At 37.2% G+C, this 72,089-nt stretch overlaps 3 protein-coding genes across 11 annotated transcripts; 2 read left to right on the top strand and 1 right to left on the bottom strand.

The window, feature by feature from the left end:
* Positions 1-13,184: 13,184 nt before the first annotated feature.
* Positions 13,185-25,746, top strand: LOC107825337 (importin beta-like SAD2). Its single transcript, XM_075229178.1, has 22 exons — positions 13,185-13,686; positions 14,710-14,845; positions 14,998-15,085; positions 15,218-15,367; positions 16,266-16,428; positions 16,910-17,094; positions 17,209-17,382; positions 18,563-18,708; positions 18,800-18,923; positions 19,020-19,200; positions 19,887-20,046; positions 20,210-20,251; positions 20,347-20,465; positions 20,547-20,745; positions 21,571-21,702; positions 22,338-22,441; positions 22,523-22,702; positions 23,318-23,457; positions 23,566-23,705; positions 23,795-23,955; positions 24,670-24,802; positions 24,918-25,746. The coding sequence occupies exons 1-22, from the start codon at positions 13,597-13,599 to the stop codon at positions 25,076-25,078; spliced, it is 3,108 nt and encodes a 1,035-aa protein (XP_075085279.1). The 5' UTR covers positions 13,185-13,596; the 3' UTR covers positions 25,079-25,746.
* Positions 25,747-34,040: 8,294 nt separating this feature from the next.
* On the top strand, positions 34,041-54,057 carry LOC107780513 (ATP-dependent DNA helicase 2 subunit KU70-like). Of its 2 annotated transcripts, XM_075229188.1 has the most exons (19): positions 34,041-34,303; positions 34,418-34,495; positions 37,444-37,560; positions 41,496-41,610; positions 43,121-43,226; positions 43,340-43,457; positions 43,650-43,733; positions 43,810-43,868; positions 45,881-46,014; positions 46,106-46,149; positions 48,572-48,648; positions 49,714-49,861; positions 50,392-50,453; positions 51,054-51,114; positions 51,937-52,029; positions 52,132-52,249; positions 53,085-53,187; positions 53,316-53,487; positions 53,802-54,057. In XM_075229188.1, exons 1-19 carry the CDS (start codon positions 34,232-34,234, stop codon positions 53,913-53,915), a joined length of 1,875 nt encoding a protein of 624 aa, XP_075085289.1. In that variant the 5' UTR covers positions 34,041-34,231; the 3' UTR covers positions 53,916-54,057. The 2 variants fall into 2 exon arrangements, with proteins under 2 accessions (XP_075085289.1, XP_075085290.1); XM_075229189.1 differs by lacking the exon at positions 37,444-37,560.
* Positions 54,058-56,753: 2,696 nt separating this feature from the next.
* On the bottom strand, positions 56,754-63,942 carry LOC107764243 (DNA polymerase zeta processivity subunit-like). Of its 8 annotated transcripts, XM_075229187.1 has the most exons (7): positions 63,809-63,889; positions 63,481-63,591; positions 58,901-58,965; positions 58,717-58,797; positions 58,518-58,630; positions 58,003-58,192; positions 56,754-57,300 (listed from the first exon to the last, which is right to left on the bottom strand). In XM_075229187.1, exons 3-7 carry the CDS (start codon positions 58,923-58,925, stop codon positions 57,101-57,103), a joined length of 609 nt encoding a protein of 202 aa, XP_075085288.1. In that variant the 5' UTR covers positions 58,926-58,965; positions 63,481-63,591; positions 63,809-63,889; the 3' UTR covers positions 56,754-57,100. The 8 variants fall into 8 exon arrangements, with proteins under 8 accessions (XP_075085288.1, XP_016438294.2, XP_075085287.1 ...); XM_016582808.2 differs by lacking the exon at positions 63,481-63,591 and having other exon boundaries at positions 63,809-63,942; XM_075229186.1 differs by lacking the exon at positions 63,481-63,591 and having other exon boundaries at positions 58,901-59,040; positions 63,809-63,921.
* Between the last annotated feature and the right edge of the window lie 8,147 nt (positions 63,943-72,089).

The raw sequence follows: 72,089 nt of genomic DNA, 5'->3' as shown, positions 1-72,089 counted from the left end.
AATTATGTGGACCGCACATGGAATTATGCGGCCGTAGAACCTCCCAAAGGGCATTTTTGTTCGAAATTTCCATCTTTGTATAAATAGACGAGTTTCATAAAATAGATGAGTTTAATTAGTATTGTTTCTTATCTTTCTTCAATTTCAAGCATGAGTAACAAGATTTTTACTAGGGTTGTGACCCAACCCTAGTGTGCTCACCTTATGGGTAATTAGTGCTTGTTTATGATTGAGTGTTTATTATCTAGAATTGTTCTTGTTTTTATTCAAAAAAATATTGGTTGCAAACATTAGTTCATGCCTATTTGACTTAGTTTCTACTTGAGAAAGAGAGATTTAGTCTAGGAAAACTTGTCTAGCAAGAAATTGGGTCAATCGAGAGATTGATAAGCCCAATTAAATGGTTGAACATAGAGATAGTAAAATCCCAACTTAAGCTTTTATCAAATGTATTGTGTGATACCCATTTGGTTTTGAGAAAGCCAAATTGGGCAAAACCATTCTCTGACCGAGAGGTATTGAGTGGGTAACTGAGAGTTGATAACTATAATACACCCCGATCAACAAAATAAGCATTAAGGTTTTTATCCCATTAGGCAAACACCTAGGTAATAGTCAAATCCCTAGTCATTTACCTATTTGAAAAAAACATCAAAAACAATTATCTTAGTCTTATTTTTCTATTTTGCAAACTTTAGTGTTAAAATAGAAACAGAAACAAAACATTTTCTTGTGTAAGCACAAATTAAGATAATTCAATTTCATGAATTAGAATATATTCTCCTAACTCCCATCTATCTCCTTGTGGATTCGATCCCGACTCTTCGTTGGGTTACTATAATTGCAATCGACAGTTTCATACCTTGTTTTGAGGTGTGCATTTGAGCGTGGTTCAGTTCCTTAGGTTAATATTTATGGCCGATAAAACTTTAGGTTGTTCAGGTCCAGGGGCTTGGGCCCATGCAAAAGGCATGGGATATAGCACACGAAAATCTAGTAATCAGGGCCCTAAAACACCACAAGAACAAGAAACGATCATGGAGAGGCGATGACTATCGTTTCTTAGGTTGTATTTGATGGTCCGGAAAAATTTAAGACTATCCGGGTCCGGGGGCTCGGGCCCATGTAGAAGGCGTGGGCTATAGCATTGGAAAATCTGGGATTCGGGCGGAATTACAATTTTATGGCCCTAAAATACCAAATAATGAGGAACGGTCATGGAAAGGAGGTAATTATGGTTCCCTAGGTCGTTTTTGATGGCCCGGCAAAATTTTAGGCGGTCTGGATCCTGAGGACCAGGCCCATGAAAAATGCATAGGCTATAACATACGAAAATATGGGAATTTGGTGAAATTCTAGTTTTATAGTCCTAAAACACCAAAACACGAGGATCGACATTGGCAAGGCGATGACTATGGTTCCTTAGGTCATTATTTATGCCCCAGAAAATTTTTAGGTAGTCCAGGTCTGGGGGACCGAGCCCATGCATAAGGTGTGGGATATAGCACACGAAAATTTGGATACCGGACGGAATTCAAGTTTTATGGCCCTAAATCGCCAAAACATGAGGAATGATCATGGAGAGGCAGTGATTAGGGTTCCTTAAATCGTTTATGATGGCCCAACAAAATTTTAGGTTGACAGGGTCCGGGGGCTTGGCTCACGCAGAAGGTGTGGGCTATAGCACGCGAAAATCTAGGAATCAGGCGGAATTCTAATTTTATGGCCCTAAAACAGCCAAAAAATAAGGAACGGTCATGGCGAGGCGGTAACTATGGGTCCTTACTTAGGTAATTTTTGATGGCGCGGCAAAATTTTAGGTGGTCCACTTCTGGGGGCATGGGCCCATGTAGAAGGTATGGGATATAGCATACGAAAATTTGAGAATCGGGCGAAATTCTAATTTTATGGCCCAACAATGAGAAACGGTCATGGAGAGACGATGACTATTTTTTCTTAGGTCACTTTTGATAGCCCGAAAAATTTTAGGCGATCCAGGTCCAGAGGCCTGGGCATATGAAAATATGAGAATCGGGTGTAATATCAGTTTTATGGCCCTAATACGCCATAAAATGAGAAATAATCATGGTGAGGCAGTGACTATTGTTTCTAAGGTCAATTCTGATGGCCCGACAAAATTTTAGTCGATCCAGGTCTGGGGGCTCGGGCCCATGCAGAAGGCGTGGATTATAGCACAAACAAATCGTGGAATAGGGTGGAATTCCATTTTTATGGACCTAAAATGCCAAAAAACGAGGAACGGTCATAGCGAGGTGGTGACGATGGTTCCTTAGGTCATTTTCGATGGCCCGCTAAAATTTAGGTGGTCTAGGGTGTTACATCTAGCAATTTCGTACGTTAAAGTTTCATCTTCAGATAAACAACGTAGACTCGGGGATGAGATTATCGTGAAGTTATAAGCATTTATGCCATTTATAACAAGCTATAAGTAAGGGCCGTGAAGGTTAAAAGGTAAACGAATCAAAGAAAATGAGTTTCGTTGAAGGTTGTCAACTTGGGATAAAATTCGGTTCGAGCTACAATACCCGGATTTTATGGACCAGTGTCATACAAGGTACCCCATAACCACGATAGTAGGGTACATAAAGTGTGCTAAAAGTGAGTAGTGGTTTTAAGTAATTCGAGATAATTCTTAATTATGTGCGTAATTGGTCAATTATTGAGTAACGGGATATTTTCTAATTAACTAAGGAATTATGGGATAAAGATTTAACCTCCCCCCCCAAAAAACAAAATGTGGCAGCACCCTATCACATTTAAAGTGACTCTTAAGTCTTGCATAGATGGCACATTTTGAAGAATTAGGGTGGCTTAGTCATCCACTAAGTGGGCCACACCCACTAAAGGCTTTCTACAATTAGTAATATGTTACATGCAATCTTACTCCAATTAGTTTGTTTCATGTTTATTCAATACGAATTCATGTGAGCCTTAAAATCCAATTCAATCTCTTATGTAAAAAGAGTGGGTTGATCGTGAGTAAATAAAAAAGCAAAACAATTCCATACCAAATATAGGTAACGTTGGTTGTTGATTCTGTAAAGCGTGAATTGCAAATTCTAAGAGAATCAGATCAGGTATGTTAAGGCTATCCCTTATTTCTTTTTGGCATGATCTATATGATACAAACGAAATGAGAAAATGCACAAATTCCATAAATGACTCTATTCATATAAATACTAGAGGTTCCTATGTTCTTGAATTCTCATGTATCTTATTATTACATCTTCTATTCATGGCTTTTTGAAAATTAGAGTCTCATTCGGTGGCTTAAGGTCTCAAGTAGTTTCGTATTATGTATTGTGAGTTGCGTGTGTGGTCGAGGTTCAGTTTTCGGATGATTCGTGATTGATTTAGAAGGATGATTCTTGTTTTATAAGCTTAAGCGGTAAAAGTTGATTGGAGTTTAAATTTTATGTAGACGACTCCAGAATGGTGTTTTGATGATTCCAATAGTTTCGAATGGTGATTTTGGACTTTGGCGTATGCCCGAATTTGGATTTGGATGTCTGTAGGTTTATTTGATGCATTTTGGTGAAAGTTAAAAATTTGAAAGTTTGGAATGTTCATAGGTTTGACTGGGAGTTGACTTCGATATTATCGATTTCGGATTGTTGTTTCGGGAGTTGGAATAGGTTCTATATGTCATTTGGAACTTGTATGTAAAATTTGGATTCATTCCGGATTTGGTTAGGCATGAATCGGACGCTTGGTTCGAAATTTAAAGTTTATGAACTTAAGAGATTGATCTTGATCGATGATTCGTGGTTTTGATGTTATTATATATGATTTGAGGCCTCGAGTAGGCCTGTAATATGTTTTGGGACTTATTGGTATGTTCGGACGGGGTCCTGAGAGGCTCGGGTGAGTTCGGGATGGTTTCAGACCATTTTTAGGCCATTTTTAGTTGCTGGTTTTTGGCCATAGGCGTGAGCATCGCAATCGCGGACTTTGGGTCGCGTTCGCGAAAAGCAAATTGTTGTTTGGGCACTGTGAATCGCGATCGCTGAAGCCTATTCGCGATCGCATAAAAGAAATTTATGGTGTCACAAGACTGGCTTTGGAAGCTTATATGTGGTAATCTATAAGGAATTTGGAGATGATCCAAAACTAAAAGTTGTAGCCCTTTGTATCTAGTTTTTCGAAAATTAAATCATTTGTCATTTGGTGTTTTGTACAAAAAGTGATGCCATTATACTAGAGGATGTCCGGAAGAGTTGGGCAAGTTTGTTGGAATTTGTTCATCGCGATCGCGGAAACATGGCTGTGATCGCGAAGAGTAAAAACTGAGCTGGAATTTTTTTGAATCGCGATCGCAAAGTTGGAAACCGTGATCGCGAAGAAGGACCCCTGGCAATGCATTAAAAAATCAAATTTCGGGATTTTGAGTTTATTTTCTTCACTTTTTGAGTTTTTGGAGCACAAGTGAAGCGATTTTGGAGGAGATAAACACCCAAATCTTGAGGGTAAGTAATTTTATATCTACTTTGATTCTATATTTTCTTTTCCATGGATTATTACACCTAAATTAAGAATTTGAAGAGAAGAAATTGGGGGGTTTGTCTCAAATTTTCTAAAGTGAATAATTGAGTTTTGAACATCGATTCGGAGTCGGATTTGAGTGAAATTAGTATGGTTGGACTTGTAATTGAATGGGTTGTCGGGTTTTGTGAGTTTTATCGGGTTCCGAGATGCGGCCACGAGTTTGAATTTTTGGTTGAGTTTGAGTAAATGTGTAGAGACTAGACCTTTATCATTTGGAATTATTTTCTTAGGCATTAATTGATCTTTTTGACTAGATTCGAGCCGTTTGTAGGTTGTTTTACACAAGAGGGTCATTTTAGAGTATTGAGTTAAATTTGTGTGGGGGAACTACCCCTTAAAATTTGAGTTATTTGTGTTATGTGAATGTCGTGTACGCGAGGTGACAAGTGCGTACTCAGGCTTATATGTGAAAATTGACCGGTTTAGATTCTCAAGCTTCTTTCATGTATTTATTTAAAATTGTTAGCACATGTTATATCTTTTATTTATTATGTTTACTCTCACATGCTTGATTTGAAGTTGTTGTTACATGTCATATCATATACTTGCCAAGTTTACTCTTATATGCTTTATTTGGAGTTGTTACCTCTTTTATTATAATGTTATGCCGTTTATTATTGAGTTACACTTAATTGAAATTGTTGTTACGTGATATCCTTTCGTTGTCGGGTTATTCTCTTGCATTTAGATGTAATTGCTAGTTCATATCATCTATTTCGTTGTTAGCTTATTTCACACACTAAAATTTAGAAGTTTGTCATTTCATGGAAATACTTTCATTATTGATTTTATTCTTAAGTAATTAATTGGAGTTAAATTTATTGAAAGTCATTAACCTATTTTAATTGAAGTCATGTTTAAAGGGAGTGTTGATCATTATTGAGTTACTTTCCCGTTCATTTTGTTGTTATTGAGATTCTATACACATCGTGTTTGAGCTGTGGGCTATGTGATATGGTGATATTTGTATCGTTGTTTTGAAAAGGTTGTGGCCTATGGGTACTTGTGGTACGTGTTGATATGTCATGTTTTTGTGATATTAGCACATGTGAATTGTGGTGTGGATTGGTTGTTGTTATGTAGAGCATAAGTGTGGCATCTCACTGTTATTGATTATGCGGAGTGATACTAGTGGCTATTGTGTTATTGTCTGGGGCAGAGGAGCGAAAAGGGTGTCTATTATGCGGAGTGATACAAGTGGCTCTTGGAGTGATACATATGGCTAATGATATTTTCAGGGTGGAGTGATACGGGTGGCTATCGGAGAGATAAGAATGGCAAAGTCAGGGATGATGTGTGACGGCCTGGGAGCATTATGTTGATGATATTCGTATGACGATGTGATTTTTCTTGCGTATGTTATACACCTTGCGTGACTTATTGTGTTGCTTCAATAAGCTATTCGATGTCTTTGATAATACTTGTTGATTTGGGCTGTAATAGTACACTCGCACAAGCATACACCGTAACATGCCACTTATACGAGTTCAGATGTATAAAACTTGACATTTATTGATCATGTCCATGTATTTTTGTATTATCTGATTTCATTGTGATATTGGCCATGTGACCATGTCGAGCGGATTGTGATTGTGATCCTGTAATAATGCCGGGCGGATTGAGATATTGGCATGTGAGTTGTCCGTGCGCCAATGATTAGAAATGTGGGCAGAAGGTGCCGCGAGCATATGATTGTAGTTTGAGACTCCTGACTTGTGATTATGAGATGAGGTATCTCGGAGTAATTCGTTGCGACACTTGTATTAGAACGGGTTGAGTAGTTGATTATCATTTGTTCCCTTATATGTTCTCGCTAGAACTTTGACGGTGTTCTTATTACTTTGTTGTTTATATTATATGTTGAATCTTGTTTCCATTTACTGGTTTTTACTTTTATTATTAGCTTTATACTTTTATACTCGATATGTTATTTTGACTAATAGGTGTCTTGACTTGTACCTCGTCACTACTCCACCGAGGTTAGTCTTGATACTTATTGAGTACCGACCGTGATGTACTCATACTACACTTTTGCATATTATTTTTGTCACGACCCAAAACTAACCCCTGTCGTGATGGCACCTATCGTGGAACTAGGCAAGCCGACTCATTTCCAAAACAAAACGATATTTTCATTTCAAAAATATTTCAAGGTTATTTAACATAAAACATCCATTTAAAGAGTTCAAATCAAAGAAAAATAGAAGTGTGGAAAAGAAAAGCCCGACATCAGGGTGTCACTAGTCATGAGCATATACTACAATCTGTCTAACAATATCAAGGCTAACTCAGCCCGGAAAATAGCTAAATACAACTAGAGGAAGATAAGAGGGAGAAGAGTAGGGGATGCGATCGCCAAACAGCTACCCTGCTATCTCCAAGAAAATCTGCAACCAGAACACTCAATAACCGCTACCGTGTCCAGCTACACCTGGATCTGCACACAAGGTGCAGGGAGTAATGTGAGTACGCCAACTCAGTAAGTAACAATAATAAATAAAGACTGAGCAGTAGTGACGAGCAATAAAGCATATAACGTTCATATCAGGAAATCTCAGTAAAATACCATATGCTCTTAAAAAAAATCAGGATTTGAATCAAACATCTCGTTTAAACCCAGTTCCAGTAAAAATCATTTAAAGACATTTTTCCAACAGTTTTTCAAACAAATGCTCAATGCAAAGGTGAGCGAAAAAATGATGAAATCATAAACAGCCCCTCGGGCAAAGCATCACTCATATACAGCCCCTCAGGCAAACCTCACAGTCACTCGTACCACTCGGGCATACCTCACAATCACTCTTGCCACTCAGGCATATCTCACAGTCACTCGTGCCACTCGGGTATACCTCACAATCACTCTTGCCATTCAGGCATACCTCACAATCACTCTTGCCTCCCAGTCACTCAGCACTCGGCACTCGACACTCGCACTCAGTAGGTACCTGCGCTCACTGGGGGGGTGTACAGACTCCGGAGGGGCTCCTTCAGCCCAAGCGCTATAATCTGCACGAACAACTCACGTGCGATAATTATAAAGTATGCTGCAGGCGGGGCAGCCCCGATCCACACTCATCCTCACAAATCAGGCCCTCGGCCTCACTCAGTCATAAAGTATGCTGCAGGCGGGCAGCCCCGATCCACACTCATCCTCACAAATCAGGCCACTCGGGCATTTCAGTAAAACAGGGCATTCGGCCCAAAATATTTATATGTATCAAAATAGAGTCATAAAACTGAGTTATGCGGTAATTAAGTATAAACATGACAGAGTATAGATTTTCAATCGAAAATAATGAGAGGATGGTAAGAAACATCCCCTAAGGGTCCAAACAACATTGGTGCAAGGCCCAAACATGGCATTCAGCCCAATTTACAGAAAATCTTTCTAAAACATATAAGTATCAATGGTTTCAACAAAGTATGCAACTTTACAGTTGCTACGGGATGGACCAAGTCGAAAATCCCCAACAATGCACGCCCATACGCTTGTCACCTAGCATGTGCGTCACTTCAAAATAGTAAAAATGATACAAAATCCGGGATTTCATACCCTCTAGACTAGATTTACAATCGTTACTTACCTCAAACTGGTCAAATCTCTAACCCGCAACGATCTTGCCTCTGGATTCGGCCTCCAAATGCTCTGAATCTATTCACAATCAGCACAATACCATCAATACGCGCCAATGGGATAAATTCCACAAGAAAAACTATAAAATTAGACCAAAATCCGAAATTGGCTCAAAAATCGCTTGTGGGGCCCACGTCTCGGAACCCGACAAAAGTTACAAAATCTGAAAGCCCATTCAACCACGAGTCTACCATACCAATTTTACCAAAATCCGACCTCAACTCGACCCTCAAATCTACAAATCTTATTTCTAAATTTCTAAGTTCCAATCTCCGATTTGCACCTCAAAATCATGTAATCTAGTCGGATTATTCAATGATAATTCAATATTATGGAGTAGAAATGATCACAAGGGACTTACCTCAAGTTTTCCTTGAAAATATATCAAAAATCGCCTCTCCTCAAGCTCCAATTTGTCAAAAATGGCAAATGGGATGAAGTCCCTGTTTTTATAATTGTGCCCAGACATCCTCGATTCTGCCTCGATCTTGGCCTTCGATCTTGGCCCTCGATCTTAGTCCTCGATCCTGGTTCTCGATCATGTCTTCGACCCGACCTTTGACCATGACCCTCGACCCTGGGCTCGATCATGGCTTCGATCGTGGCTCTCGACTCTGGGCTCGATCATGGCCCTCGACCCTAGGCTCGATCTGGGCTTCGATCGTGGCCCTCGATTTCTGGGCTCGATTCTGTCAGAAAAATTTTCCAACAGAAGGAAATTGCAGCAGCTGTTGTAGTTTAATTTTTGATCCGTTAACCATCCGAAACTCACCCGAGACCCTCGGGACCTCAACCAAATATACCAACAAGTCAAAAAAATCATACGGACTTAGTCGAATCCTCAAATCACCTCAAACAATACTAAAATCATGAATTACACCCCAATTCAAGCCTAATAAACTTTAAAATTTTTAATTTCTACAAACAACTCCGGAACCTATCAAATCACGTCCGATTGACCTCAAATTTTGCACACAAGTCCAAAATGACATAACAGAGGTATTTCAATTTTCAGAATCGGATTCCGACCCCGATATCAAAAAGTCAACCCCCCGGTCAAACTTCTCAAAAATAAAACTTTCGGCATTTCAAGCCTAATTCCTCTACGGACTTCCAAATAATATTCCGGACACGCTCCTAAGCCCAAAATTACCATACGGAGCTATTGGAATCATCAAAATTCAAATCTGAGGTCGTTTACACATAAGTCCATATCCGGTCCACTTTTCTAACTTAAAATTTTTAATTATGAGACTAAGTGTCTCATTTCACTCCGAGTTCCTTCCGGACTCGAACCAACTAACCCGATATAACATAATATAGCTGAATAACACAAAAAGAAGTAGGAATGGGAAAAACGGGGTTATAACTCTCGAAACGACCGGTCGAGTCGTTACAGTTTTGTGCGGATCCGGGTATTGGAGATATCAGACTCAGGCAGAGCTAGCTTATCGGTCGCGATGATTCAAGGTAGAGCTGCTTGGTTGTCGCAGTCCCTTGGAGTCCTTTTCTTTTATTGTACTGCCAACTTGATATTCGAACAATATTGTAATTCAATTTTTGAGATCTTTCCATGTATTCAGTTAGAGTTCATGACTTTGTAGGAGGTTGTAATGATTATTGTTGTGCAGGCTTATTTCACATTTATTTCGGTATTTATATAAATCTATTATTTAAAATATAATGGTTAAATTAGCTTAATTGTTGTAAGTAATCGGCTTACCTAGTATTAGAAATTATGTGTCATCACGACGCCTAAGACGAAATTTAGGGTCGTGACATATAAAAATTTAAGGTTATCTTTTTCGTAATTGATTCGCCAAAAGAAAAAGTTTCTCGAAAATGAACCCTGGACCCTCCCTCTAACGAAAAACTCCACAAAACCAACGAGCTGGAGCAACTTTTTCATATATCCTACGGCGAAAGTTAATCTTTTTACGTGTAGTTACAATCATTTTGTTTATTTATTTTCATCTTTAAATATTGACACACGTAGTAAAAGTCCTGTGTGTGTCACATATCTTTACCTCTTACAAAAGTGATCATTAGTTAGTTCCTATAAATCATAATGCGTTGTTCTTATTCAATGGATAACAAAATAGAAGGTTAAAAAGCAAAGAAAATAAGGAAACGTGGATAATGTCTCTCTCTCTATATATATATATATATATAGTGTGGGAAGAGTAAAATTAAACTTATTAGCACTTGATATTTTAATCAATAACAACAATAATAATATACCCATATAATCTTATAACTTGAGTTTAAGAAGGGTAATGTATATACAGACTTTATTTCTATTTTGTAAAAGTAAAGAGATTATTTCAATAGATTATTGATGAAAAAAAAAAAAATTTACCGTGATAAAGTATAAATATTTTGGTAGTTGAAAGAGTGGTCAATGTTGTGTGTACAGGAGAATCAAGGCAGGTCTTATATGGGTTGGTATGCTTGTATGTATGCAGAAAAATACATACAATAGAGAAAGCTGCAAAATCCAAGGAGCCGAAGCCGCCATTGCGAAATGAGTCCTCTCAATTCCCACATCATAGGACCCATGCACACCTAATACTACTTGATAGTAGTTGATCCCATAAAAAATTGCGTGGCTTCACGCTCTGTCAACAACCAATAAAGGGAAAATAACAACTATTCATTTTTTTTTTGTTTATATATACGATTTTACTAGAAACACAATTAGTATTAGGTAATCCATTAATAGAGCAAGAAGGGCAATCCGGTGACAAAGTATTCACGCAGGGTCCGAATAAAAACCGCACCCCAAGGAGTATAATCAGAGACGAATCTAGTATTTAAGTTTTATAAGTTCAACCTTTCGGAGTCGTTTGGTACACGGGATAAGCTAGGATAAAATATGATATTAAATTTATATCATGTTTGGTTGATGATATAAATTTATCTCGGGATAAAATTATACCGTCAACCAAACATGTAATAAACTTAGTCCCAGACATAGTCCTGGATATCCTATCTTATCTACCTTATCCCATCAAACTTGCTATTATTTTATCCCACCTCCCAGGTGGGATAAATTAGTCTAGGGATTATAAGCCCAAGACTATAATCCCTGGATAATTTAGTCTGCGTACCAAACGACCCTTTAAGGTACGTAGAATTGAACTCATTGTCTTTTTAAAGTTATGATTTCATGTTGCTATTTATTGCAATATTAGTGACTTTTTTACACATAATTTGCGCTCCGCGTCAAAATTATTGGGTTCAGTTGAACCTGGTGCAGATACATTGCGTCTACCTCTGAGTATGATGTAGATATCCTACTATAACGTAAGTATTAGTATTTGCTTTCACGACTCGAACACGTGACCTATAGGTCTCGCGTAAACAATTGTACTATTGCTCTAAGGCTCCCCTTTCAATAAGAAATAGGAGCACAAATCGTGAAATAATTTTGCTAAAGCAGATTTATATTTAAGAATTTATCTGGATGTTTACACCAACTCAATATATAATACCTAATATGTCTTTACAAATATAATTATTATACAATTATAGTTAATCAATGAATATTTTTATATTAACTTACCTTTTAATCACGATAAATTAGTATTACTTTATCTAAACACTCGTTGTAGATAATTTTTACCGATATTATATCTCTCTAATTCACTTTTGTTCTCATCTTTTTTTTTTCATCCAAGCCAAACGAGAAAAGTTTTTCTTTTCCCATTTCCCTCGAATCAATTATCGTAAAAAATGATTCAATCAAAGAGCCAAGTATCAAAATTTGTTTACTATATATAAGTGTTGCGATATTTTTTACTCATTATTATTTATACGGTAAAAGTATTTGAACGGATTCATAAAGTCCTGTTCCATTGCTTTCAATTTTCAAAGAAACATAAACGTTCTTTTTTGGTTTCTTGTTTCATGTATTTGGTATGGAGGAAATCTTCTCCTTATTTCCTTGCTCTTTTTTCTCTTTGGTTTATGTTCTTAAGTAAGGATTATCTTCTCTCAATCAAATGACATTTTTTTTTTGTGGTAGCGTTTGCTTTCCTTCATATTTTTTTGATATAATCGAATAGAGCCTAATTATTTTTGTTGAATTTACGCAATGCAAGCATATTGTTATGTTAATACTTTGAAAATTTAGGGTGACAATAATGTATAAATATTAGTTAAAGTAAGTGAGTGTAAAGTGAGAATAATAAAATATTTATAAATAAAAATATTTCGCCTATTAAGTACATAATATTTCATTAAGTATTTCATTTGTTTCCTATGCTTTCCCCCCTTTTTTATTTCTCTTCCAATGTTTCAATACAAAGGTTCCTTTTCATTTCCTTTCGTGCTTCCCAAACAAAAACACTAGTAAATAAAAATGCTTAAATGTTGAAGTAGGTGGTAAGATATAAAAAGTACTTCTGCTTAGTAGTGATAAAGTCATCATTTTCCTTAGTCAAAATTATCTTTTCGTACATAATACATTTTAGTAACATTTTAAGGTACAAAAGTTTTTGTAGGAATATTTTTTATGTCCTACAAAAATACATCCTTATTCCATTACAATCAAAGTTATGGTGAGATGATAAATATTTTTTTTATATTATTAACCAAAAATCTCCAATTTGAGTAATATAATTATTTCCTATAAAGCATGGTGTGAAAAAAACACATCCTTATTCCATTGACCAAACAAAGGAGCATACAACAACAACAATCCAGTAGAATCCCATAAGTGGAGTCTGAGGATGGTAGTGTGTACGCAGACCTTACCCCTAACTACGAAGGTAGAGAGATTGTTTCCGAAAGATTATCGACTCAAGAACGTAATAAAATGAAGCAATAGAGATAGCAACAACAATGTAATAAAATAATGTAAGCAAATAATACAACGAATAATAATAGAGATCCAAGTAAACGAAACAAAAGAATAGTGTCACTCAAACTCCTAATACAAACATACAATATATAAACAAGGGACTAGGAAAAACAAAGGAGCATACCACCTTATTATTTCATTACACTTGTTTCCTATTCTTTTGCCCCCTTTTCAGATTTTCTTCCCTTGTTTCCATACAAAGGCTCCTTTTCATTTTCTTTCCTACTTTCCAAATTAAAAAAAATAGTAAATTAGTTAAAAAATAAATAAATTAGTTAAACCACTCTGCCCCAACCCAATTTCTCTTTCACTACCCCTCTAAACCCTAATGATTTAAACGCGCACACACAACCAATTCGCACACACTCCAATTTTTCGCTGTCTTCTGTCCGCAACCTCTTCCTCCTCCTCCTCCTCCTCATTTCATCCTCATTCTCTTCAGTTTCTATAAATCCCTAGAAGAAGAAGGGAATTTGGAATTTCAATTTCCCTTCTTCTTTTCTAATTTCGTTTTTTTTTTGTGTGTGAAGTTATGGATCTTCAGAACCTTGCTATTGTTCTTCGTGGTGCTCTTAGTCCTAATCCCGATGAACGTAAAGCTGCTGAAGACAGTCTTAATCAGGTTTAATTTTGTTCATTAAAGCATTATTGTTCAATTTAAAGTTTATCGAGAATAAACTGAATTTAATCGGATTTGATTTGTTATGCTGTTTTTTAGTTCATTAAAGCACGAGTGTTGAATTTTGACTTGCTTGAGAGTAAATTGAATTTAATTGGATTTGCTTTGTTATGATTAAATTATGAGTAATACAAAAGTAAAGCTGCTGAAGATAGTCTCAATCAGGTTTAATTCTGTTTATTAAAGCAATTTTGTTTAATTTGAAGTTGCTCGAGAGTAAACAGAAATCAATCGGATTTGTTATGTTAAGATTAAATTACGAGTAATACAAACATAAAGCTGATTTTATTGTTTATGAAAGTATTATTGCTGAATTTTAAGTTGCTGTTACGACTCAATTATGAGTAATACAAAAGTAAAATTGCTGAAGATTGTCTCAATCAGGTTTAATTTTGTTTATTAAAGCATTATTGTTGAATTTTAAGTTGCTCGAGAGTAACCTGAAATTTATTGGATTTATTTTGTTATGATTAATTTATGATAATACAAATATAAATCTGATTTTATTGTTTATGAAAGTAATATTGTCAAAAAATTTAAGTTGCTAGAGAGTAAACTGAATTTAATCGGATTTGTTATGTTGTTTAATTTGCAAAACAGACTGATCTAAATTTCTCGTATAACTACTATTTTTGGTACTTTTGGACCTGAATTATGGATTTCTTTTTTATTTTTTTTATTATATATATATATACTTTTACTTGTTTGGGGAGTTTGGTAATTGTAGGATTGAGCTTTAATTGATTTGAGTTGGGTGTTATTATTAACTTTTTTGTCTATAAAAAAAGCATTAGTGTTAAATTTTAAGTTATTTTAGCTATTTGTGATTGTTGAATTTTATTTTAGTCTGTTTGGATCACAAGCTCACAGGTTGACATTATAGGATATTGAAATCTCAGCAGAACAAATATGTGGACATTGTATTCTTTTGATTTTATTTATTCCTGAGTGCACCTATGTTTGCAGTTTCAGTATACTCCCCAGCATCTTGTGAGATTGCTGCAAATCATAGTAGATGGGTCTTGCGACATGGCAGTCCGGCAGGTGGCTAGCATTCATTTTAAGAACTTCGTTGCAAAGAATTGGTCCCCTCATGATCCTGGTAATGACCGTATTATACCCCCCTTTCATCTAAAAAAGGAAAAAGAAAGATTTTTTATATTTGGAATTAGATGTCAAAAATTATACTTCACAACGTTGTCATTAGTGATCGGGTAAATTTGGTATTTACTGAGAAAATTGGTGTTGATGTAGCTGAGCAATCAAAAATCCTGCCAAGTGATAAGGAACTGGTGAGGCAAAATATTCTCATATTCATTGCACAAGTTCCCTCATTGCTGAGGTATGATGGCTCATCTGTACGCATTGCACTGTGTTTCTTATGTTATTTGAAAAGACAAAATGTGGATATTCCTTTTCTTTTATTTTTTAATTTTGGACTTTCATAAGTAGACAAGTTTGTTATTGTGAACAGAGTACAGTTGGGGGAATGCCTTAAGACAATGATACTTGCGGACTACCCGGAGCAGTGGCCAACACTTCTTCCATGGGTAAAGCATAATCTGCAGGATCAGCAAGTTTATGGTGCTTTGTTTGTTCTGAGAATTCTCTCCAGGAAATATGAGTAAGTTGTTGATTTAGATGGGTGCTCGTGTTCAACAATCTCATTTTGTTCCTCTGGTCGCTGTTGAAATATGTTTCTGCATATTGTGCTTTACAGTTCCTCTGCTGGTTCATGACGAGTGAATTTTGCGCTACAGGATGTACTTTTCATGTATTTGAACCCTTTACTTTGTACTTCAGGTCTTAACGGAGTAATGCCTATTAGCAACATCAAAAAGATATATAATGTATATAGGTATTTATGCATGTTGTTTACTAAGGATCAAAAACATGCATAAAAGAGTTACTGTTTCTCTTGTAACACATCATAATAGTAATTACCACTGCTCTCTTGTAAAAATGAGTTGTTATGAGGCTGCAGGTAGTTGACTTTATAAACTAGGCTTGTAAATTTTGGGTGTATCGAGTATGATGATGGTCGATGTTGTTCAATCCCTTAAAAACTCGGACGAGATCAAAATACTGTGTGAGAGCTTATCCAGCATCTTTTTTTTAATCTTTTGATTTGGGTGGTGGGTGTCGTGGTATTTGACTCTTAGCACTACCTTTTTGAAATGAAAAAGGTTTTTAAACAACTTATCTTGTTCAAAAAGGTTTTTTAATACAGTGTAAGCAACTTATCTTTGCGGGTACTTGTTTATAAACCCCAAGTTATACACATGTATATATAATAATGCCAAAGAGTTCTTAGCAATTGGTTTAATACTAGCGAAGTGCAAGGTTAGCAATTCTTCCATCTGTTTTTTGATTAAAAAAATGCTGTTGAGTGGTTCTCTCGCATTGTCGTGAAGTTGTTTATCAGATTTATCTATGAATCTTCCTTCTTCGCCCATGATCACCTGGATGATGGAATTCTGGCATATCTTCTTCTGTATTCATGTCTTGTTTCTATTTACCAGATTCAAATCTGATGAGGAGAGGACACCTGTTTATCACATAGTTGAGGAAACTTTTCCACAGCTTCTCAACATATTCAACAGGCTTGCTCAGATAGCAAATCCTTCCATTGAAGTAGCAGACTTGATCAAGCTCATTTGCAAAATATTCTGGTCATCCATATATGTATGTTTTGTATTGATGTTTTTTCACTAAAGCTGTTCACATTAGTTCTTTGTGTCACGCAGTGCTGATGTCTGCATCTTGTTTAGATACTGTAAAACACATCAATTTTTAGTTTTCCTCTACCTTTGTAGAGGGGTGGATCCTCTTTCTTTTATGATAAGGTTTTCAAGGCAAAGCTTGCATCATCCATTTATTTTGGAATATTTTGGTTCTCTTATAAAGCTGTATGTCCTGATGTGGGTTGGTGTTTCTAGCTATTTGGCAAAACCCTTTTAAGAAACATTTGGTCCGCGTGGGAGTATCTGTCAGTTTGCCTTTCATCTTTTGTTAGTCTTTTGAAATATTCTTTATTTGACTAATATTTCATAGAACTGACCTGGATAATATAAGCTATCCCTTCTGATATTCAATTTCATTGCTGATAAAAAGCTGAATTGGTTGGTGCAACTCCTTACCTTTTCTATATCAAACTCTTTTCCAGTTGGAGATTCCGAAGCAGTTGTTTGATCCAAATATGTTCAATGCCTGGATGGTCCTTTTCTTGAATATGTTGGAGAGGCCTGTCCCTCTGGAAGGCCAACCAGTTGATCCAGAGCTAAGGAAATCATGGGGATGGTGGAAGGTGAAAAAGTGGACAGTCCATATACTGAATCGACTGTACACCCGGTAAATTGATACCCTTTTGCTTATGTGGTTCCGGTCCATTATGATTTGCTTCTAATATTGACCTAATTTTTTTTCTTTTGTTCCTCATTTCTTACTCCTTTTTGGTTTCTCCAGGTTTGGAGATTTAAAACTTCAAAACCCAGACAACAAAGCTTTTGCTCAAATGTTTCAGAAGGGTTATGCGGGGAAAATTCTGGAGTGCCACCTTAATTTGTTAAATGTTATACGTGCTGGTGGTTACTTGCCCGATAGGGTGATCAACCTCATTTTGCAATACCTGAGCAATAGGTTTGTGCAACTACTTAGTTTACGGACTCGATGAATTATGTCACATATGCCTATCTGTAAGTAGTTCCTTGATTATCTCCTTTGGGAAATTTGCTTATGGTTAGTAAGCAAAGCATATAGTGGCCTTGATGACAACACTGAAGCGCTTGCCCGATAGGGTGATCAACCTCATTTTGCAATACCTGAGCAATAGGTTTGTGCAACTACTTAGTTTACGGACTCGATGAATTATGTCACATATGCCTATCTGTAAGTAGTTCCTTGATTATCTCCTTTGGGAAATTTGCTTATGGTTAGTAAGCAAAGCATATAGTGGCCTTGATGACAACACTGAAGCGCCCATTAAGCGAGGCGAAGCGCTCAACATATTTTGAGTCTCGCTTCAGGGCTTAAGCGCACTTTAAGCGCCTTTGATAACACTGATTTAATTGCAATTGATACTTTGATTTCTTTATAATGCTATGTTTTATAAGTGGATTAATGACGGATGCTCTTATGTGGATATAATGAGAGAAAAATCAAGTTACTGCATAAAGGTGCTGGCTCATTTATAATTGAGAAAAAACTTCTCTTTGAGCTCTTCTAGTTGTGAGCAGAGAGTGAGAGCTTGGTTAGTGAGAATGCAGTATGAAATGGATCAAAGCATTATAAAAGGGCTTCTGTGCCCTCATTTTCTATAGAGGAAATACCATATATGAGGTAGCAGGCCTTAGCAAAAGTACTGGAGATTAATTGCTTAGAAGTGAGTTCTTGTCGAGACATTAACAAATTTTAGACATTTCATCGTCTTTCTATAACTGACTGGATGCTTATCACTGATTCTCATTTGGTTCAAGGAAAGTAGACACCTCAGTTTTGAGTGGGGCTGAATATCATACAGCTTATAGACCTTTGAGTTGACAGAAAAACATAAATCTCGATTTTCTTGTAAAGAAAATGACTGGATATTAGGGTCTTACTTTTTAGATAGCGATCATCTTTTCTAAAGGTCTTCTATCTGCTCTGCTTCTGCTACTTTGCTTTATTAATCTGTCGCCAGATGCCAAACCTATTATTTTTTCGTAGTTTGATTTCTACTTCTACTGCTTATTAATGATTGACTGTAGTACATGCTTAGTTAATGCACTACATCATTTTTACATTTTATTGCTACTGAATCACTCTACTTTGTACTGTGCAGTATCTCAAAGAGTAACATGTACAGCTTGTTGCAACCCAGACTTGATATTGTTCTTTTCGAGATCATCTTTCCACTTATGTGCTTCAGTGATAATGATCAAAAGCTCTGGGAGGAGGATCCACATGAATATGTGAGGAAGGGTTATGGTAACGTCATTCACTATAATATATATTGCTGTCCCTCCACTCAGCTGAGTTCAATCATTTTGGATTGACTTTCCACACTATAATTCTGTAGATATAATTGAGGATTTATATAGTCCCAGAACTGCTGCAATGGATTTTGTGAGCGAGTTAGTCCGGAAGCGTGGTAAAGAGAACCTTCAAAAATTTATACTATTCATTGTCGAGATTTTTAAGAGGTATCTTTTTATGTTACTTTACACGGTAACAGTCAGGTTAAGCTCTTTTCGTGGTATCAAAATTCTTGTGTTTGTGTGTTGCATTTGTTTTTTCAGATACGAGGAGGCAGCCCCAGAATACAAGCCATATAGGCAGAAAGACGGTGCTCTCCTTGCAATTGGAGCTCTATGTGATAAGCTGAAACAAACTGAACCTTACAAATCAGAGCTTGAGCGTATGCTTGTTCAACATGTATTCCCAGAATTTAGCAGTCCTGTGGGCCATCTTCGAGCCAAGGTTTGTTGGACTGTGTTCTTGACCTTTGTTACTGTGCAGTTTATATGCTCTTCTACCGACTTAGTTTTATTCTGTCTAATGATTTCCTTTAGATTTTCTCTTAGACGATTAATGAGGCAAATGCTGAAATATGTACATCTTTTATTCACCTTTCTCCTCATTTAGCAGAAGAATTTTAATTTGATTTTGTGTAAATTCATTTTGCAATATATGGATGTACTAGCTGCAATTATCAGCACACTGTACCTTTCATTTGGAAGTGTTGTTTCTAAAACTTCCTTGTTCATCAGTCTCTTGTAGATTAATCAATTTTGTCTAAATATCCCAGGTGCTGTTTGTTTTGGTATTGTTGACGCCATATGTTCTCAGTAATCGTTACCAATTTCTGGAGGAAGATTACTACTTTACTCATTCCTCATATTTGAAACTGTACAAATGGAGATTTTCTTCGTTTTTTCTTAGTTCCTTGCTGAGTCTTCAGTCTCCAAACAATGTGTCTATTCCATACTTTATTTTTGATAGCAATAGTTGCATTGAACAATGTTTTCCTATAACGGGGGAGCATTTAGAGAAATTTGTAGGTTCTTTTTTTGTGTGTTTTTTCTGTTTAACATGGCTTTTGATCTTCCAAATTAGTTTGGATACCGCCTCATCATTTTAAATGTTTTATCCTTCTACCATAACAGGCAGCATGGGTTGCAGGACAGTATGCCCATGTTAACTTTTCAGATCCAAATAACTTCCGCAAAGCATTACACAGTGTTGTGGCTGGAATGCGTGATCCTGACCTCCCTGTTCGTGTTGATTCTGTTTTTGCTCTACGTTCGTTTGTTGAAGCCTGCAGAGGTAAACATATACTTGACATTTTGTTCTCTTTCAAATTCATAGGGGTTAATCCTGCTTACACTTTGGTGTAGGTTCTCTTTTTTTGGTATATACGGGGTCCCCAAATTGTTATTACCCTATAAAAAAAATCCTACTTACACTTATCATCTGTTTGTCCATGCAGATTTAGATGAAATCCGGCCCATTATTCCCCAACTACTTGATGGTACTTGCAAGATCCTTTGCGTTTTGTATCGTTTATGAGCATCAATTGATGGAATTATTTTGTTTGACAACGCTTTTCATATGAATTGCATTCAGAATTTTTCAAACTTATGAATGAAGTCGAGAATGAAGATCTTGTGTTTACACTTGAGACTATCGTTGACAAGTTTGGTGAGGAGATGGCTCCTTATGCTCTTGGGTTATGCCAGAATTTGGTGAGGATATATGTTGTTAGAGTGCTTTTTGCATGACAAGAATATCTGGATCACAGAAATCTAATGAGGATTGCGTTTCAGGCTGCTGCATTTTGGAAATGCATTAACACGTCGGAAGCAGATGAAGAAGGTGATGATCCTGGAGCTCTGGCAGCAGTTGGCTGTTTACGGGCCATAAGCACAATTCTTGAGTCAGTGAGCCGGCTTCCGCACCTCTTCATTCACATTGAGCCGACTCTCCTCCCAATAATGCGTAGGATGTTGACTACTGATGGACAAGGTTCTTTATTCTTCTGTTATCTTGTTTCTTACCTTTTTATTTAGTAGGACAAGCATTTAGTTGAAGTTATTTTTTTTTCTGTGATATCAGATTAGGTGACAGTTCTTACATGGTATAAACTATAATGGAAGGAAGAAAATGTAATATAAAATATAGGAGAGGAAAACAAACGAGAAAATTTAAGGAGTTCATTTCTCTCCTTTGTTCGAGGAAGGCAAGGAGGTGATGAAGATATGACATGCCTTCTCTCTGTCGTTCTCAATTAGATGATAGGCCAAGAGGAGAGTGAATTTTAGCTCCTTTTGCTTTTTTAAATTTCTTTCCTCACAAAGAAAAAAAACAATGAGGTTTCCTTTCATGTAGTTTGCCTTGAACAAAATGTTGAAGTGTTAAGCTGTGAAAAAATTGGTTGGATCATTTTAAAGTAATTTGGCATAGTCGGCTTCACTGCGTGATGTTGTGAAAATAACTGCCAGTTCCTTCGTTGAGGGATGCATTATGAATGTGAACTTCTTGTGGTTAAGCGCACAACTAAAAGTAAGTTGTATCTTAAAATATAAGTAAGCTTCATTCCTAGTGTATCTATTTAGGACATAGAAACTTATCATTTGTTATTTCCCTCTGCGTGTTCATGGAAGTATTAGAAAAACGTGATAACTCTAGTCTTGTTGAGGCTGTGACTTGTCCAAAGTCAGCCTGGTTTATATGTTTGCAAGATGTAGTAGTTGAAATTATGACTCCTTATCTTTTAAAATAAGTTTGTTAATTTGCGTATTTCATGGAAAAAATTGTGGTTCTCTTTTCACCATTTGAATCTCCCTGCAGAGGTCTTTGAAGAGGTATTGGAGATAGTCTCATATATGACATTCTTTTCGCCAACAATATCCATGGAAATGTGGAGTCTATGGCCATTGATGATGGAGGCTCTAGCAGACTGGGCTATTGACTTCTTCCCAAGTACGTCTAAACACTTTGATATTACTGTTCCCTAAATGTGGATAGGTTGTAAATTTTTAAATGTTGTCTCTGATGCCATCCTGTGTGATAAACATATTTGCTGTGTGAAACGAGGGTTTTAGAGCTTCAATTATTATCTAAGCTCTCATATATGCTCAACTAAGTTTCATGTGTTTAACTAAATTATTTAGAATTAAGAAGGAACAAGTACTCATTGTGACAGGGAGAGGCTTGTGGGTTAGAGTTTCATGAGCAAAATAGCTCTCTTCGCGCCTTGTTGTATTTTCAATAATCTTATTCTTTTGTAATTTGGCATCTTCCTGATGCCCTTTCAACGAAATTATCTTACTTCATCCAAAAAGATTGTGGTAAAATATGCTGCAAATCAGTTTAGATTTGATTTCATTTCATCCTTCTTAAAAATGGCCATTTTGGGGCTGTTTGTATTGCCTATACTAATAGGGTTGTGGGCTTAAAGAGATATGATGTATTCTTCTTTTAGCGATGCCAGGTGCTGCATTCTTTTTGCCAGTGGATAGTAATTGCTTTATCATTTATATGCTACTAAAAACTACAGTTCTGCTCATATCTGATTTGATTCCCCCTTTTTTGTGATTGGCTCAATGTTTTTGCAGATATACTGGTTCCTCTGGACAACTATATATCCAGGAGTACTGCCCACTTCCTGACTTGCAAGGATCCAGACTACCAACAAAGCCTTTGGAATATGATATCAACTGTAAGTCGAATACTGCCACCAAATTTTAGCTTATAATCATGTTGCTTTAGATTAGATGTGTAATACTACATTTCTGAACAGGTCATGGGAGATAAAAATTTGGAGGATGGTGATATTGAGCCCGCACCTAAACTCATTCAAGTAGTGTTTCAGCACTGCAAGGGACAGGTGGATCACTGGGTTGAGCCGTATATCAGAATCACGATCGAACGTCTGCGTCGGGCTGAGAAGCCATATCTGAAGTGCCTCTTGATGCAAGTGGTAATTTTCTTTATGCTGTCAGATTTCTGATACTGTATATGTTTCTCTTGTATCCATGTACTAAAATGGTTGGTATCCGTAAATGAATGTCTCCTGGAAGCCTCATGTGTCCTTTTCTTTCCTTTTTTGTTTGCTTCTCTCTTTTGGAAGAAATAAGTTTTTATTGGATAGTGTTTGGATGACCAATGCTCTAGAAAATGTGGAGTCTGTCATTTTCCATAGACGTATGACACTGATGGACATCCTGTTTCCTCCTACAACATGCACATTCTTCATTAGTAATGGAATCAAATATTCAGATGAGATTATTCCAAACTAATCGGGGTTGGTCGTATGAAGACACTTAATGGGGCATTATCATGTTTTCCCCCTTTTTCCCCTTCTTTTAGAACTGAACAAAAAACTTGACTGTAGAATAGCTTTGATTTTATACTTGTGGTAAAATGCTGATGTTTCTATGCGCTTTAAGTTCTGGTACTCAAATTGCTGATAGCTTATTGTTCTTTTCTAGGTTTTGTTTCACGCACTTTTGGGAATATACTGGATTTTTTTGTTGTTGATGTTGTTTCACAGGTTGCTGATGTTCCTATTGTTTGATAATTTTCCTTTTGGCAGATAGCTGATGCTCTTTACTATAATGCATCCCTGACACTGAACATACTTCAAAAGCTTGGCATTGCTACAGAGGTCTTTAATCTCTGGTTCCAGATGTTGGGACAAACAAAAAAGAGTGGAGCGCGGGTCAACTTTAAGAGGTAAATACCTGTTACTCTCTCTGTCTCCGATGAAAAGGAGAGAGAAAACAACTTTGAATGAATTAGCAGCAAAACTGGTGTACTTATGCCCCTTGTATTGTTTTGCAGGGAACATGACAAAAAGGTTTGCTGCTTGGGCTTGACATCTTTGCTCCCTCTTCCTGTGGATCAATTGCCAGGGGAGGCCTTAGAGCGTGTTTTCAAAGCAGCTCTAGAGCTGCTTGTTGCCTACAAGGATCAAGTAGCAGGTTAAAACTTCTTTTGCTTTTTCCTCGTTTTTCTCGCACAATGCTCTACTATATATACCAGCATCTAATATGCTTATATTTGTCTCCAGAAGCCGCTAAGGAGGATGAAGCAGAAGATGATGATGATATGCATGGATTACAAACTGATGAGGACGATGACGAAGATGATGGATCTGACAAAGAAATGGGGGTTGATGCTGAGGAAGGGGATGAAGCTGACAGCGCTAGGCTTCAAAAATTGGCTGCACAGGTGAGTACATATAAATTGTGCTTGTAATTTACTATTGGGATCTGTCTTGTTGATGCTCCATTTTGTTTGCGTAATCATGTTATGGAGTAGTCATCTGTTACTTGACCCTCTTGTTTTATACTGAATGAGGAATCAGAATACATTTGTATTTTTGCGATTGAATTTGCTGGTTGAGTTGGATCTTTTTCCCATCCTTTACGTGGCAACAGTTGAACCAGTGATAATGTGACATATTGCCTGGGGTTTTTGTTATAACCAAGAAATTCCCGAGGGCCAGCTAGCGCACCGTTCGAAACTAGGTGGACAATGGGCCTGCCCTCTACTTTTCTATATTTAAGTACCGAGTTTTTGTCTGCAACAGGGTTTGAACTCGTGATGTCCGCCTAATCCACACATTACGCGCTATGCTCTTACCACTTGACCAAAGCCCTGGGGCAAGAATACACGGTTTCTTTAGAATGGTTATGATTTATGAAGAACTCTCCTGTTGTATGCATGCATAGTGATATGAGTTTCGTAGTGACAGTTTTTGTCCCTTGGAGCACAGAGAAGGAATCAAAGTACCTTCTGCAAGATTACCTTTGTGATGGCTTCTTGTGAAAGAACTTATTACAGATCCGGCCTGGATAGTGGATACCTTTATTTCAAGATAAAAAGCAATCCATCAGAGTTGTCATTTCTTAAAGCTTAGACATCTTTTTGCTGCTTTTGCAGGCAAAAGCTTTCCGTTCGCACGACTCTGATGAAGATGACGACTCCGATGATGATTTTAGTGATGATGATGAAGAGTTGCAATCACCCCTGGATGAGGTGGATCCCTTCATTTTCTTTGTGGAAACTATCAAAGGTATGGTGCTGCCTGCTTGTTTACTCTGCTTATTTTGATATCGGGATGTGTTTGCTTTGTATTGGCAATGGGCTCACCTATTTCTTCCCCTCTATCCTTGGACTGTTGAATCCAGCTATGCAGGCAACTGATCCATTGAGGTTTCAGAGCCTCACCCAGACTCTTGACTTTCATTATCAAGCATTGGCAAATGGCGTTGCTCAGCATGCCGAGCAGAGAAGAGTAGAGATAGAGAAGGAAAAGATGGAGAAGGCATCAGCAACAGCTGCTTCATGATTTTGGTGGGCCGGTTTGCTTATGGCCAAACTCAATTTGCTCTACTTCAGCTATCCCTTTCATTCAACAATGATTTGAGAAGAAATTAAGTTGCTAAGTCTAAAGGATTTGAAAGGTTTGCTGGTTTCATTAATTTGCGAGTCGTGATGAGTAATCAAATCCAAATATGCGCAGTGGTTCCAGAGGGGCAGAAGATGACTTGCGACTGGGTCTGCTTCCCTTTCTTCTGCTGTGTGGTTTTGATGAGTCTCCGTGAAGTGGGCTATTCTATGTCAGAAAATGCCTCTTTGCTGCATGTCATTGTTTTTTTCGGGTGTCTTGTAGTTCATTTTCATACGGATGAAAAACCTTAGGATTATTCATTGGTAGCCCTTCTATCTGGTCTAGGTGGGCGTGGGGGTTTGGGGGATGGGGGTAAATGCATACAGCATTTATCATGTATTATATTCATTCGGGATACTGTCTGAATTTGGGTGATTAATGCCCTAAAAGTTTTGTAAGTCATGGTTGTAGTTTATATTATACATCATTGGTTTATTTTTGGGTTGGAAGGTGTTTCGCGTTGCAAGTGGTCACACAATTAGCTTCACTGCTGATTGTAAAACATGTCATATTCCTTGACGTGTATTCATTTGGAATATCATAATTCTATTTGTTCCTTTTATGAATGATTCTTTGTTTCGTGTTGTCTCTCGCTCACTCACTTACTCTATCCAATTTCTATTTTACTTAATGATTCAAAAGGGAAACAGCGAAAGCATTTGGTTAGCAAGATCTTAACGTTAAGCAAAATTGAATAGTTCATGGGCAAGGCTGGTTTATTTGTTCTGATTCAAGCATATATCTGTTGTACGGACCGTCTAAGTGCATGATATCTGAATTTTAAAACATTTGTTGTGAATAGATATTATATTATTTTATCTTTTGGACTGAGATAGAACTTGTTGGACTGTAGAAAGCTATTTACGTTAAACCAGAAATGGGAGGTGGAGGAAAATAAATAATTTATTTCAACTTTGCCTTTCTAAAAGTACTTTAATAACCCTACTGATGCTTTGCTACATAAAGTTTTCAATCGATTGGATACTTAGAATCTAAAAGATGATAGCTCAAGATCTGATTCATTTTGTGCATAACGTAGACAGATTTGGCTTCATTATATATATATCCTAGGAATATCTTGCAAGCAGTAGTAGAAACTAGTGGAAAGGGATTAGACGGTGGATTTAATTCTATTAAGTATTCAAATAATGTAAAAAGCCGCTTGAGTGACAAGTAAAATGTCAAGAAATTATAGCTTCATTCGAGGTGAATTCTTAACCTATTTCTTGATCCGTTCTAGATTTTATTTTTTTATTGATTGTAATTTATGGAGGAGTAGTGGGGACGCAAGCGCTATGTGGACCATGACTGCGCAGTGCATTAAGGAAGCCGCGAGAGAGGTATTAGGGATCTCAAAGGGTTACTCTGGTAGTCACAAGGGAGACTGGTGGTGGAATGGAGAGGTGCAAGGAAAAGTGAAAACCAAGAAAGCAGCGTATCTGAAGCTAGTGGAAAGTGTAGACGAGTAGGAGAAGAGGGCGAATAGGGAGCATTATAAGTTGGCTAAGAAAGAGGCAAGGTTAGCAGTTATGGCGGCCAAGACTGCAATTTTTAGTCGTTTGTATGAGGAACTCGAGGGGCGAGGTGGGGATAAGAGGTTGTTCAGGTTAGCCAAGGCGCGAGAAAGGAAGGCACGGGACTTGGACCGAGTGAAGTGCATCAAGGACGAAGAAGGTAGAGTTTTGTTGGATGAGGGGCTTATCCGTCGGATATAACATACCTACTTACATGGTCTCTTGAACGAGGAGGGGGACAGGAGCATTGTCCTGGGTGATTTGGAACTCTCCGGGAATCATTGTGACTTTAGGTATTGTAGGCGAATTAGAGTTGATGAAGTTGAGGGGGCTATGCGTAAGATGAGCAAGGGGAAAGCGACCGGGCCGGATAAAATTCCGGTGGAGTTTTGGAAGAGTGGGGGCAAGGCAGGCTTGGAGTGGCTCACTAGGTTATTTAATGTCATTTTTAGAACGAAGAAGATGCTCGAATAGTGGAGATGGAGCACGATGGTTCCTGTATACAAGAACAAGGGTGATATCCAAAATTGCAACAATTATCGGTGTATCAAGCTGCTTAGCCATACTATGAAAGTCTGGGAGAGAGTGGTAGAGCTAAGGGTGAGGAGGAGTGTGTCTATTTCTGAGAACCAGTTTGGGTTTATGCCGGGACGTTCGACTACAGAAGCCATCCACCTTGTTAGGAGATTGATGGAGCAGTATAGGGAGAGAAAGAAGGACTTGCATATGGTGTTCATCGACTAGGAAAAGGCGTACGATAAAGTTCCGATGGAGATTTTGTGGAGATGTTTGGAGGCTAGAGGTGTACATGTTGCCTACATTAGGTTGATTAGGGACATGTATGATGGAGTAAAGACCCGAGCGAGGACGGTGGGTGGGGACTAGGACCATTTTTCGGTGATAATGGGGTTGCATCAGGGGTCGGCACTCAGCCCTTATTTGTTTGCTCTGGTGATGGATGTACTGATGCGCCACATCCAAGGGGAGGTGTCATGGTGCATGTTATTTGCAGATGATATTGTATTGATTGACGAGACATGAGATGGTGTGAACGCGCAATTAGAGGTATGGAGGCAGACCGTGGAATCTAAAAGGTTTCAAGTTGATGTCACGTCCCAACCTCGGGAAGCGCGACCGGCGCTCAACCGAGTGAACCCGGTCGAGCAAGCGTGTTGAATACTTTCTACCCAACTCACCCATGATCAAGAAAAGACATGATTACCTTAATTAGACAATAGGAAGTTCATTCATATAATAATAAATCGTTTCATTAGTTACTTCACTATTAAGTCCCAAAATACACATATTCTTATAGTTTGAGTGGAACAAGTAATCAAAACATAACATAACTTGTTTAGCATTCTCAACAACCATAAACAACCCACATAGTATCTACGGATCCTCTAAAAGGTACAAAAGAGTCTTTGATAGTGCCGACTATAAAGCCCCGGATATACCTTGAGACACGTGATAATAATATGAACAAAAGATACAATACGTGACCCAGTGATGAATTGGGGCTCGCCAATTCTGCTGGGAAGAGGATGTGCCACTATCGCTGATCAACATTGCCTGCTATGTAACCACCTGCATCCATTTAAAGATGCAGCGCCCCTGGTAAAATGGACGTTAGTACCGTCGAATAGCACTAGTATATATAGCTAAGCATCATCTCAATATAATGAATAATAATACAAGGGGAACAATCAATAATTCAATAAGGGTTTCGAATAATACTAAAACATCAAGTTAAGGATCACATAAGTTTTCAAGTCAATTTCCATGTTATTAGGTTGGGTGATCTTTAGTGCCCATATTTCACAATTCACAATACCACCATATTCTTACACGGAGTCCGATCACGGCCCGATCGGTTAGGTTGTCCCACTTGAGACATCAACCATAACCACAATCTCAATTATCATATTCAGCACAGTCACTACCATGTGTGGCATGGCGTCCGATCATGGCCAGACCGGCTAGGCCATCTCACCCAAGACGTTACCTTTTTCAGTCAATCATCTCACATCATACTTCTTTCATATCTTTTCTATTCATTGACACTAGTGATCGCGATTTCAAAATCATTCTTAGCACTTGGCCGTTTTTCATAGTTTCAGTTTCCTTTTCCACATTCAAATATCATTATCATTATCAAAAATAATAAGGCTTCCCATTCAAGGCATTAAATTCACATATAAGCAATTTGGGCATCTTAGGCACATAGAGGCTTTTCATACAATTTGGCATAACAATCTTTATTCGATTTTGACATAAAGTCTTAACATTTCTAATACATATTCCATATTTTGAACATACCCTCAAATGGCAAGATGACATGATGAAGCATTTAGAATAAACATTGACCATACATCCTTCAACACAAACATATTAGGAATAGCCAACTCAATAATGGTCAAGGACTTATACCAATTACATGAACACCGGGGGATTCGATTCTAAGAAGAAAGGGGGTTAGCCAACATACCTCAATTGAGCTTCCTTACATTCTAAAATATTTCAGAACTCTTAACAACTTCAATCTATTTTGAAAATTTAATAAATTGAATCAAAATTATGAGGATGATCATGGTTCTAGCTCATTTGAGCATTTTATCAAACACTATGTGTGTATTAATGTTACATGGTACTTTTATGAAAGACTTCACCATCCCACACCCCATTCTTTTCTATCTTTAACTCACAACCTCCCCACGTACCTTAAGAATACATGCATGCAAGGTAAGCACTCCTATCCCCATGAACTACCTTACTAATTGCCCATTCAAGTTATATTTCGAATTTAAGAGCTTGGTGATAGAATTCCAGGGTGTTCGACTACAGACGTCATCCACCTTGTTAGGAGATTGATGGAGCAATATAGGGAGAGAAAGAAGGACTTGCATATGGTGTTCATCGACTTAGAAAAGGCGTATAATAAAGTTCCGAGGGAGGTTTTGTGGAGATGTTTGGAGGCAAGAGGTGTACATTAGGTTGATTAAGGACATGTATGGTGGAGTAAAGACCCGAGTGAGGATGGTGGGTGGGGACTCGGACCATTTTTCGGTTATGATGGGGTTGCATCAGGGGTCGGCACTCAGCCCTCTTTTGTTTGCTCTGGTGATGGACATACTGACGCGCCACATCCAAGGGGAAGTGTCGTGGTGCATGCTATTTGCAGATGATATTGTATTAATTGACGAGACGCGAGATGGTGTGATACGCAATTAGAGGTATGGAGGCAGACCATGGAATCTACAGGTTTCAAGTTGAGCAGGACCAAGACAGAATACTTGGAGTGTAAGTTCGGTTGCGAGACTCAAAGAGGGGAAGAGGAGGTGAGGATGGACTCGCAGGTCATCACTAGGAGAGCGAGTTTTAAGTAACTTGAGTCGATTATTCAGGGGATGGGGAGATTGATGAAGATGTTACACATCGTATTGGGCGGGATGGATGAAATGGAGACTCGCTTCTGGTGTTTTGTGTGACAAGCCGAAACTTATGGTTAAGTTCTACAAAGTGGTGGTCAGACCAACGACGTTGTATGGGGCTGAGTGTTGGCCAATCAAGATCGCTCATGTCCAGAAGATGAAGGTAGCAGAGATGAGGATATTGAGATGGATGTGCGGGCACACCAGGTTAGATAGGATCAGAAACGAGGTTATTCGTGACAAGGTGGGTGTGGCTCCTATTGAGGACAAGATACGGGAAGCGCGATTTAGGTGGTTTGGTCATGTGAGGAGGAGCACAGACGCCTGGTGAGGAGGTATGAGAGGTTGACATTGGAGGGCCTACGGAGAAGTAGAGGTAGGCCAAATAAGAGGTGGGGAGAGGTGATTAGGCAAGACATGGCGCAACTTCAGCTGACCGAGGATATGCCCATTGATAGGAAGGTATGGAGGTCGAGGAGTAGAGTAGTAGAGTAGGTAGTTTAGAGTGGTCATAACTGTAGTATTGACGCATTTATAACTAACCGTTGTTTTCTTTCATTGTTGATCACCTTAATGTCTTATTTTTATTCTACTTTTATATGGCTTTTTGAATATGATCACTTATGAGAGTACTTCTAGTCTCCCAAACTTGAGGAACCCCCAATTCGAGGCTTTACAAATGTAAAAGTTAAATACATTAGTTATCCATTTTCTAAGTGGATAATAGGGTTCTTATCCATATTCAACCCGTTTTTAAAAAGTTCATTATCCAACCTATTTTTTAATGGATAATATGAGTGGATAACTGTTTTCTTTTATCCATTTTGCCACCTCTAAATCTTTGCATAGACAATCTAGGGTAAATACTTATCCAAACATGCTATTTGTACCTAACTAAATAATTAACCTTAAGAATTAACAAATCAAAGTGAATACAGATGCTTATTTAGAACGCGGATACACTATTATGTTAATTAAAAATGGTATGAAAAATTAGGAATTTGTTTATGGGATCAAATCCATGACATGAGGGACAAAATATGGCACTTAGTCACCAGTACACCAGAGTAACCACTAGAGCATAGGTGGCCACAATATATTTAGGTACATAATATGAAAAATTAGTATCGTTTGTAGCCTAGGGAGGGTAGATGTATCCCACCCCCTCCATATAAATCTGCCTCTAAGTGATTCACTGCTTGGCATAAATATCGAATGCGTGTAAGTTTTTACCGACAATCTAATGATCCACTTATACCATAAAATAGTAAAACTATTATTAATTCTAATTTAGTATTCTTTTGATGACAACTACTGTCAGAATTATTTCTAATTTTTATTTTGGCCAAATACACCGGCAACCCTTTAACTTGTTTTCACTTTTTACTTTAACACTTATTCTTAAGGTCGTTTCATTTAAACACTCCAACCAATCCTTAGTGTGTCATCCAAACACTAACATGTTAGGCACCCAAACATGATAAATGCGTGTAATTCACATGCCATAATGACCAATAAAACGGAGATACGTGGATGACACATTAAAAAACTTTTAGAAAAAAGGAAAAAGATAAAAAAAAATAAGAACCCTCCATTATCTTCTTCCTAACCCCCACCCCACACCCCCAACTTCTTCTGTCAATACAACCATTCAGTACAAACCTTGGCCTCTTCTTCACCATTCTTTCATCTTTCCTTTTAATAATTAAATAAATTCTTTCACAAACCTTGCCCGACACAGTGAAAAACTGTAGCAAAAAATCACCAGGGCATTCCAACTTTACACCATTTATGAACAGATCCGATCTAATCTAAGCGTGGGAGGTTCTTCCCCAGGCCGTAATCTATCTCCCCACTAAAATATGGATCATTCCAACTTCAAAAATGGCAACTCCGATGAAGCTCCAAGCTCCGACGAACTCTATTTGGCCGGAGATGGTGTTTAAGCCAATCAAATACAACAAAGCCAATGCCGAACAATTTATGCACCTCAGGGGAGTGTTCTTAACCCCTATTCTTCAGCTTTGATCCACTCGGCTTCGACGAATTTGAAAATGGAGAATTTGGCAAGTTGGGTATACAAGGTGTTCGACAAAATGTCAACTTCAATTTCACTCCAATTCAGCAAGCTTCAGATGCTGTACATGCTTCTTCTCATCAAATACAATCCCTCATATAGTTTTTGGTCAAAAAAAAAAAAGCAGTACCGATTCGAGTAATTCTTGTTCATATATGAATGCTAAACGTTTTCGGCCAGAAAGCTACTCTTAGTCATGGTTGTTTATGAGTAAGTCTTTAAGCGGAAGTTTGGATCTTAAAAACGAGATAATCAATATTAAATCCTATGTATTAAAGCAGAAGCTTTGATCTTGAAAATGGAAGCTTGGCATAACTTAAAATTACTCCTTTGTGTACATAGTATTTTCTGAAAAATTAAAAGAGAAATTTATTTTTTGGACTATTTCACGCGCCCGAAAATAGTTAGAAACATTTGCCTTGCCATGTCAGTTTTTTGTGTCTTGGTGACACACTAAATTACTGGTTGGAGTGTTAAAATGGAACGACCTTAAGAATAAGTGTTAAAGTGAAAATTGAAAACAAGTTAAAAAGGGGCTGCCCATGTATTTGACCTTTTATTTTTACATGGTAAAAAGGAAATAAGACAACCTGCGGGAAGACAACACGGAATCAGAGGTGCATTGAAATTTGAAGAAGTATTTTGTCTTTAGTCAGCCAATTAAGAATTAAATAGAGAAATTTGCTTTTATAATTATTTTTGATAGAAAGATTTATTGTGAGCACAATTCACCCAGTGAAAATCTCAGGCAAATAAGTTATGATTAAAAAACAAATTAAATCGAGTTCAATGCTTGAAAGTTATCTAAGAAGAATTAATTCAATACTCAAATTAAAGAGTATTCTTTCTCCCCTTAAATTAAAGGGGCTTTTTCATATATATACAAGATATTAAACTTATTTACCCGATTTTGTCTAAATTATTATATTTATAGGAAGTAACAATTTTTTTTTTACAAAATATATACAAATTCGGTCAAAATCTGCAATTTATCTACAACATAAGTACACATTTTTTGTACAGAATCCGGTCAAAAACTACAATTTACATACAATTTATATACAACTTATATACAATTATGAAAGTTGTAGATATTTTATATACATTTTCTAAATTCGACATACAAAATACGTATACAGTTTGTTCATGCCTTTTTTTTCGAGTTTCAATTTGAAATTTCAACCAAAGCCGCCTCGAATCTTCACCAATTTATCTCAAATTTGAGATATAAATTCCAACGGATATTCCCAATCATTTGCAACAACACCCAATCCCAAAAAAATAATTTCATAAAATTGCATTTTTGAATTCAAAGCTTTGAAACTTTTTAATGGCTGTCAATAGAGTTTTTAATGGATTAACATAGTTTCTAATTCAATCTACTAGCTTCTAATTAATACTATTTTGTTTATTGATTCCAAAAAGCTAAAAGAATGATAACTAAAATGATTCTCTTAATCAGAGCTAATTTTTTTTATTTACTTCCTCGTTTTCATAGGATCTGAAGCAAGAACTTTGCTAGGTACTAATCTTCTATCTTTTTTTCACTTAACATTAGTATCATTTTTTCGATTAATCCACATGAAGATATTAATATAAGAATAGTAATACAGAATGAGAGAGAGATCGAAGAAAGAGAGAGCGAAGAGGGAATTCCCTATTCAATTCATAATATAATGGAATACTTATTAATATTAATTTATATATAATTGATAAATTATATATCAACTTGTAATTAATTTAAAAACCTAAATAACGAAGATAAATAAGTTTCTAATATTGTACGTATAGAAGTGTCTAAAATTCCCTTAAATAAATGAAAATGTATTTGGCAATACAATTACCCCAATTGAAAAAAAGAAGTGTCTAAAAGAAGGCGGGATGCCAAAACTTCGTCTCCTTCTCGAACAAGCAGCCCCTTCAGAGAAGAAGTCACACTTTTAAAAGTTAAAACCCCTATAAAACCTAAAGCCTCATCTTCTTCTGCTTCACTTTATTGTTAAAAAGAATTCTTTAGAATCACTTCAATATGTCAATGGACCTAGACCCAGATGAAGTCTTTCGTGACGATGAAGATGATCCTGAAAGTGAATTTTACAAGGTCCCTATTATTATTATTAATAATTTTTATTCACTTACTTGTTTGTGTTAAAGTTGAAAATTAAATTATTTGGTATTTTTATATCTAAAATGTGCAATCAAATTAAACATGCAGGAAAGAGATGCTACTAAGGAATTATTGGTATACCTTGTGGATGCTTCGCCCAAAATGTTTTCCACTACTTGCCCTACGGTTAGTGCTAAATTACCAGTTATTTTTCTCATTTTGTTTAATTTTTTAACTTGATTTTGGTTCCTTTATTCTATTGACATTTTTCCGTCACTTCACTTCAGAAATTATTACTCCCTCGTTCCAATTTATGTGACATAGTTTGTCTGGGCACGTTGTTTAAGAAAAAAGAAAAACATGTGATCTAAAACAAATTTGTGTGACATTAAGGGTAAAATGAGAAATTTAAAGTTAAATTTTATCTAAATATAAAAATGTATCATTCTTTTAGGTACAAACTAAAAAGCAAAGCACATCACATAAATTAGGCTAGAGGAAGTGATAAAACCGTGACAGTGGTGTCCAGGCTAGCTAGCGTGCAATCTATCTCGACTATTCCACTGAGTACCTGCTACCTCCCAGTAGCATTTATAACGGATAACTATGCTTACCAAGGCTTAAACATATGGAAATAGATTATCTAATGTTGTTTTTGCCTCCACTGAAAAATTGAAAAAAATAGAATGTGCCTTTTAAACTATATGATTAGAAGATTAGTTCATTCAGTAGAGGTGAACGGGGATACTTGATGATATGTTAAGCTGATAAAGATGACTGTTTCATTGTGAAGTTCTTTTAGAAGCTAAGTTATAATCCGATTGAAAGGCGTTTATTGTTAAGCACGGTTTCATCGAGTATGCCAACCTATTACTTATCCCTGTTGCAAGCACCGGTGAGCATCACAGAAAAACTGGAGCGACTCCAAAGGAACTTTCTATGGGATGCGGCGGATGGAACTAGAAAGTTTCATCTAGTGAATTGGCAAACAGTCACTTCCCCAAAGAAGTGGGGTGGACTTGGAGTGAAAGATCTTAGGGTATATAACAGAGCTTTAATGGGAAAGTGGCTGTGGAGATTCGGGGTAGAAGAGCATGCTCTATGGAGGGAGGTCATAGTAGAAAAGTATGATTCAACGGGAGGGGGTTGGAGGACCAAGGCGATCACAACACCTTTCGGGTGTGGCATGTGGAGGAGTATCATGAAGAATTGGGAAGCATTCAGTGGCAACATCACTTACAGGGTGGGGGATGGAAGGAGAATCAGCTTTTGGAATCATAGGTGGTGTGGAGAGGATCCTTTGAGGGTCTCCTTCCCCCACGTCTTCAGAGTTTCAAACCAGAAGGAACTGATGGTCCAACAGATTCGCAAGGAGCATGAAGGGGGGTAGTATGGGACCTCTCATTCAGGGGGAACATGCAAGATTGGGAGATTGCGGAGCTTCAAGTTTTGTTGGCACTGCTATACGGGCAAGACATGCTCCAGCCATCCTGCGACTCTTGGAGATGGGGCTTGCGTGGAGATGGTTTGTTCATCGTAAAGTCATTTTATCAGAGTATGTTGGTTAGAGAGGAGACCACTTTTCCATACTCCTCGATCTGGATTCCTAGGGCGCCCACGAAGGTGTGCTTTTTTGCATGGCTAGCGGCAAGGGGAGTGATTTTGATTGCTGAAAATCTCCGAAAGAGGGGAATTACACTTGTTAGTTGGTGCTACATGTGTAAAAGCTCTAGAAAAAAAAGTAGTTGATCACCTTATGTTGCATTGCCTTGTGTCCTCAGCTTTGTGGAGGGCAATCCTGAATCTCTTTGGTGTTCAATGGGTGATGCCAAGCACTGTAAAGGAAATGTTATATAGCTGGGGCGGTTTCCGTAGAAGAAGAAAGCAAAAGGCGTGGAAATTCGCTCCGTTAGCTCTCATGTGGGTAGTATGGGGGGAGAGAAATAGGAGAGCTTTTGAGGAGATTGAGTCTCCTTTTTCACATCTTAAGAATAGCCTTTTATCTTTGATCGCTTTTTGGTGCACTCACTTAGCCCCTACTTGTATAGAAGATTGGGCGTCTTTTGTAGAGGATCATGTTCTGATGTAAATTCTCTACGTCTTTGGTATACTTTGTGTACACGGGAGTTCTCTCCCTTTTGATTAATACAATTTACCTTATCAAAAAAAATTGTTAAGCACGGTTGTGAACACGGTTCTTGTGACACGCTCTTGATGAAAAATAAGGGAGGAAGATAAGCTGTATCCGTAGAGAGCAGGGTTCAGACCATTTCAGACCATAGCAATGACCAAAAACACTAGGGAGAAAGATAAATCATATCTGCTTAAGCCTTGGTTGGTAGAATTATCTGGTACATATGCTGGTTGGAGGTAACAGGTACCCGGTAGAATATTTAAGGAGTGCAAGCTAACCTATATACCATAGATATAAAAGGAAGAAAAAGAGAAAGGGAGGAAGATAAGTTAGGACCTAGTGGGCGTTTGGACATAAGAATTGTGAAATTCCGGAAAAAAGTAAAATTTTCTTTCAAGTAAAAATGGTATTTTAATATTAGAGTTGTGTTTGGACATAAATACAATTTGGAGCTATTTTTGAATTTTTGTGAGTGATTTGAAGTGCAAATTTTGAAAAACAGTTTTTTTTTTTGAGTTTTTGGAATTTCTGAAAAATTCCGAAATTCAACTTTAAGTGAAATTTGAAATTTTCATGGCGAACACTGATTCCGAAAAAAGTGAAAATTTTCCGAAAAAAGTGATTTTTTTTATGGCCAAACAGGTCTTGTTTGGTGTGTTTTGAACTTTTGGATGGAGTCTTGAGAAATTAAAGGTTTTTGGCAACTCCCTTTTTCTTTTATTTCAGAAAATTAAGGGTATCTCCGGAGGCATATTTTGCTCAGTTTAGGACTTGTTTTTTGAGGGGTAGTGGTGGTGGTTGGGAGGCACCTCCTTGAGATTGGAGTGCTAATGCATTTCGGTTTCTTGTAATTTTTTATTTTGATTGAGTTTGTGCATGTAGTTGTACAATTATTACGAGCAGTATTTCTCTTGAAAACATTTTTGTCATAATCCTTTAGCATTTTTGACCCTTTGAGTGTAAAAATGTGGAATCCCACTCAGTTTTTCAATTTTTGCAGGATGATGATAAGACCGCTACTCATTTTCAACTTTCCATCAATTGCATTGCACAATCTCTCAGAACTCAGATTATTAATAGGTCTTATGATGAAGTTGCTATATGCTTCTTTAACACTGTAAGCTTTTTGTTCCTCATAAACTGTACATCACAAGATGTGCCTTCGACAACTTCTTTTATATAACATCCTTAGTCGCTGCTTTTTTTTAATTATCTAAAATTATTTAAGATTTTATGTTAGTTAAAATATAGTGCTACCTAATATTTGCAGGATCCTATTTTTTATATAAAAAAGGCAGAATAGGCTAGTAGATCCTTGTACTTATTCCGATTTGACATTTCGGTCCTCCTACTTCACCTATTTTCATCCAGGCACTTTAACCTGATCAAAGTCTATATTTTAAACCCTTCTGACTATGTGTGTATCTCACTTGCTTGACGTGGATGACACATCATATTTCACGTCATTTTTTATATTCTATCTACTATTATATACTATTTTTTAAAAGAAAAAGAAAAAAAATTAATGCCTCCATCTCATCTCCCTTCTCTCAAATTAGCGCTGCCTTGTGCTTAGCAGTGCACAGATTTCTTTCCCTTGTCCGTCTCACCATTCCGTGATCAATAACCATTTAGATATTTTTAATTAGGCAGGTAAGCGCCGCATTGTTCTTAGCAACGGCTATCAACGCAATATTATCTGCTTGGTGCTTGCGGAGCTGGATTTGGGGGGAGGGAGGGGAGATGTTCACAACCAAAAGGGGGAGGGAGAAAGAAGAAGCCGGGTTGGGGGGTCTCACGACCAGAGAAAGTCAAAATTAAATGAAAACAGATGAAAATAAGTCTTAGATAGCATAAACGGCCACTTTTAGTAAGGGATTTTCAGAAATTGAGTAATTTTTCTTTTTTTTGAGGGGGAGGGGGAAGAAGAAGAAGAAACGTACAGGGAAAACAAGAAAACGAAAGGGGAGGTCGGGGGGGGGGGGAGGAGAGAAGAAGAAGCGTATAGGGAAAACAAGAAAACGCGGGAGGGGGGAAGAAGCTAACAGGGAAAAGAAAAATGGGGTGGGGTGCGGGAAAGAATCTTTTGTTTTTTGCTTTTTTACATATTTTATTTTTATCCTTTTATTTTATTTTTCATTCTTATTTTAATAATTTTCTTCTTCTTATTTTAATTATTTCTTATTCAAAATGTCATATTCATGCTAGTTGTCCGTGTGAACTACACTCATATTGTCCAGCTCAACCATTTTGTTGCCACATGTGCTTGGTCAACAGTCAGAGGGTTTTAAAATATAGGCTTTGATCAAGTTAAAGTGTCTGGATGAAACTTTGTAGATTATAGGGACTGGGATGACAAACCGGAACAAGTACAAGTGTCTAATAGGCTATTCTGCCTATAAAAAAAGCTGAATCCTGAACTAGCCTTTATTGGACCTTCTTTTCCAGCTTGATTGTTACTTGAGAATTCTGTTACTTTATAGTGTGAGAGGAGGCTTTCATATTATGGATGGAAATATGCTGCTAACAAAAAGTGTGGCTGTTCAGCCTAGTTTCTAAGTAAACTTGATAAATATGTGTTAGGTTAGCGGTGTGGATAGGACAAGAGTGGGTTGCTCTAGTGGTAAGCACCTTCCACTTCCTACCAAGAGGTTGTGAGTTTGAGTCACCCCAAGAGCAAGGTGGGGAGTTCTTGGAGGGAAGGAGCCGAGGGTCTATCGGAAACAACCTCTCTACCCCAGGGTAGGGGTAAGGTCTGCGTACACACTACCCTCCCCATACCCCACTAGTGGGATTATACTGGGTTGTTGTTGTTGTTAGCGGTGTGGATAGTGATGTCTCTGATGGTTCTTGTCTCTTTCTCCTGACATGAAAGAACTTCAGACAAGGAATGAAGCAGAAGATGTATCAAAGACGTCTCATAAAAGATAGTTGTACAGACTGTACATTGTGATTTAGGGGATAAATGGGTTATGTGTGGTTGGTATATGTCATACTTTGGTTTGAACAAACATGGACTAACTGTTGCTAAGTAATTTCAACCTTATGATTTGACCTCATCATTCTTTGTCGTACTAGAGGATCGATCCATATTCTCAGCTAATTAGGGGAAGACAGTCTCTATTCATTAGCTATCTGATAAAATTCTAATGTGGATACATATGCGTATAATTCTTGTTTTGCATTTTGTTAGTTTGTGTTTGCTCCAAGTTGTACACATGCAGTCTTTAAGAAATTCTTGTCCCTTATATAGAGTATCTTCTAATTAAATGTTCAAATCAAAGAATGAAGTAAAATTAATATATTTCTGAAGAATGGTATGAAACTGGTAAAGTTATCTGCATCTGAGTTTCAGTTTTACCAAAATCCCTGATAAGTAGACTAGCTTTTCCTTGTGAGTTATGTCCTTCTGTTGTTCTAAAGAACTTTCTGCTTGAAACTCTGAGAACGGAATGGAGGCGCAGGACCTCACAGGAAAGAAGAGTAGCAAGGAGCTAGCTGCACCTAGTAATCAGTGGCGGGTCTATCTTATTCCATTACCATCAGTTTGCTGTCTTTCTTGAATCTCTTTGATGAAAATTATTAGCATCCCACTTTGTTGGATAGAATGGCTGTTGTTTGCTTATATTGTCTTCGGCAATCCTCACCTCATAAGCTAGATTTTGAAGTTACGGTTAGGCCCAAGGTCCAGTTTTTTTACATGGTATTAGAGCTAGACCCATCTCTTCTCTTGGTTTATCTGATGTTGGGCCACTATGTTATGATATCCACGTTCAAGATGTCCAGGTGTTTGGGGGTGGGGGGTGTCTATTTATATGGTTCTGTGAAATCTTCACCTGAGTTAGACCCAAGGTTCACTTTCTTTGCAAAATAGCTTTTTAGGCTGAATTTGACCTAGGGTCCACTTTCTTTACAAAAAATCGCGGACCTCTTGTAGTAAGAGGCTAGAGTAGAAGAAAGGATAGAAAGAGATGCAGTAGCAGAAGATTGAATTATTGCAACATACAGAAACAAGATGAAGTAATGGGACTTGTGTGAAGGCCTTAGCCTACTTTTTGTCATTCCATGTAAGGAGTCCTAGGAGGGTGTTAGGAATGATGTGGGCGAGAACCATTTCTGTGTGGATTTATATTTCCTTTATCAAAAAAGAATGTAAATTTAGATTTTCATTTACTTGTGGGTATCCAGATCTTCCTTGTACTATGTAACAACAACAACAACAACCCAGTAAAATCTCACTAATGGGGTCTGGGGAGGGTAGTGTGTATGCAGACCTTACCCCTACCCCGAAGGAGTAGAGAGGCTGTTTCCAAAAGACCCTCGGCTCAAGAAAACAAAAAGACAAAAAGACAAAAGGAGACAATATTAGTATCACCACAGCAATCATAGGAAAATTATGAACACCATGAAAGTATCATGTCCTCGGAAATCTGGAACCTCGCCATATCCTGCCTGATCACCTCTCCCCAATATTTCTTAGGCCGCCCTCTACCTCTTCTCGTGCCCTGCACAACCAGCCACTCACACCTCTGTACTGGATCATCTGGGCTTCTCCTCTTAACATGTGTAAACCATCTTAGCCTCGCTTCCCGCATCTTGTCATCAATGGGAGCCACGTGCACCTTCTCCCGAATATCATCATTCCTAATCTTATCTATCCTAGTGTGCCCGCACATACACCTCAACATCCTCATTTCTGCTACTTTCATCTTCTGGATATGTGAGTTCTTAACGGGCCAACACTCAACCCCATACATCATGGCCGGTCTAACCACCGCTTTATAAAACTTACCTTTGATTATCGGTGGCACTCTCTTGTCACACAAGACTCTAGATATATATATATGTGTGTGTGTGTATATGTATATGTGATCTAGTTCTATATAGTGCAGCAGACAACGTGAGTAAACAACCACTCTTCTTTCAACGCAAACTAGCTTTTTGCTATTTCTCCCTATTTAACACCCTGTTTCCTGTTTTGTTTCTTATTAGTATCTCCAAATGTCTGTTTAATGATGATTTGTTTATGTTCACCTTTATTTGTAATTTCAGCGGGAAAAAAAGAATTTACAGGACTTAAGTGGCGTTTATGTATTTAATGTTCCAGAAAGAGAGGATCTGGATAGACCAACGGCCAGGCTAATTAAAGAATTTGATCGAATAGAAGGTAAATCTTCATATTGGTCTCTAATTTCGGTACAAGTTTTTGGTGGGTGTATAGTTATGCAACTATCTCTGTTTAGACAAGATTCTAAATTGGTCATCAAAAGCCTAGCCTTACGTCACATCATTACAGTCAAACTCACATACTAAAAGTGACTCGTGCCAAGCTGTTCCATCATCATTTTTTGTTTTCTTTTATTTTTTCTTGTAAATGTGACTTATTTCTAATATTTAGGATAAACCCATCCCCCCCTCCCCCCCCCCCCAAAAAAAAAAAAAAAGAGAGAAAAGAAATCAAAAAAGGAGAAAAAAGGAAGATTAGAAACAAATTGTGCTTTAGTTGATTATAGACCAGCTGAGTTATCTCTTCAGGTGCAATGACCATTTCTGAAACCTTGTATTAGTTTGCTCTCCTTTCTGATGAGCCCTCGTGGTCTATAGTTAGCACTTATATTATTAAAGCATTAGCGACCTGCATAGGAACTTTATGCTAGTGAAGACACTGTGTATAAAAGGCAAGCTTGGTGAATTCGGTTTTTGCCCGTGGCCTTGCTTAGCTAACGCTTTACTGTTGGCACGAAGGTACTAAGTCGTGCACCTGATCACCCGTGGACTCCCTCTTTAAGAGGACATCACTAGACAATAAATATTGTTGGCAAGTGATACCATTAATTGAGCAAGTGATAACATCAATTGTTTTCTTTTTCCTTTTCTGTGTAATCAGTGGGCTGATAGACCTATGAATTGTAGCATCACTTCAGTCTTCACATACATTCTTTTTTCTTTTTGTTGATAACGGTAACTAGTCTTCACATACATTAATTGTTTTAAAAATGTTATGCATGCATTTTCTAGTGACAGGAATAAGAAATTTGAAAAGAAAACTTGCTACTAAAAACTAAAAATGACATCTTTCCATCTAAGTTAAAAATTTAAAATCGTTTTTGAACTTGATTTGCCTAATTTTTTTTCAAGCGATTAATTATAAATTTTTCAATCTCTTATCCCAAAAATTATTTGTCTCTGTTATGATTTTCTCTTGCATTACACACATATATGTAAAATATATTATATTTGAATATCATTCTTAATTTTTTCTACACCATTCTTCATTAAAGCCCACACTTTAGTTATTGCGCGTAAAAAGGGACCTTAGCGCTTTTCTATACTTTTCATTTTTGAGAACTCGGGCTTGTTGTCAGATCTTCCAAATTTGGAACAAGTCTCTCGAATATATGTTGAAGCAATCACTTTCACCGACTCTTCACATTGTCGTATGAAGTGCTTTAATAGTCCTTATTTGACCAGAAAACTGGAATATCCTAAAATGATGATTATTTCATAATTAGTAATAATGCAGAGGATTTTCTGCTATGTCAATGGACTGAGAAAGCTTCATCCTCTATACTATCAGTTAAATGTCTTGCCTCGTCAATGGATGGACTTAACCCGGTGTGACTTTTCTTTTGGTTTTCTAGAGTTGTGCTGCAATCACCTGTTTTATATGTTTGCAGAAATATTTGATAAAGAAATAGGCAGTAAGTATGGAATTGTGCCTGGCTCTCGTGAGAATTCTCTTTACAATGCTCTCTGGGTTGCACAAGCCCTTCTCCGTAAAGGGTAAGATTTGTTCTATTCTCTCGTTTACTAGCCATTTCCTTCTCATTTGCTCTTTGTTTTTCCCTGAAATGCTGTGCGGCCCCTATTTTACTTGTCTTTAAAACCATTTTCAGATCTGCAAAAACTGCTGATAAGCGCATGCTCTTGTTTACAAATGAAGATGATCCTTTTGGAAATCTCAAAGGTGTCATAAAAGTGGATATGATGAGGACAACACTGCAGCGTGCCAAAGTATAGTATCTATGCCACATATTGATATATCAATATTTTAGTCAGTTGAAAACAAATCCTAAGGGAAAAGTAAATTTATGTAAAGATAACTCTGAGTGAATAAAAATTTAGATTGTTTTGTAACTTTGCTTGTCAAATAATTTTTGAATGACTATTACACTACCACTCTACTCATATCGCTAATGGTTGCAGGATGCTCAAGATCTTGGTATTGCAATTGAGCTTCTTCCACTAAGTCGACCAGATGATGATTTCAATGTTTCCCTTTTCTATACTGTATGGTCATTGTTTATTTTTTAGATCCTTCAAAATTGCATGTCGTTGTTATCTAATTCAAGATCTTGGGCTTCAGGATTTACTTGGTTTGGAGGGAGATGACCTTGCTCAGTTCAAGGCTCTTGTAGGAGAGAGGTATACCTTACAAAAATTTTCAACTGTTGAGAATTCCCCATGGATATTTGTGAGCTATTCAAGTTTGTTAATATGCTTAGTATATGTATGGCTATCTCATATGTTAGCACTAGTCAAATGATGAATCTCCATGTAAAAGTAAAACTACTTTCTGATGGATCTGATAGTTATTAACACAACTTACTGTAATATGCTTATGATTATTCATTAAAGGAGTCCAAAAATAGAAGAGCTTGTTTCATAATAGTCGTGCTTTCTTTCGGTGACTGAAATGAGGTGGTTGTTTGTTGTGAAAATATATCTCTAAGTGATCTAATATTCACGAAGAACAAATCACCTGAGTTTTCTTTCCTACAACTTCTTATAGTAGTCATGGGGGGGGGGGGGATTCATGTTAGAAGAACGTTAAGTTTATTAATTGAAAACTTTCCTTTAAACACTATTTATTATTCATGTTTTTAGAAAAAGTGATTATCTTTCAATTAAAAATAATTTTTTTATATTTCAATCAAATTCAAAAACTTTATCTACATATTAAAAAATAAAATTTATTTTTATTACATAGCCTAATACATATTGTCTTAAAGTTGCCAAGTGGCTTTTTATTAGCTTACCACTTGGCTTAACCTCAATGCAAACTACTCTCCTATTTTATATATATAGAAAGATATAGATAATAGAATTGCCAAATGGATTTTTATTAGCTTGTCACTAACCTCAATGAAAACTACTCTCCTATTTTATATATATATAGATATAGAATTAGATTGTTAACATTCAGAGTTTTCTGTCTGTCCCTTCAAGATGCATTTCTCCTTATGTCTAGGCATTTGTACATAGTGTGTGGAAGCATGCATGTATTTTTTTTTCTATGTAGCATAACATAATATAATCATATTTTTTGGTAAGTAACACAATATAATCATATATAACCGTTGAAGTTTCTAAAGATTAGAAAATCTTTGAATTTGTTGTATCACCAGACCACATATACAGATAGATTTAATCCTGATAGAAAGCTACTATCATTTAAGAAAATAATTGCTGAGAGACTGACATAGATGTATAAGACAGACAAGATTATCGTCCAATATAATTAGGCAGGGACATCACAAGTCTGGTAAATGAAATATGAAAGTATAGTTACCATGTGGTTGTTCCATTGAGTAGAATTTAGCAGGCATGAATAGAGACAATGAGATAAAACTTGAAATTAGAGGGATTGAACATGAAAAGGACATAAAATTCATCAACTTGTGTATAACGCAAGTAAAAAAAGCATAATACTAAAGAGAGAATGAAGAACGTTCAGACTATCAGCAAAGCTCCTCTACTTCCAATTTCAGGCTTCGCTGAAGGACAAATTTCATTTTTTTCAATAGGTGTTGTTTACTGTACAATGTACTTCTTTGTTATTTGAATAGTCTTCTTGAACAATAGGAAGAGGTTTTTTACTGGAAGGAGAACAGAAGGGAAATAACATCCATCTTGTGCCTGTAGAGAGAAATGAGTGGTCCAAATGGGTGATATGAATGTTAAACATATTACTTGTTAGTTTCATTTATTTATTTTCTTGATTGATGACATGAATACTCAAATGTGGAAAACCAAATAACATGAAGATGAGATGACCAGATTGGTAGGGGGGGTTGAATACAACCTGGGTAGACGCTCAAGATTTGGTATCTGTGCTTCCTACGTCGTTCAACAGCTCAATTTTGTACACATCTTTTATTTATCTGAGAATCTGATTGTGGTGGGTCTTGTGCCTATGTTACTGATTTATGCATTTTTAGAGCTTCCTCCATTTCCGTATAAAAAGAAACTTCCACCATTTCCAAAATCTGTGGTTTTATTCTCTTATGATCAAGATGTCTGGATAATAAATGCCAGTTCGCAAGGTGTTAAGGAGTTGAATGTACTTAGAGCCTGTTGTTTTTTATTATCCTTTTAGAGCCTAAATTTACTAATAATATGTTGGCCATGTTCCTTCCCTATGTTTGCTATATCAGGTTTGAAGATTTGAAAGACCAGCTAAGAAAACGCATGTTTAAGAAGCGCAGAGTTCGAAGACTTAGATTTTTGATTTTTAATGGATCATCTATCGAACTTAACACCTATGCTTTGATCCGTCCAACTAATCCTGGTCTGCCTTTGTTGCCCTATCTTTCACTATGTAATGATTACTGTTAGGTGATTATAAAGTAATCTTAAGACCTCTTCTTAACTTTCTGCAGGGACAATAACTTGGCTTGACTCGATGACCAATCTTCCTTTGAAGGTACTTATTAGCTTCATCATCATGCTTTGCTTTAATCTTTTTTTTTCCTTTTGCAGTTTTCTGTCAGTTTTGCTGTGTTTATGTGCGTCTCTTTTTTGGTGGGAGGGAGCTTCATGGAATGGTTGATCATAACTAACCTTCGTACTTTTTTGGGGTTTTGATCTAAGTTGCTCGGATACGGGTGCGGGTGTCCGATACGAGTGCGGATCTAGAGGTCGGATCCTTCGAGATGTAAATTCTAAGATTCGGGGATACGGATCCTAGTACGGATACGGGTGCGGGAATTGGGCTAAAAATAATTCAAAAAAATAAAAATATCTCTACATTATGAAATTTTTTGTGGAATACTTGCATATAGCTTGTAAAGCGTGGATTTCTTTTTATTCTCAAGTTGTAGATAAGTAAAGGATTGATTTCCTAGATAAGGTATGCTATTTTCTTCAAATTTACCCTAGTTTTGGTTCTGATTTCGGGAATCAAATTGTATCTAGTCTCGAACTTTTTCGTCCGTCGCGGTCGAAGTACCCAAAATCGTTTGACCAGATTTGGTACGGATCCCATACCCACACCCACACTAGTGCCGTGTCGACACGGGTGCGGCACCTAAACTATCGTGTCATAGCAACTTAGGTTTTGATTCCTTATAAGTTCTGACTGTAATGGATTTGCATCTATCTTTTGCTTATTCGTTGAGTACTAGTTGCTGTTTCTTTACTTTAGAACACCGACCATTTTGCCCTAAGCAAAATCTTATTTGACCTTCCATCTTCCTATATATTCTGTCAGCATTCAGTTGGGTGATTGCATCTATACATTTTTATGGAAAGAAACATCAGGATAAGTTTTTGGTTTCACTTCTATGTTGAGATCCTGGTAATGAATATTATCTGGCACTCTTTATTAATGAATATCATGTGGAGATCTTGCTATGAGTCCATTGCAAAACGAACAAGCAACTTTATTAAATAAAATGATCATGATTTTTATTTTATTTATCTGTTATTATTTATTAAACGAGTCCTTCTAAAGCACTTTAGGTGCTCTTATCTGAGTATTTCTAGTTTCTTGTTCCACATTCTATCTTGAAAAAATAATACATAGAATTCCGTATATATTATATAGGTATTACTTGTGCAATTTTATACTAACATTGTGTTACATTGTTAGACTAGTTTTAGTAATCCAAACTTTTGTACCACAACCAAATGTTGTATTAGTAATGTTGTGTTTTATACTGAACTTACTATTTCTTATACGGGAAATCAAACAAGCTCGTAGAGTTTTGGAGTTCACTGGAAAAGTAATTACTCTCTACTTCAGATTAGTAATGTGTCTTTGGAGAATCTAATTAATGCGTTAGATCTAGCACACAAGGTTCACAAGAAAAAAAGGGCAGCCCGGTGCATGAAGCATCCCGCATTCACGCAGGGTCCGGGGAAGGGCCGCACTCACACAAGGTTCACTAGATGAGAAGTATTTGTAGTTATAGAAGAAAGTTTGTGAAAGTCAAAGTTGTGTTTGAACATGAACTTAATTTGAAAAAAAAGTTTGTGAAAGTTGAAGATTTGAGAGTAGAAACCAGTGTTTCACTTGAAATATACTTTCAAACCGATATTTCAATCTTTCACCTGAAGTTCAAATGCTGACGTGCAGTATTTGTAAATATTGCAATAATATTTATGTCAAACGGGCCCTTAGTTTAGGATGAAATAGTTTCAACCTAGAGCGGAATGGACATAGAGGATTACTATAGCCGGCTCTGACTAGCTTGAGATTGAGGAGTTGATTGATTTGGTTTTTATGTAAACTTTTTCTGAAAATTTAACTCCTACCTTTGTACAATGGTAGCATACTAGAAGATAAAAAGTAAAAACAGTTGGGGGCTGTTGTGTCTGAGTGGGGGACTGTAGATGGGAGGGGGTATGATGGAAACATAGGTGAAATTTGATCGGATTGTTATACTGTGCCACTAAAGAGGGTGTTGGCTGTATTTTGGGATGGTGTTGCAAGTGGGTATTGAGCTGCATAATGTCGCATATTGAATATTTTTCTGAAGAAAAAGAAGACTCAGTTTCATAAGGAATTTCTAAAGGTTTTGAACTATTTTGTCATTTGCCTTAAAATTATTTTGTTGGATGCTTTCTTCACATATTTATTCTTGCATGTAGCAATAACAATTTTTTGCCATGTCATATTATTATTTGGTAAGTTATTGAGGATTTTTGTGTCAGCTTGTCTCGAGTCCCTTCTTTCTAGGGCAAGTCACCTACTTTCAAGTTGTCATTTTTTTCGATAATTAACTTCAAGTTGTCACTTGTCATTGAAGTTGGTATAAAATTTAATGAAATGTCTGTTCTGCTCTTCTGATAGGATTTCTTGTAGAGTACGTCTTTAAACCTGCTGTGTTCTTTCTTGTTTACAGACAGAGAGGTCCTTCATATGTGCTGATACTGCTGCTATAATTCAGGAGCCTGTAAAGCGCTTTCAATCTTACAAAAAGTCGGTATCTGTTTCTTAAAACAATGACTCCTTCCTCTAGTACGCTAGTTTTCTTCTTCTGCTACTATGATTCTACGCTTCTCTTTTGCTTCTTTCTTCTATTATCCTTATTTTAGGATATCTTTTTAGGAGGGAAAATTTTACATGTTTCTGCCAAACCTTTCTATTATAAAATAAAATTACTAATGCATTTTGATCTGAAATTAAATGCTGCAAATTAGTTTTTTATAATGGTGGATAAATCGCGAATGGAAAATCAATTTGCAATTCATGTTATCCTTCTATGGTTTGTTGAGAGTATATTTTAATGATGATCACTTTGAGTGGTTTGATTAAGATTGTCATTATTTTATATTGGATGCTCAAATTAATAACTTTAGTTCCAATTTGATGTTACAAGTACTGAATGCATACATGTTAGTTAAACTCTTATTTTTGAAGATTGTGCTCTTCATTTTGAAGAAGTGTGAGCTCTCTTTTCTCTTTTTGCTTAATGCTCCATTGACTTTGTCGACTTTTGCGCTTTGTCATATAAAACACTGTACAATATTATTTTATTGTTAATAACTGTGTTACATAGTTCGGGATCCAAAAAAATTTAGGAGATTTTCCCGATTTTGCAAACGCATATATAGAGTGCATTTCATGTATGTTGTCAGCAATCAATTTCAGTAAAAAAATTCATTTTTAACAGGTAGAGTGAATGATAATTTGTTTCTTTGCCAAAACTTCAAAAATTTAACTACTAAAGATTAGCTATACCAGAACATACTAAAAAGGAGAAAAAATTTAAGGTAGCCAAATATTACCACCAAGCCTTGCCACAGACTATACAAGTTTTCAGCACCCAACAGCGCTATTTTAATTGGAAACAGGGTGCTAAATCTTCACTATTTGAATAATGAAAAGATTATGTAGTGAACTTAGTAATCCTGGAAAAATTTCAAATTTTGTTTCCATGATATGCTATCATTTGCTTTATTTAATGATCGAATGACCAGCCCAACTTGACTCTGGTATACTTCTTCAATCATTCACTGATGTCTTGTTCGCTTTTTGTTTCAGTGAGAACGTCATGTTTTCTATGGATGAGCTTTCAGAAGTCAAGAGAGTTTCAACTGGTCATCTTCGTCTTCTGGGCTTCAAGCCATTAAGCTGCTTAAAGGATTATCATAACCTGAAGCCAGCAACTTTTGTCTTTCCCAGTGATGAGGTAGTTTCATCAATAACCCACCTACATTATGCTTCTTTTGATTCAGTATATGATCATTGTTAAAGGCTAGTCACAGTCTTCACGCGTCTTCATTGTTGACTATCTATGCCGGTTGATGTTAGTCTAACCACTATTGGTAAGTTCTTTTATATAAAGCATATGGCACTTTTGCGAGTTTATCTTGTTGACAGAAGGGGTGGATTGGATTATTTCACCTTTTAAAACTACATCTAGCTGACAAAAGTGTATGTCATGTGAATCTCTCAGTAATAAAGAGACGAGTCTGATGAGTGATCTTGAACTTTATCCTTTATTTCAACATTTCTATACCTATCTTCATGTCCATATGGCATAGTTAATCGAATTTAGCTTTAACAACTTGCACTATGCAGTACCAGTAGTTTTTAACCCATAACATTTTTCCCCTTCGAATCCACCAATTAGGAATTATGCCTTTCACCATCTCTTAAGTCTTAAAATATGTCATTTCCATGACGACCAATTCTGTTGCTTCTCTTGCTCCCTGGCAGGAACTGATTGGAAGCACTTGTCTTTTCGTTGCTCTCCACAGATCAATGGTGCGGCTTAAGCGGTTAGTATGCCTGAATATTTTGTTCATTGAATTAGAAAATACGTTTAAGTTAATAGTAGGGAGCGATAAGTGCCAGTTATGCATATTTTGATCTATTATCTAATTTTAGAAGTGGCTAGATGCCCTCTTTCTTCAGTTAAGGTTCATGCATTCTACTTTGAACTGGTTTCTCATTTTCATTTCTGTCACTGATTGAAATGTTTTGTTAATTTAAATCTGAAAATGTGTGTCTAGGCAGCCTTTTGTTTAAAGTAGTTTTAGGCAACTGTTTTGTTGTCTTCCTCTCCCTCACATTTCACCCTATGTTTAGGTTGTTTAAGCAAGTCTATCAGCATGCCACTGTGCTATAATGCTGTGCTGAATTTTGTTTGAAGTCATGTGTTAAAACAGGCTGCAACTAGTTTGCGTTGATCTCAACCATTACATAAGTGGCACTTTTTGCCGACTTTTGGGCATCTTTCTGCTTGCCTTTTCCTCATTAATACTAGTTTCAATTATTTTATATGTACCCTACCCTAGAAATAAATTCATCATCTTTTTGTTGCTATGCTTCTTAAGCGTGTTGCTATTCTTGTGTTTGACTTTTAACTATCATCGCAGCTTTGCAGTTGCTTTCTATGGGAATTCAAGTCATCCTCAATTGGTTGCTCTTGTTGCACAAGTAAGATAACCTTTTCCCTCTCCAAATATTTTTGGATTATAATGTAAGATAATGCTGCCTATTGATGCACCCATGATTGCTGATGCTGGGATCAGCAATAGCCTCTGACATGCATTGAAGGATATGAAGAGTGATCTGTCACTTTTCCAGGTCAAAAATCATATTGTTCTTGCAATTCAAGAGAGTTTTTAAGAATATTAAGTCGAACATTCTTAATCATTATGTGATGGTATTTTCAGATTCTAAGACTAAAAGAACTTTCCTTACTTCATGTGGCTCAGCACGTAGCTCTCTTGTGTTTTACTTACCAATTTCAATAAGAGCTTCTCTTCTTTCGTTCTCTTTCAAATGGTATTGGAGCCTCTACGATTTTGATAGAAACTTAAGTAGTTATTCCTACTGGCACCTCATGCTAGGCAGAAGTTTTTCTTCTTTTTATTTTCAGAGTTCAACATTCCGGTCTCTTTCTGCACCTCTTTCGTGATCATTTTGGCTAGACTAAGCCTTTTTTTGTGGACTGTTTTGGCGACACCACTTCTCTTTTTGATAAATACTTCTTAATTTTTAATACACCTACTTTAAAATAATGATCTTTTCCTGGTCCCACTAACTTATGACTGTAACATTAATATTCTTTTCTATTTTTAGTAATATAATAATATGCAAGTTAAGCACACCTTGTAAAACTTTGAGCGCGTTCGAACTTCTCAGTGGAAATGGGGTGGAGGAAGTAGCCCTTATTGGTGTATTCTTTTGTCTGTGAATATTGGCAAAAACTTCTACCTGTTTATCATATATTTTCTTGGTTTTTGATAATTGCAGGATGAAATAATGACTCCTAGTGGTCAAGTCGAGCCACCAGGGATGCATCTCATTTATCTTCCATATTCTGACGATATCAGACATGTTGAAGAGGCAGGCGGAATATTTTTTTATCTCAATGATTAGTCATAATATTTTTTTTCTATCGTGAAAAATAATGAAGTCTACATCTAACGAATGTGGTTATACCTGCAGCTTCATACTGATCCAAATTCCGTACCTCATGCAACTGACGACCAGATAAAGAAGGCCTCTGCTTTAGTGAGACGTATTGACCTCAAAGATTTTTCCGTGTGTCAATTCGCCAATCCTGGTAAGATCTAATAACTTGGGGAAGCTGATTAAAATTCTATGCTGCCACTATACATAGTTTCTATTCCAAATGGAAGCTTTTACAAGGCTCTTCGCTGTTGGTAGAATTGGAAGAGTGGGCTGATGATTTTCATGGAGTGGAACCTTTTGGAGCTTGATGTTATAGTTGGACTGGTCTATCCGATCCATCTATTAGTTGATTAAATGGAAATTAGTAGTGTAAAATTATGGGGTGGACATCCAAAAGAAAAGATGTTCCTCATATACTTTGTTTAACATTTTGAGGTGGTGTAAATTGCTATTCTGCTCATAAACTTTTAATAAAATAGAACTTTTAAAACTCTTGCTATTTAAAGAGGTCTGTAAATTCTGTTAATCCATGTATCTGCATCTGCAGAATATTAAAAAATGAAAAATGTAGTTTAGACAAAATTGTATAAAAAAGTGATTGTATAATGTCATTCTACTTGCCTAAGTTCAACAAGATGACCTTTACATTAATGTACTATTTGTAAGTCATTCAAGACATAGATTCATGTTCTGCTTGCAAAGTTGATGTATCAGGCTGATCTTAGAGAAGATTGCATAGTAAACCATGTAGGATATTTTGTATTGTTTGTTCTTTATAAATCACCGTGAAAAGAATGCTAGTGTGAAGTAGGATACCTAATTCATAGGAGACCCTCTCCAATTAACAAGCATTCTTAATTTCTACAGAACAGTATGAAGTGGAGTGCCCCTTTCTATATACATCAACTCCCTTCCGAAGAATTGTAGCTTATATTTTGCGTCATATAGAAATTCCATTTGTATTCTTACAAGAGCATTTCTTGCAGCATTGCAGAGACATTATGCAGTATTGCAAGCTCTTGCACTTGATGAAGACGAGATGCCTGAAATTAAAGACGAGACTCTTCCCGATGAAGAAGGGATGGCCAGGTAGTGACGGATTTCCACCATCTTAGGTCCCTTTATTCTGTGGTTTTGGTCTCTTTTATTTTTCAACTTGACTCTGTTCAGAAAGCTTGTTATTCTGACATTTCTTTTGTATATTGTTTGGGTGCTAGGCCTGGTATTGTCAAAGCATTGGAAGAATTTAAGCTCTCTGTATATGGGGAGAACTATGAGGAGGACGATGCAAAAACTGATGGAAAAGCTGAACCCTCTAGGAAACGGAAAGCGAATGCTATGAAAGAATATTCCAACTATGACTGGTCTGACCTTGCAGATAATGGGAAGGTAACATTTTCAAGCTTATGATGTTACACTATAGATTCTTGCCTTAGTTTTGGGCTTTACAACAGATTCAGAATGTTATTAAACTATATTTTTCTATGGATGGTTTGTGTTAGCTAAATTAGTTGCGACACAGAAGTCTGTTAGTGACTTAGTTCTTCTATTATATAAGGAACTTTTAGTGAGATGCACTGAATATACTTTGGCCTACGCTGTTATCAACGCCCGACTCTTTTTCAGAATGCACATCATAGAATTCCATTAGTTTTCAGTAGTATATATTTGGGTTTCACTTTTTTTTGTTTGCCATCTTGCAGTTAAAGGATTTAACAGTGGTAGAGCTGAAGTATTACCTAGCTGCATATGACATTCCGGTCACAGGAAAGAAAGAAGTCTTGATTAGTAGGATCTTAACTCATATGGGTAAGTGAGTTGTAACTATTTCAGATCTTTGGCTGTTTGCCATAGGTTTGTACAGTATACATTCTTTTTTTGTAGCTTGTTAAGTAGTTAATCTTTCTTTCAGTTTGAGACTTGTACTTCTGGCATTATTTTGGAAATTAAGTTTTGTTGTCATCTGTTGCTGCATGTATATAAAAATTGTGGTGGCATTGATCGAATATGGATGTCAATGGGGTAGGAATGGAGTTGATTCTACTTGACCAGCTTTGCCAATACTCCTTGAAAAATTAACTTAAATAGCCACCCATCCAAAAAATAGCCGGCAAATGTATAATATATGTATAGTTTATGTATATATCTTCCTTTTGCTCTTCCTTCGGTTTGCCTCCACGAACATGCCACTTAGGAGCCCTACTCATATTCCAAAGGCGCTATTTCAATTCAAGCGCAAGCCCTCCCTTCCATTGCATAACTTAAAAAAGCTATAAACAAAGTACCGGAGCGCTAAATATTTTTAGCGGAGCGGTTAAATGTGTAACTTATCCCCTCCTTCCCACATCACGTGTAGACACGTACATAATGAAAGGTCCAAAACCAAACTGGGTAATCGAACACATCCAATGCAACATAAATTCCATATTAAAATGAACATCAATTAGTTCTATTTCAAAGTGAATTCAAGTTCAACTCGTTTTATTCCTATCAATCATTTCCAGTCACGGCAATCCATACGGACTCAAGCTGCTTATCCAAGAGCATCTAAGCTGTAATGTACTATAAATTAGGGGTGTACATGGGCCGGGTTGGTTCAGTTTTATTAAAATCAAACCAAACCAATTATATCGGTTTGGATTGGTTCGGTTCTGTCGGGTTTTCTGGTTTCTTGTTATTTACATATTATTTCAATCTTACTTTGTTAAATATTCGATAAGTAAATATCTATTTAGTAAAAATATGAAAAATTGACAAACATATTATCGATTAAAATATTCTTATGGGAGAATTCTATTAGTAACATATAATAGTTATTTTTTTAGTCGTCTGACAATAATTTTTCGATGATATACACTTTCAGGTTAACCGAATTTAGTAATTAAACATAAAAATCAATATGATACCTAAATATTAATAACCAGTTCACATTTGAAAAAGATATAAGAATTTAATAGATCTTAACATATGATATGAATATCGAAGAACAAAGAGATAGACGTATTTCAGTAACACTTGATAGGAAAGTGACCATACAACCCATTATTTAAGGTCAATAAATATGGGGCACTTCATATTCTATTAAAATTTATATCCCGCAAGAGAATCCCAAATATTCCTGTACATTTTTAAAGAAAATTCTATATAAAATCTTAAAAGTATATATAAAAATTATATATTTATATGTCGGGTTGGTTCGGTTTTTTTTACTCAATACCAAACCAAACCAAGTCTGGTTTTTTAATCGGTTTGATTTGACTTTTTGGTTTGGTGCGGTTTTTTGGTTCGGTTCGGTTTGTACATCCCTACAGTATAAATTATAATTAAATCATGGGGCTTTCACGAAAAAAAGAAATTGATAGGTGAGGACTTATGTTAAAGCCAAGCAAATATAAAGTTACCTAAGTATAATAAAAATATGAGGATAAATTCGCAAACAAAAAACATGTTAGAGTATTTACCTTCTATGAACAACCCCAAAAATTTAGTGTTGTATTAACATCAATAACAATGCTATTGATAAATATTATAAGTATCAATTGACAAATGTCAACTCCATTGAATAACTTAGAAACTTTATATCATAGGTCAAATTTCAAATTCTCCTTTCTAAATAGCCGTCGTGGTAAAGATTGCGGCAATTGTCTGAATCACCAAAGTCCTGCTTTCTGAGGTTTCTTTTAAGTTTTAATCGGAACGAATGTTTCTTATGTATAGAGATAGACTTTGTTTTAATCGTAAAACATTAAGTTAGGTGTGCACTTACCAACGTGAAAATAACACGGGCTAGCCAGTTTTCGGACTGCTAATTGAAAAATAGCACCGGGCTGCCCTTTATTATATTGGAATCTCATATGTAAAAAATTGGAACTCCAACATATTATGCTTGAAGTTTTTCGAATTTTTAAGGGTGTTTTTGTTCGAATTTTATTTTACATGAAAATATTGCTAAATTTCGATTACTTTTAAAATTGTGACTATCTTTCTATTACCGATGGTAAATTTGGCTATTTCTGATTTTTTTCCCAGAACCAACCTTACCTCAACTTCATCACATATTTGGAGAAAAGCCTTGCTAAATCCTTTGAGTCTCTCCATTCATTACAAAAAAAATTAGAATTAGCTACAAACTTCGTCGCTAAATAAGATTAGCTACCAAATTTGTTTGTCGCTAATTCCTATTTTTCAGTAGTAATTTTTATATAGAAAATTGTTGCCCTCACTCTTCTTCCTCCAAAGGCCTTTCTGACCATAGGTTTCTTTCTTCATCTTAATGGATCCAAAACTTTGAGTCATGGGGATATCACTAGGTCTTCCTCACTAAAAACTCTTCCCTCTTTGCCTTTAGTTACATCAGAAAATACTTTTAATCTTTATTATGACTGTCCCTCGTAGGTTGTCCACTGATTCCATTATCAAATTGACCAACCACTAATTGATAACATCTCGTGTCAAGTTCAAGTTTGCCTTTAACCCTCCTGTTCATAGCATACCTCTCTCTCTCTCTCTCTCTCTCTCTCTCTCTCTCTCTCTCTCTCTCTCTCTCACACACACACACACACACACACACACACACACACACAAAAATAAAAAAAATAAAATTGTCTAATCTTCTTTCAGAGCTCAGAGCTAGCTGCAGATGTGACAATTTAGGATGTGTAAAACGATGTCCGCCAAAAAAAGATGTTTAAAAGGATTTTCAGCTTCACTACAGGAATATCAGGAGCTTTAAAGACAATTTGCTGTACATAACTTAAATTTCTCCTTTGGGGCCCCAAGTGTTCTCACACTTAAATTTAATGGATCTCTCCACAATCCAGTAAGTCTATAATCTACCTAATATATGTAGTAAAAACTGTAAGCAAAGTGAGAAAGATGTATGTAACCACACCAGATAAGATATTGGCACATGCGTTCTAGAAGCTCGAGTCAAGGTTTCAACACAGAATATCTTAAGATGTTGGACGAGCTCCACGACAAATGCCTCTGAGATGGCCTCTCTCTAAGCCTTTGGTTCAGAGAAACTTGGATGTTCAAGATATAGCTGGACGCCTAGAGGTTCACTACTCATGGATTTAATAGGAGTTATGAGAGGTGCTTGCTGCCACTGCTGGGTATCTGTTGGGACCCAAATTTCGGCGTCTTTGCTTGTACTACTCTGCGGGAGAGACCGAAAGTAAGCTGTTATCTCCCAGCTGCAATCTGTCAAAAGCTGACAAGTTGAGGAACCCACTTCTAATTCCCACAAAGGCATATCGCAAAAGCCAAAGGACGATATATCTATTCATGGATACGCAAAAAGATTTTTCATCTTTTCAATCATGTATTGTCCTATGATGAGATTAACAACAAAATATTTGCTAGAATACAAAACCATTTGCCAGGCACACCCTTGTTCAACAAAATATTCGTTCGCCATGAATCCATCTTGTAGGGGTCTTTGAAATAGTGTTTTGTCGATTCAAAGTGTTGGTATAGTAGAAATCAATTTGTACATAAGACATGATATAGAATCAGATTCGGCCATGTCAGATTCACATTGCTGTAGATGCTAGCATAGTGTATGATACTTGCATACTATTTGGCTAAAGAAATTCAACTAAGTTCGCTTAAGTGGGATATCAGAGATATCAGAGGTTGCACTCCATTAAAATTTTCCATTTACCTTATATGCTCTTTTTCGCTTGTCATTTGGCTAAATTAATTCATAAGGTGGTTAGAGGTGGATGTCTCAGGGATAAGATGTCACCTAAAATGATCAATTCAGCACAAAGGTTCTATAGCATTAACTTTCCCTTGGATAGTTAGTCTTAAGCACATCTAGTAAATACAAACACACAAATCTAATGTGATTAGAAGAAGATCTGACGTGACGTTTTAAATGACGTTTCTAATAGAGATTACCTGGCGGAAGAACCTTCATCATCGATTGTGACAAAGGAAGCTTGATCAAAAATGATTTAAGAGAGAACTCCAGATCAGCTTCCACCAACTTCAAACCATAGGACTGGTTCACATTTATCTTGAAAACAAATCTCTCAAGAGGTACGTTGTTGCTATCAGAAAAAATCACAGCCACTCTCTCAACCGATCCCTGTGTAGAAAAGCATGATTACTTTTGCACAACGAAGACGGCACAAGAATAACAGCTTATAGACCAATCTCTCACTTCCCTTGTAAAAGCAATAAGATTTTTCCAATAAACAAGATCAAACAATTGTTATAAGTTCAAGCACACAACAAAATGTTCCTCTGTTACAGACACCAGAGCGAAAACATGGGGCGAGGTCGGGGGAGGAGGGGGGAAGTTGGAAATATCTATTGGAAATATCTATTTACACATTTAGCCATCTCCAGTAACCAAGATGAGCAATTAATCAATGACTTTTATGGGCCTGTTGAAGGGGAATGGAATAAACCTTTTGTATGAAAGGAAGAAGTCCATTGACAGTAGAATGGATATACTGTTGAAGCTCCGGGTGTCTAGCTTTTTGAACAACAACATTCATGTAACGCCGCCTTTCAAATGCCCCTTCAGAGAACAAGATCACTAATTCAGAGATTATCTAGCTTGAGCAAAAAACTAGTGCTATGAATTTCTGCCAATTTTTCTTTTACCACTTGGATAAACTCCTTTGAGGAATACAACTGACGTAATGGCAACTTCTAAGAACTCTACGAGAATCTGGGCGGTTTCACCTGCAATTTCACAATGAACATCACCTATTCTCCTCCTGCTAAAAATAAAGAGGAAAGAAATCTTCAAATCACCAAATTAGAGTTTTGATAATTATACACTAACCTTGTGGACTTTGATTGCGATCCATCTACTTTCCCCAACTCCTTTGATTTCTGTAACTCTGAATTCTGCTCAAACATGCGAAGCAGTCGCACAATGAGTTTTCCCTCAGCCCAGACACAAAGAAGGCATTTGATCTTAACCTACGAGGCTTTCCTTTTTAAGTTTCGATTCTATCATAGTAAATTGTATCACCTCAAATTGGCTAACCTCAGTTTACTAGTTATAGATACAACCATATAGGAGGAATTATTTGGTAAGGTCTCAATAAGATCACACTATGTTATCATCTTTACAAAATATAAAATCAACCAAGTTAAAAAAATTAAAACAATGTAAATTATAATAGTTTGGATCAAAGAACCACTTAATAACTAAGATATCCTTAGCATAAACAGTCCTGATACTTTATGACCTTTAGAAAGAAGATTTTGTTCCTACATGCCCCTGTGTCTCTCTTCCAGGCTTTCTCATGTTCCAAATTTCTACCTCCTAATTCTAAACATTCTTACCTATATATTTCATCTGTTGGGAAAATTATCCATAATACACATCAATAATACACAGCCTCAAATTAGCTAAAAGTCAAAATAATATGATTGATTCAATTTTTAATATCAGGGAAGCTTTGTCCTTTTCAACTTAGAACTGATACAAAAGCTTTACTCAAATTCCACAAACTTTACAGCTGCCAATATCTTAATCATCGGTATCACTAATTAACAGTCAATACTGATCAAGATCAACGAGAAACAGGGGAAAAAGACACGATACAGTATCAATCAATCTTAGTACCAAATATGTATCGAAACAACTACCAGCTGATACCAACAGGGATGACACTTTAAATGCGTTTTGATAACTAGGCACCAGAAGGAAGAAGATGCCGGAATGCAAAAAGGGAAACAGAAAACAACCTACAACAGCGATAAGGCTCAACTGCACCACTGTAATAATTCTTCAGGAACTGTAAGAAAACCATGATTTTGTCTTATCCCCCAATATTCTTATTAAATAACCTACGATGAAGGAACACTGATACATGAATCAATGCCTCTTCTGCCTGTGAGTTCTACAAATTTATCCCTAAACAATAAAAGAGGGCATTTACAAATTAAAGTAGACCCATCATAAGCCTCTTTAAGTATCACAGTACTCCTGGCACCTTTATTAGTGATGTAGAATATACCATGATGTTTGATTAAGCAAAGCAGAAGTCTAGCTGGTAACCGAAACTCGGAATGAAATGCATCTATTTGACCAGATGTCAACCTCTTTTCCATAGTCAAACTGAGGAACTCATGAAGCACAGCTACCACTCTTTTTTGAGCTTTGGGATCAGCAAGTTCAAATCTTCTGGCATTCAAGTATGGAGAAGGGAACTCCATCTTCTGCCACTTCTGAACTTCCTTGAGGTAGTTCACGTTTGGCCTGAAGCCAGCAGGATAACGTAATTGAAACGCAAAAGGGCCAACATAGTTTCCATCCTTCAATATTCTAGCCTGCACTTTCGAAGTCAGGACCCCTTCATGCACCAACCTTTCCTCCCGGGCAGTGACTGCTAGTGAAGAATCCCAATTCTCCAATTGAAGGAAAGTTCTTCCATTGACATCTTTCACTGAGAAAAATTGTGGGTATTTTGGAACAAGCGACTGCTCGAAGTCACTAGGCAAGCCCAATTCATTCTCAATCAGTTGAATGGTTTCCAGTGGCAGCATGCAATCAACCGACAACATTAACAACTTCCTTAGATTCTTGACTAAAATGGGTTCCATTTGCGTTCTTGCTTCACCTTCTTCTAATGCAACTTTATCAGCTTTTTCGGCGAGCATAACCATCGGTGGAGTTCTATTACCACCAGTGACACGGAATATCGAAGGATATTTCTCAATTATACCCATGAAATTCCACTTTTGCACAAATCCAACTTCCTTCTCAAGGTCTCTAAGAAGGAGGCATTGGTTTTTCTGTGATTGAATGATGGATTTTAGGCGTAAAATCAATGATGGTTTCTTCTGAAGCTCCATGACTCTGTCTAGTTCATTTACTCTATAGTATGTTTTCTTCTTAGGCCTCCTTCCTCCACTGGTTTTGAACATGATTTGTACCCACATATGTCCAACTCCCACGGATGGCAGTGGATGGCATAATCTTTGCCTTCCATCGACTGTAAACCATTTTCGAGACTCAATTAGCGAGAAGATCCTCACACATTTATGCATCTGGAAAAGAATAGAGACGTGCATCGAGGCATCAGGTCAAATTGTTGGAATGCAATTCAGCTTGAATATTTGAAGCATAAACAAGATTTGGAGAAAGAGCTGTTTTCCGTAAATAAAAACTACAAAAGGAAAGATTCCAGCAATTTTTTCCTAGCTCTTTTTTATGTTTCCCATAAAAATCTAAGGTTGTCGACTGGAGGTTTTCTCCCATGGTTCAAGACCACGGTAGTTCCTAAAATTCCGGTTCCAGTAGTTCTTGTGAGGCTCGGATAATCAAACCACCATGGTCCAAACTGCGAATTTTTTTCGTCCTTCAGAGGCCAATATGAAAACCACAATGTTTCCCCACATTACTTAACTAAATTTTTGCTCAAAAAGTGTAGGGCCAACCATCAAAATTTGTGAGGTTAACTGATTGGCATGCAAGGAATTATGAATTCAAGATAAGAAAAATGTGTGTCTGATCCACGTGAGCATACTCCCATATCACATGATAACCAAAACATCCATGATGTGCTATTGTTTTATCATCCTTCAATATATTACAAACATGGGATCTGAGAAAGTTATTGAATTTGTTTATGTATTTATTTTTTCTGTCGACTTCAGTGTAAATTTCTAGCATCCAACTGCACCCAAGGCCCTGTGGTCCAACAAGTGAGATCAAACCTTGGACACAAAGGTTCAAACCCCTAAGTGATTTTTTCCATCTTCCTCCTTGGTGGGCAGAGTTACGCTAGACTTGTACTTGTAGGATATAACAAGTATGCGGTGAAACACCTGAGGTGTGCGCAAGCTAGCCTAGATACCTTTGTTATTAAAAAGTTTATAACATCCAACTAGCAACATGACAAGTAAATCCTACACGGCTGAAACAAATAACCTGTAACACTTCCTGAAAAGTTAATAAGACTCACTTCTATCATTATAAGAAGTTCAAGTAATAGAATTACTAACTTTCCGCACTATCTATGAATTAATGTACACAAACTTAAACTACATGTTAATATCACATAGATTTCACTCCATTTCGAGTAAGCAAAAATGCATTCAAACTCGAAACAAAGACACATGAAATGTTCTTTGGTGTCCTTAACACAAAATTGTGAGTGCATATTCAGTATGCTCGCTATTAATTTCAATGCTTTTACTTTCCTGAGACATCTATGTTCTTATTCATTATTTGTATATGAAGCGGATCCTTGCCGCAACGGTAAAAGTTGTCGTTGTGTGGGCATGAAGTCACGGCCCTTGACTCACGGGTTCAAGCTGCGGAAATGGCCTCCTACAGAAATGCAAGGTAATGCTGCATATATAGGACCCAATGGGGTCCGGCGCTTCCCTGGACACCCCCCCCCCCCCCCCCGAAAAGGCATAGCAGAAGCTTAGCGCACCGAGCTGGCGAGCTGCCCTCATTCATTATTCAACATAACTCACTTTTAAAAAAAGCATACGTAAATATCAAGCTTTCTCAACAATGAACTGAAATATGTTGAGTGCTTCTCACCAAATAAATAAATAATGGAAATTAACTTAAATAACCGCCCGCCCAGAAAATAGCTGGTAGATGTATATAATATACTAATATTGGCCGAGCAGCCAAATGTGTTAAAAGTCCTAAAAATAATGATAGCTCATAATCAGAACTTCACATATATATAAACAAAGGCGGACCCAGAATTTGGAGACGACGGGGGCACCACTATCTTTAATATAATTTGGCGTTCAACTCTCTTAAAACTTAAAGATAATGATGTGTTATAATGAGCAAAGTATAAACTTTAAAATGATCAATTATCATTAATTTAATAATAATATAATAAATATATTATCCTTTTATACTCGCCCTTAATGCACTTTCATATTCTAAAAATTGTCAATAATAGTGCCATTCCACAAAATTTCCTTTCTAAAATTAGTATAAATATATATTAATGATAAATATAGCTACAAATTTCTGAATTTTCTTATATTTTCATTATTTATTTATGATTAATAAGCTACAAAAGCTGGTACATTGTCTCAAATCCCGATTGCTTGTCTCCAATCATTTGCTTCTCTATTTGATTTCTCCGTGGAAGTTACATAATTCCCATTTAAGTAAAAACCTTACAGATGGAGAAGACAAATTAACCGGCACTAGAAACTATTTACATATGGTAGCCGAAAAAATGTATAAAACTTGTATAATTGTGTATATAACATACGGAATGTATATATATACAAACAATATACAAATTTTATACATTTTTGGCTATTATTTTTATAGCTCGCTTTACAGTGTCATTTTTACAAAAACAAAAAGGAAAAGGAAAAGGAATAGAAAGAGGTGAGAGCAAAGGGGAGGACCGAGGACTTTACCTGTACTTGTTAGAAGATGAAGTTGGGCTTGAAATTTCAAGAAATGGCTTCTAAGTTTGTTCTCTGTTCGTGGAGTGAGAATTGGGGCTTGGGCTATAGGACCAAATAACACTGGACAAATTCTTTTTGATAGTTATTAGTACTACTTTAAACGCAGATTAATGTGGTAAAAATCAAAGCTCATTGAGAAATAGGAGAAAACAGAGCAAATCAAAATCAAATTCAGTAGAATTCGCGGTTTACTATAATATACTCATTACAAAAAGGGATATAACAGTTTTGGTCTAATTAAAGATAGAAATGAATGAAGTGAAAAAGAGGAACATACAATTTGATTCCGTCAGTGTGGAGTTCGCTGCAGAAAGGAAGAAGGGAACAAGTTGGACAGCGCTTACTTGAGAAAATGATAAAATGGGATATTTTTAAGTTTGTAAAAGTTGTACCACTCTAATTTTCATCAAATATTTAACAATTTAGGTTCGTTAAAATTGTGATTTTAAAAAAAAAAAAACTCTTAAACACCATAAATTTCCCATCAAATCATAAAAAATACAACACAATAGCTATACTAAACACCAAAGAAAACACAGAAGATAGAAAAACTACAGTCGGTCACCCGAATTCTCAAATGACGTGAATTATAGCACACAAAAATCTAGGAATCATCGCGAATTCTTGTTTTATGGCCTTAAAGCGCCAAAAAACAGGGAACAGACATGGCGAAACGATGACTATTGTTCATTAGGTCATTTTTGATGAGCCCGCAAAATTTTAGGAGATTCGGCCGACCGCTCGAATTCGTGCAGATAACCTGAACTATAGCACACGAAAATTTGGGAATCGTTCTGAATTCCTATTTTATGGCCCTAAAATGCCAAAAATGAGGAACGATCATGGCGAAACGATGACTATCGTTGTCATTTTTGATAGGCACGAATTTTTTTAGGAGATTCGAGGCCGCCGCCCGAATTCATTTAGATGGCGTGGACTATAGTCTATAGTACACGAAAATCTGAGAATCGTCCTGCATTTTTGTTTTATGGCCTTAAAACGCCAAAAAATGAGAAACGATCACGGTGAAGCGATGGCTATCGTTCATTAGGTCATTTTTATGGTCCCGCCAAATTTTAGGAGATTCGGGCCCGCCCGCCCAAATTCATACAGATGACGTGGACTATAGCACACGAAAATCTAGAAATCGTCATTAATTCTTGTTTTATGGCCCCTAAATCACCAAAAAGGAGGAACAATCATGGCGAAGCGATAACTATTATTCATTAGATCATTTTAGGGGCTCACAAAATTTTAGGAGATTCGGGGCAGACCACCCAAATTCATGTAGATAGCGTGGACTATAGCACATGAGAATCTCGGAATCGTCTTGAAACCGTTTTATGGCTCTAAAATGCCAAAAAATGAGGAACAACCATGGCAAAGCGATGACTATTGTTTATTAGGTCATTTTTATGGGCTTGCAAAATTTTAGGAGATTTAGGGCACGCAACCCGAATTTATACAAATGGCATGGCTATAGCACTTGAAAATTTGGGAATCATTCTGAATTCATGTTTTATAGCCCTAAACGCCAAAAAACGAGAAACGATCATGGCCAGGAAATGACTATTGTTCATTAGGTCATTGTTATGGGTCCGCAAAATTTTAAGAAATTCGGGGTCGGTCGCCCGACTTCATGAAGATGGCGTGGACAAAACACACAAAAATATGGGAATCGTTTTGAATTCCTCTTATGGCCTTAAAATGCGAAAAATAGGAGCGGTCATGGCGTAGCGATGGCTATTGTTCATTAGGTCACTTTTATGGGCTCGCAAATTTTTACGAGATTCAAAGCCGGCCGCCCGAATTAATGCAGATGGCATGGACTGTAGCACACGAAAATCTGGGTATCATCCCGAATTTCTGTTTTATGGCCTTAAAACGCTAAAACACGAAGAGTGGTCATAGAGAAGTGATGAATATTGTTCATTAGGTCATTTTTATGAGCCCGCAAAATTTTAGGACATTCGGGGCCGCCCGCTCGAATTCATGCAGATGACGTGGTTATAACACACCAAAATATGAGAATCGTCTTGCATACCTATTTTATGACCCTAAAACACCAAAAATGAGGAATAGTCATGGAGAAGTGATGAATATTGTTAATTAGATCATTTTTGATTGGCCCGCAAAATTTAAGGAGGGCTGGTCGCCCGAATTCATGCAGATGGCGTGGACTATGCACATGAAAATCTGGGAATCGTCCCGAGTTCCTATTTTATCGCCCTAAAATTCCAAAAAACGAGGAATAATTATGGCGAAGTGATGACTATTTTTTATTAAGTCATTTTTGATGGGCCGGTATAATTTAAGAAGATTCGGGGCAGCGCCCGAATTCATGAAGACGACGTGGACTATAACACATAAAAATTTGGGAATCGTCTTGAATTCCTATTTTATAACCCTAAAATGCCAAGAAAAGATGAACGGTCATGACAAAGCGATGATTATTATTAATTAGGTCATTTTTTATAGGCTCGCAAAATTTTAGGATATTCTGGGTCGCCCGCCCGGATTCATGCAGATGGCGTAGTCTATAGCACACAAAAATTTGGAATCATCCTAAATTCCTGTTTTATGGCCCTAAAAAGCCAAAATATGAGGAATGATCATGATGAAGCGATGACTATTGTTCATTAGGTCATTTTTTATGGGCCCGCAAAATTTTATGAGATTCGGGGTCGGCCACCCGAATTCATATAGATGGCATGGACTACACGAAAAATCTTGGAATCATCCTGAATTCCTATTTTATGGCCCTAAAACACCAACAAATGTGGATCGGCCTTGACGAAGTAATGACTATTGTTAATTAGGACATTTTTATAGGCCCACAAAATTTTAGGAGATTCGGGGCCGGTCGCCCGAATTCATGTAGATGTCGTGGACTATAACACACGAAAATCAGGGAATCGTCCTGAATTCCTATTTTATGGCTCTAAAATGACAAAAAACGAGGAACATTTATGGAAAAACGATGATTATTGTTCATTAGGTCATTTTTATGGGCCAACAAAATATTAGGAGATTTGGAACCGGCCACCCGAATTTATGCAGATGTCGTAGACGCACACAAAAATCTGGGAATCATTCTAAATTCTTCCTTTATGGCTCTAAAACGCTAAAAACTAAAGAGTGGTCATAGCAAAGTGATGACTATTATTCATTAGGTCATTTTTTATAGGCTTGTAAAATTTTAGGAGTTTCGGGCCCGCCCGCCCGAATTCATGCGGATGATGTTAAAAGCACACAAAAATCTGAGAATCATCTTGTATTCTTGTTTTATGGCCCCAAAATGCCAAAAAATGAGAAACGATCATGGAGAAGCGATGACTATTGTTAATTAGGTCATTTTTATAGGCCTGAAAAAGTTTTAGGAGATTTGGGGACGGTCGCCCGAATTCATACAGATGGCGTGGACTATAGCACATGAAATTTGGGAATCGTCCTAAATTCCTGTTTTATGGCCCTAAAACGCTAAAAATTGAGCAACGTTCATGGCGAAACGATGACTATTGTTCATTAAGTTATTTTTTATTTTCTAGAAAAAAATTAGGATATTCGGGACCGGCTGCCCAAATTCAAGAAGACGACGTGGAATATAACATATGAAAATATGAGAATCGTCCTGGATTCCTATTTTATGGCCCTAAAATGCCAAAAATAAGGAACGATCATGGAAAAGTGATGACTACTGTTAATTAGGTCATTTTATGGGCCTGCATATATGTAGGAGATTCGGGGCTGGTCGCTCGATTTCATGTAGATGGCATGGACTATATCTCATGAAAATCTGAGAATCGTCATGAATTCCTGTTTTTTGGCCGTAAAACACCAAAAAACAAGGAAAGATCATGGACAAATGATGACTATTGTTCATTAATTCATTTTTGATGGGACGGAAAATTTTCAGGAGATTCGGGGCCGCCTGCCTAAATTCATGAAAACGGCGTGGACTATAGCACACAAAATTTAGGAATCATCATGAATTCTTGTTTTATGGCCCTAAAATGTCAAAAAAAGGAACGGCTGTGGCGAAGTGATAACTATTGTTCATTAGGTCATATTTGATTGGTACCGCAAAATTTTAGGAGATTCGGGGTCAGTCGCCCGTATTCATGCAGATGACGTGGACTATAGCACACGAAAATCTGAGAATCGTCCTGAATTCCTGTTTTTGGCCCTAAAACGCCAAAAACGAGGAACGGTCATGGCTAAGTGATGACTATCGTTCATTAGGTCAATTTACGGGCCCACTAAATTTTAGGAGATCTGAGTCGGCCACCCGAATTCATGTAGATGACATGGAGTATAACACACGAAAATCTTGGAATCGTTTTGAATTATGGTTTTATGGACCTAAATCACCAAAAAATGTGGAACAGTCATGGTGAAGCATTGACTATTGTTCATTAGGTCAATATTTATGGGCAGCAAAATTTTAGGAGATTTGGGGCCCAACGCCCGAATTCATTCAAACGACGTGGACTATATAGAACAAGAAAATCTAGAAATCGTCTTGAATTCTGTTTCATAGACCTAAAATGCCAAACAACGAGGAACGATAATGGCGAAGCGATGACTATTGTTCAGTAGGTCATTTTTGATGGCCCCGAAAATGTTTAGCAGATTTTGGGTCGGCCGCCTGAATTCATGTAGATGGCGTGGATAACATACGAAAATCTTGGAATTGTCGTAAATTCCTTTTTATGGACCTGAAACGCCAAAAAATGAGGACCGATGTAATGGGAATCCGGCGAAATTCCGATGTTATGGTCCTAAAATGCCAAACAACGAGGAACCGTCATGGTGAAGTGATGACTATTGTTCCTTAGGTCATTTTTGTCGGGCCCGCAAAATTTTAGGCGATTAAGGTGCGGTCGTCCGGATGCATCCATAAGACGTGGGCTATAGGACACGAAAGTATGAGAATCGGGCGGAATTCTAGTTTTATGGCCGAAAAACTCCAAAAAAATGAGGAACTATCATCCATTAGTAGAGGCTTGTAGGCATATCCTGTCAGTTAGTGCAGTATGTTGGGCTTGTAGGCCTTGTATGTATATTTTGTTGGCTTGTCAATTGTAGTAGTTATGACGGCCTTGCCGGCCCAGCTTTATTTTGACATTTAGTCAGCGTTAGTTTCCATTTAGTTTTATATTTTGCTTCGTAAATTGTCTTGCAATGTGGCCCCTGGCCAAAGTATGACATTATATGTCCAGAGTTCCTGAGTCGCAAGTTGGTACGTAAGGATAGATGAGGCACTGGGTGCCGGTCTCGCCCCCAGGCTCGGGGCGTGACATAATCGTGATGTCTTTCTACATAATTGCGGGTCTCGTTATTAGCTCTTATTTGTGGTGCACGATTTCCTGGAATGTAGGTAGTAGTTATGATCGATTCGATAGAAAGGAAGAAATAGTCTATATTTTTCGTTGGGGGATTTCCGGGAAAAAATCATCGCATATTCCTCTGATTCCTTATAAAAGATATTCAATCTGTTAAAACAGAAGTTAAAGAGGGTATTTATGCTCGTCGTGTTCTTTATATGGACATCCGAGGCCAGGGGTTCATACTCCTAAATTTGCTACTTGAAGAGCAAAATCTTTCTCAAATTCTAGAGACTCAGAGAGAGATCAGAAGCAAAACTCGACAAGGCAAGGAAAAGGCGGAACCCAGGTGCTACACTAAAAGGGATCTGAAGAAAAAGAGTTTGCTCATCAGAAAACTTTCTAAAGACTAACTTTAGCATAAGAAATGGGCGCTAGCTAAGCTTGTAACTATTGTAGCTCCCCAAAAGCTCATCTGACCCCAAGGTAGTACATATCTTATAAATACACGCACCAGCCACATTCACTTGCTTATCTTAGACGATGTAAGTACACAGTGCCCCACAAGTAGGCTGCTTTTTTTGGAATGCAGTCCGAGATAACTATTGATTCCCCCCCTCCCCCCTCCTCCTTCCTCCGTGAGTTTAGCTGTAATGGTCGCAGACGTAGGAAGCAGTTCCTCTATGGGAAATTGAAAATGTTGAAGTAAGCTGTGACTTATAAGGGCCCACATAGAGAGGCAGGAGATGCATGAGCCGCCAGCCGGATCGACCAATAAATGATAGGCCAGAGAGATGGGCTCATTCGACTAACCAGTGATCCCTGGGCCTACCTAACACATATGTCCCTGAAATAGGGGATTAGTTGATCGGAAAGCTCAGGCAGGAGTAGGACATTTCATACAAATATTTCTAATCCGCTTGCTGGTGGTCTTCTCCTTAGAGTCAAGTGGCTTTCAGCTCCTCTCAAATCCATGTTGAGTATGAATCTGTTCTAATCCTGTCAAGGAAACATCAATAAAGACACTCTAAAATTACCCAATAGAGTAGAGTAAGCGGCACTAAAAAAACATTGTTTGTAAGATCTAGTCTTAGTGAGAGAGTTGGGATTGAGCTTTCACTAATACTAATAGAAGAATTTTTAGTAAAGGGAGGAAAGAGCTAGGTCTCGTATAGAAGAGCACCATCACCTTACTTAACAAAGGGCTTATGCGAAAGAGAGCATCGCTTCCCCGAGAAGATAATCCGCTTTCCTAAAAGCCCTACTTTATTGCTCTAGCTCTTGACTCATATGACACTGAAATTGGATATGTTCACGCTTAGACCTAGTTATGGAAATGCTTTTTATCTTTCTCAGAGCGGTCTGATCAAATAGGGGATCAGACCAGTCCTCGTATTTTAACTAGTCATTAATGGTCTTCCTACCAGAATGCCTTCTTGGTCGAAGAGCCCCTTTTTTACTAGTAAGGACACAGGAAGCAAAAAACCTTGTGCGAAGGGCGTTTTCTTCTCTGCCCTCTCCTCTCCAAAGCCAAGGGAGAGACTGCATCCCTTTCCTTCGATAGCACTTTTGGTTTCCTAAGGATAGCGGTAGCTGGGGCAAAGCCCGCTTTCTTCGCTCCGTGAATGAGAGAGAAAATCATAGGAAAAAACACGTTCTCTCTTTGCGAGATCCGAAAGTGGAGAACGCATAGCATTCTATGGGTACATAGGATCAAACGTAAAGCAGCGCTCTCTTGGCAGAGTTTTAGGCGACAAAAGACTTTAGTGCTTGTTGGAGCTTCTGAGCATAATGAATCGAAGCCAAAGACGGATCAAGGTAGCTTGCCTGCCACGTCGATAGGTGAAGATGAAACCACTATCAGAGAAAAACACAACAAAAAATTACCATTTTAGTGCTCGTACCTCGAGGTATTGTATATACATGTCCCTAAGAGGGAAAAAGCACTTTCTATCCCCCATGCTCCAAAACAAACAAACTTATCTAAGCACTTGGGGATCTAGAGCATGTCTTTCTTGTATATCCCTCATGTCGAGAGCAACTTCCTTAAAGATCAACGCAGGGAGCTGCGAGGAGAGGACTTTCAGGGCTCGATCTACCGCAGGTACACGACTGTTAAGCTCATCCAAGGCATATTTATGGAAGTAGTAGGGAACTCGACCGTTAAGTTTGAAAAAAGGATAGTCACTCCACTCCAAAGATAGTGCACACAGATTCTTCTTTCATTTTTCATTCCTTTTGGCTCGGAAACGCGGGCTGCTAGTGGGGTTATGCCCATTCTCCCTCTTCTTCCTCTTTACAACCTGAATAAGGAACCTTAGAATTCACCCTACATGTCGATGAAAAAATGGGATTTGAGAGGAGCTAAATGCCACTTGACTCTAAGGAGAGGACCACCAGCTAGCAGATTAGAAAGGTTTTATGGAATGTCCTACTCTTGCCTGAGCTTTCCGATCAACCAATCCCCTATTTCAGGGACATCTGTTTTAGGTAGGCCCAGGGATCACTGATTAGTTGAATGAGCCCATCTCTCTGGCCTATCATTTGTTGGTCGATCCGGCTGGCGACTCCTGCATCTCCTGTCTCTCTATGGGGGGGGGAGCTTTTTTAGACTAGTTTGTTGTTAGGAGTCCCTAGAGTCGAATTAATAATCAATAGAAGTTTACTGATCTGGATCTTCAATCGACGATCTACTGCTCCCTCTTAATAGCAGATGCCCATGCTTTGATTCGAAAGCCTTAGCCAGTGATGAATCCCCAGGTATTTAGTGTCTGGTTCGAAAGGACCAGGAAGAGAGGACTCTTTTTTTCCTCATCCCTTCAGTCCAGTTTGAACCCGTCCCAACAACAAACACCTTCCTACTGCAAGGTGAGACTCTTCCCTTCCCCTAGAATCCACTCCGGGTCGAAGGAGCAACTAGTCAAACTTCTTGAGCAGTCGAGATATTGAACAACGAACATTTGAAACAATTCCTTGCCTCACCCTGAGATGAGAGGGAAGGTCGATTTGACTCGAATCCTGGATCTGTTCTTGAATCCTACACCGGATAATGATGCGATGAGGGGAGTTTTTCTTTTTTTCATCAATACTGGCCCAGTCAAGGCTCGTCCATGCCCAATCCCGATGGGCCTTCGATTTGCCCCTACCCTAGCTCTATAATCCACTTGTCTTCCCCAGTCCCTGAAAGACCTCCAGGGGCCTAGCTCTCTTTATCCACTCGAGTCTGAAGTT

This window comes from Nicotiana tabacum, chromosome 14, assembly GCF_000715075.1.
Source record: "Nicotiana tabacum cultivar K326 chromosome 14, ASM71507v2, whole genome shotgun sequence".
Classification (NCBI taxonomy): Eukaryota; Viridiplantae; Streptophyta; class Magnoliopsida; order Solanales; family Solanaceae; genus Nicotiana; species Nicotiana tabacum.
The sequence above is the reverse complement of the archived record's forward strand: the minus strand, read 5'-3'. Positions and strand labels throughout refer to the sequence as shown.

Excerpts from the sequence above, each read along its gene's own strand:
- LOC107764243 (XM_016582800.2), bottom strand. The coding sequence starts at position 61,119 with ATGCATAAATGTGTGAGGATCTTCTCGCTAATTGAGTCTCGAAAATGG.
- LOC107780513 (XM_075229188.1), top strand. The coding sequence starts at position 34,232 with ATGTCAATGGACCTAGACCCAGATGAAGTCTTTCGTGACGATGAAGAT. Across the intron at positions 34,304-34,417 it reads CTGAAAGTGAATTTTACAAG|GAAAGAGATGCTACTAAGGA; the intron begins GTCCCTATTATT and ends TTAAACATGCAG. Across the intron at positions 46,015-46,105 it reads GATCCGTCCAACTAATCCTG|GGACAATAACTTGGCTTGAC; the intron begins GTCTGCCTTTGT and ends AACTTTCTGCAG.
- LOC107825337 (XM_075229178.1), top strand. The coding sequence starts at position 13,597 with ATGGATCTTCAGAACCTTGCTATTGTTCTTCGTGGTGCTCTTAGTCCT. Across the intron at positions 15,086-15,217 it reads CAAGTTCCCTCATTGCTGAG|AGTACAGTTGGGGGAATGCC; the intron begins GTATGATGGCTC and ends TATTGTGAACAG. Across the intron at positions 17,095-17,208 it reads CTGAATCGACTGTACACCCG|GTTTGGAGATTTAAAACTTC; the intron begins GTAAATTGATAC and ends TGGTTTCTCCAG.